The sequence below is a fragment of the Lathyrus oleraceus genome, chromosome 2 (assembly GCF_024323335.1).
Source record: "Lathyrus oleraceus cultivar Zhongwan6 chromosome 2, CAAS_Psat_ZW6_1.0, whole genome shotgun sequence".
NCBI lineage: Eukaryota > Viridiplantae > Streptophyta > Magnoliopsida > Fabales > Fabaceae > Lathyrus > Lathyrus oleraceus.
Window position 1 is genome coordinate 245,948,368 of NC_066580.1, and position 72,089 is coordinate 246,020,456.

Below are 72,089 nucleotides of genomic sequence, written 5' to 3' on the forward strand. Positions count from 1 at the left end.
ATATTGTCTCCGCCTGTTGAAGGGAGACCGTTGATCATGTATTTGACTGTGCATGAAGATAGTATGGGTTGTGTCCTTGGTCAGCAAGATGAGACTTGAAAGAAAGAATTTGCAATTTACTACCTCAGTAAGAAGTTCACCGAATGTGAGACTTGGTATTCTATGCTTGAGAAAACTTGTTGTGCATTGACTTGGGCTGCTAAGCGTCTGCGCCAGTTGTAGCGGGGTATTTGTTACCTTATGGTTTATTGACTAAACCAAAAGTAAACATACAATTCGAGTCGCTACCGCACTTTTATTTGGCCAAAGGAAAGGCTAAAAAGCGAACAAAAGCTAAGTAAGAAGTTTTATCAAATCAAAAACTAATAAAAATGTCAGAGATCTAGGTAAGGGGGTTGGTTATGAAATGGGAAGATTTTACACACCCAAAACACCCTTAGTACTCTAAGGGAACCTCTTTTTGCAAATGTGTGTTGTAGGTTGGTATTTATGAAAATATGTGCAAAAGATTGGGGGGATGAGAAGAGAATATATTATATTTATAATTTTGTTGTTTGAATGGATGAACCCAATCCAACAATCCAACAATCCACCATGTGAGGAGGGCTTCAACATACTAGTGAGGGGTTAACCCTATAATAAGTATGGAAGACTTATAGTCCAATCACTAAGGATGAGGTGAGGTTTACATCAACCACTATGATAACTCAAACCTATGAGTAATGTTTATGCAAAGGTTGTAACAAAAGGTGGCCATTGGAACCACAAAAACAACTTGGAGTGAGTTGTATTTACATGTTAGGTTTATTTACAAAATGAAGTCAAAGATGAATTAAGATTCATTCACAATAAGTATTGAAAAAGATTTTTGAAAAGTCAAAGGCATAAGGCCTAGGTTTCTAGTTTGAAACAAAGTCAAAGTTTGCACAAAATGAGTTTGGCTTGGGTTAGAGTGGAGAGAAGAAGAGAGGGGATAGTCCTAAAGCATACAAGGATAAGAGAAGAGATAAAACCCTTGGAGTTCCTTTTCTTGAAATCGTAGAGATGATTCAAGATGCTCCTTTCCTTTGGACTTAGCAAATACTCAAGCAATCAAACAAATATATTCAAGCTCCTAGGATCTCCATTTGGCTTGTCTCTCTTAACTTGGCTATTCATGACAATGGTCCTTCTTACTATCTCAAGATGGAATCCCTATCACACAAGAGCAAACATCAAAAAGTTCATAACACAATAAGAGGAATGGATAGAGAATGAGTTTTAGAAAGGAAGTCCTTTGAAGTCAACTTTGAAATTTAGCATTCTAAAGGCATGAGGCCTAGTTGCTCTTCAACAAATTTAGCATTCTAAAGGCACGAGGCCTAGTTGCTCTTGAACTCCTTTAAGCATAGGTAAGGTCCTAATTCTAAGTCCTTTCTCCTTTTTGCATTGGGTTCACAGCAAACAAAGACAAAACAATCACAAGACAAGAATATATTTATACACAATAATGGGCTCAAATGAGCAAAAGAAAAATGACATAAACATAAAATATGTGCTCAAGTGAGCAAAGTAAAAAGAAATATGAATAAATGAGCAAGAAATAAATTTCATTAAAGTAAATTGGAAGAAATTAAATGCTCAAATTAAAGTTAGTAATTAGTGGTTATGTTAGTTTTTCATAAGACAATTTAGCGCTATGTTAAGCAATCGTAAGTGGACTAATATAGTAGTCACACCTATCTGAGGTCGGTCAATAAAACTATAGGCAAATAAACACAAGTTAGGGATCATGACTAGTAAGCCAAGCTCCTACAACTTGCCATGCCAAAAGAAAAGAGGAAGGCCTTGTATGGACCTTAGGTTTTTTTGCTTGACCAAGAAGCAACCTATCTTGGACACAAAGCAACTCACTTGATCTTGGATCAAGTTGAGTTTGATTTGGATCAAAGAAGGTTAAGCCTCTCATATGTCAAGACAAACCATAAGCCATTAACTCATTGACCAAAATAAAAAAGAAATGAGATGAAGATGAAAGCGATTGGTCAAATACAATTGGTCAAAACTGAATCAAATCATCATCAACCAAAGTCAAACAGAAGAGAAATGAAGATTAGAAGTCAACAAGTAAAACATTATTTTTTGGTATTTTTGGAATTAAAATAACTGCAAAATTAAAATGGACAAAATATGGTGAAACCTCAAATTCAATTGAAATCAACTTCAACAAGTCCAATTAAATTCTCATGGGTCTAACATGGTCAAACAAGCTTTGACGAAAAATTTCAGCAAGTTTTGAAATCAGAAACTATTTTAAAATAATTAAAAACAATAAAAATAACACAATATGAATTAAAATCTCAGATAAATCTCAAATCAATTAAGAAATTGATGAGATTATTTTTCATTGACTTATGATGATTCATGTGTTAAGAAAATATTTTTGGATTTTTCAGATATCAAAAAGTATTTAAAATGAATTAAAAACTATTAAAAACCAAATAATTCACAAAAAATATTAAATGAAGTCACCAAAATAATTAAAAATCAAAATATAAAACTAGATTTTTCAAGAATTTTTTTGGCATTGGTCTCATATTTTTGTGACTTCAAATAAAATATTTATGAATTTTTGAAAATAAAAGGAATTGAAAGAAATTAAAACAGAAATAACAAAATAACAAAAATCCAGCGCCCTTGGATGATTTCATTAAATGACATGGCCATGATCACACGGTTCAGAGGCGCAGTCACACCATGGGCCTTGGTCAAGCGCGTAACATTTGTATTTAAAACAAGTCAACACGATCAAAGGCTGAGATTATAACGTTTTACCAAGATCCAATGGCCTGGAAGCTCCCACGTGGGGATGGTGGTGGAAACCACCATCTTCTCTGGCCAACTAACTGTTTCCGGCCACCGCGTGCAGGGATTCAAAAGTTAATGAAAATGAAAAAGTAGGCTATCAAAATGAAGCTGGGGTGATGTACATCACCCCTGTAACCTTGGATCTTCCTTAATGTTTCTATTTAGAGAGAAACAAGAGCTTGAAGATCATGGTGTTTGATCTGAAATGTCACAATTCATGAAATTAAGACCACCACTGGCCTGCCTCTTGCTTGAGGACTTCAGAAAACAATTCAAACCAGAGAAATTCACATCATATAGAAAGATCTAGATCAAAACAGTTTTGTGATATACCTCTAAAATGGAGCTTTAAACAACACAATCTCTCCAAGCTTTTGATCCAATTTTGATTTGGAAGTGTAATGGTGATGCAAGGCTAAGGAATTAAGACTTGAAGATCAAGTAAGGATGTTGAAATTCAAGCTTGAAATTGGGAAAAGAAAACTGAAATTCCTTTAGGTGAGGGTGTGGTTTCAATCCAGCAGCATTTCAGATCTCCTTCAGGTTGATATTTGAATGAGCAAGCACTTCTATTTATAGCTGAAATGGAGGCAAGGTGGTGCAATGCTCGTGTGCATGAAAATTGGACCTTCCATGCATGGGTTTGTACAGGCGCGTGCAAAGCCCAAGAATGAATGGAAATCCATGCTGAGATCATATTGAAGTGTATTGGACATGCACAAGGCCAGGCATTTGCTTGCACATGAAGTTATGAAGTGAAATGCCAAAGTGCACATAAACAATGAGCTCTTTGAGACTCCCACATGGAAAATCCAAAAATAGTCATGTGAGAAATGGTTGTAAAGCTCTTGGAATAAGGAACAAAAGTCATGTTGGACAAAAATCCATTTGGAGTTTGGAAATTTATGAAAACTGGCTGTGAAGTTTGAGGTACAAAACATGTCTAGGTTCCCTTTGAATTTTTTTACCAAAAGTGATCAACTTCAAGGTCTTATGTTTCAGTGATTCACGCCTCAAATGGAAAAACCTCCAACATGACAATTGTAGAGCTTTTCAATATGATCAAGTTAGACTTAAGTTTTGCATCAGTAGGATCTTTAATGAGAAAGTTATGGGCACTTGAAGTTGGACTTTTTTCAAATTCAATGGCTTTGGTCCAAAGTGACCTATAATGTTTTGTATTATCACATGTGTTTCTTTTAGGATTATGAAATTTCTTTCAACATAACATTTAAAGTAGACATCTTAATATTTCCAATGGATTTGGTATCACCTCAAAATCATAAAAAATAACGAAGTTAGGTCCTTGGGAAGTTGACCTAAAATTAGGGTTTCAGTCAAAATGACCTATAATGTTTTGAAATGAATGATGACCTTCAAAGTTTCAAATGGATTTTTGATGAAAACGAAAGTTGTTCATATGGTTCTTAAGAACATTTTATCTCTCTGGGTAATCTTCATTTGACAAACACATGAAAAGTTGTATCTCAATGATCTTCAATTTAGTTAGATGACTTGACTAGTTAACTTCTCAAGGCCAAACTTCAAATCTTGATGACTGAATGATTGAGGATACTCACATAGGCTCATATATGCATAAAATAATGAATTAAAGAACTTCCCTTGATTAAATTTGATCATAGGTTGAGGTTTCTTCATGAGCAAGGCACAGTCATAGCACAATTGAATTAGGGTTTCCTTGGGAAACAATCCTCAAGCCCTTTGGGTTATCTTGATCAAATTGTCAAATTGAGATACTTGGGAGACATATATGATGATTAGGAGCTTTGTGGACCATTTTCATGCCTTTTATCATCTTCATCTAGCCACTTCATTGAGCTTAGGAGCCTCCTAGGAGCATTGTGAGCACATGATCACTTGAGCTTCAAAACAAAAAGAGTTAGTGACATATTTTTGTGTTTTAGGTTAGTAAATAAAATAAGAAAAGAAATAATATAGAATTCAAGCATGCTTGGTGGTCTCAAACCATTCTCACATGTCCCAACCCTAGGGTTAAAGATGCTATGATCCTTGAGGCAATGCAATGAGCAAATGATATGGTGCCATGAGGGATCTTAGGGTCAAAATTAGGGTCTTACAGATGCCATTATTTAAGGTCATTCTAGCCGGAGATATGAAGGTTAAAATATTCGTCTCGACGAGGTAGAATGGGCTTAAATAATAACAAAGAGATGAATTTTGGTCCCTAAGAGACCTCATGATGCAAATGTATGTATGCAAACGTTAATACTCTGTGGGGAAATAAGGTCACAAAGGAAAAAGAAATCAGAAAAAGACCGAAAGTCCATAGGAGTAACACACTCACTAGGGAGACAGAGACTCTAGGGAAAATAGGGTAAAAATGCGTGAGCAGGTCACGACTTGAAAACTTGCTGGGAGACACGAGGGGATTCAACGAAGATAAATCAATGGAAAGAATCGAGCTGATGCAAAGATGCATGTATTGGGGAATATGTCAATACAACAAAACTATCCACAAAGGATACATCGGATAAAAATCCGGACTCAGACGGGGACGTCCACCAAGGACTCAGCTGAAGAAGAAAACAATGAGATATTACCGGCTACTGGGTAATAAGCTCAAAGAGAGACATGTTGTCAAAACACCGGTTACTAGGTGGGAGAACAACACACTCAAGGAGAAAGAATATCTAAGAATGGTATAAGGGTGAGAGATATCAATCATCCGAAGCATCTAAGGAGGACCTAAAAGGCATATCTCAACTCAGGAAAATCTGAGTCCACAGGGGACAAAAAGTCATAATAGGGAGCAGAAGGAAGGAACACCAGGGATACCGATTACTAGGCATATAATAGGTGACCAACCAAGCGTGAATTGGGAATATATCCAAGACACTCATCATCCGAAAGAAGGGCTGAAAAAACAAACTCGACTTACAGGATCGGCATTCGATTCCACATGGAAATATGAATCTTACTCAAATGGGGAAGGAAACGACTTCGCCCGAAGAGTGCATGAGATATATTATCTATTACCGTCATAACATAGATAACATACTCGCATGGAAGATTATCCACAACCGGTTACTGGGTTAATAAAGGATAAATCGACCGAAAAGAAAGGACATCGGGATACCGATAACTGGGTATAAAATGATGACCAATCAAAAGGAGAAACAATCATCACTAAACAAAGGGTAAATGAAAGATGACTCGCGGGGGATGAATTGCTTAACAAAAGCAATTATCCAAGAGATATATTATCGGCTACTGGGTGGTATACTCGAAAGCGAAGGAATATCAATACCGAATATTGGATAAAGATAACCATCAAAGAGGGGATTACGTCTACCGGTTACTAGGTAGAAAACCACAGAAATAGGACTTATAACTACCGATTACTGGGTAGAAGGCCACACAAATCCACCGGGGAAAAGATGGACAATTATTGGTTACTGAGCAATTGAACAACTAAACCACAAAGGAACTGTATGGGATAACAAGAAAGGAGTCAGTCTAGGAACAAACTAGAAAGACACAATCAAACAACACTCAACCCGATGAGGATATAACTTAGGGGAGTAATTCCATCCCAATACATAACTGGGGAGGAAACTGAAACAATAATCATCCACGAGGACATAACTCAGTGGGGAAGAAAGAAGGAAAGTTAGACACTTTCTGCTTATAGGGCTGACTCTATATGGAGAGATCAGGCACAAACATCTGCTTGGGGAACAATGTTTTACCAATAGCAGGAGACAACAAGCAAAGATATATGGCAAAGAATGCAATCATTAATATCTGAATGCTATGATTATGCATGTATATGCGTGGTTTATGTATGATTAATGCTGACAGACAGACATATCTAACACACACAAACTCAAGAGCCACGAACGGACAACCGGTATAACATCTCAAAAGAGAAAAGCCAGGCCCATAGGAGAAATCAATTCTGGTGGGGATGCGTCAAATACCAAGACTCATAGACCACCGCTACGGATAGGTAAAGTCTCAGTCAGGGAACATGCGGAGTCACAGCTACCAACTGCCGGGGATTTTCCAACAATCCTCGGGAATAGGTGACGGGGTATCGATAAGATCCATCATAGAAGAAACTCTATTGGGGAACTTATAGAGGGATAAGGTGAAACGCTATGGGGAACAACCACCAAATAGACACCTATCAATCAAAACACTCCCTTATAACTGTTGGAGAGACCAACTCTGCAAAGGGGAGAAAAAAAAAATTTCTCCGTTGGGGGAAGAATATAACATATCTTCCTCATCACCATCCAATATTGGAAGAGATCTTCATACTTGGAGGGGATACAAATGTCAAGCTAGGATCAGGCAACTCCATTGGGGATGGACTGTAGGCGACCATACTGGGGATAAACGGCCAATGATCCTACTTGGGATGAGCTGTAAGCAAACCTGTTGGGGATAGACTGTAGGCAACCCTATTGGGGATGAACTACAAGTACCTCCAGAGGAACTTTCCTGGCTGAGAGATTCAGAAGTGAATCCTTCAGCAACACGTGCCTTGCTGGGGATGAAAAAGGGAAACGAGCCCTTCATCAATTGCTCTAGACAACTACTTTTGAGGAAATATCTGAAAGATGGCTCTGCAGGGAACACATACTTACTCCACTAGAGATTTCTATTCATGCTGGGGGAATACAAACTTCCTCGTGAGTAGATAGCATATCAACTTTTATCAATCTATATAGGATTTTAGGTAAGTCCACACAAGGGATGACAACCATATGATTGATAAAACACAAATGCTAGTGCCTGGTATAGAGGTATACATATCTCTAAAAATCGAGGCCAAAACTCCAGACTCTCTGGGGATCTGATAATGTTTTATTCTTTATGCGCTCGCTGGGGAGACAACCTGAAAGATGATGAAGAGGATACAAACATGCCAGAATATGAACAAATGTCTTACCCTTTGGGAGATCATACTATCCTTGGGAGAGCACTGAAGACATTCCATTTATCCTTTCAGTCATTGTCAATGTTCACTTTGTTTAAAAACAGTTTATAAAAACTTTATTTATTTAAAACAATGATATTTATCAATTAAAACATGCAAACATTTTTTAAGCAGAAACAAATAAGAGTGCAAAGAATTGGATAAAGGCTCAAATTTATTTGATAGAATGGTAGTTCGCAAATGGCGAGACTCCATGGATATTTGCAAATTTGAAATTAGGGATATATATTGGAAAAGGGCTACATTGAACATAATGACCATTTCTCCACCAACTCCAATCCAATGTATTTGAAGCTTCAGTTGACGATGACTGAGCTTGAATCTTTGACAGATGACAGTTATAGAACGAAGTCTTGTCAGGATGCAGTTACTTGCCAAATCCATAATTTTGCCTAGATTGCCCCAGGGTGAGGTACTCAATCTAGCGGGATATATGTATTCATTTTTTCATGTCTCTAACTTTTGCCTAGATCGCCCTTTCGGGTTTTCAATCCACCGAGACGCTCATTTTTTCCTAAGCCTCCATTTTGGGTTTTCAACTTAGTAAGCTATTCTGTTTTTATTTTAGGCGAAATATTTCTGGACTGCATCTGAATTCATAGGACGGGTGAAATCCTCCCCATCCATAGTTGTAAGCAACAAAGCACCGCCTTAAAAGGCTCTCTTAACAACATATGGACCTTCATAGTTTGGAGTCCACTGGCCCTTGGAATCGGGCGCGAAAGACAAGAATTTCTTGAGGACGAGGTCACCTTTTCGGAACACACGAGGCTTGACCGTCTTATCAAAGGCTTTCTTCATCCTTTGCTGATATAACTGACCATGGCACATGGCAGTTAATCTCTTCTCTTCAATCAAGTTACGTTAGTCATAACGACTCTGAACCCATTCAGCCTCAGTCAACTTGGCTTCCATCAAGACTCTCATTGATGGGATCTCAACCTCTACGGGGAGCACAACCTCCATTCCATATACAAGAGAAAAAGGGGTTGCCCCTGTTGAAGTACGGACATATGTACGATAGCCATGCAAGGCGAATGGCAACATCTCATGCCAATCTTTGTACGTAACAACCATCTTCTGAATAATCTTCTTGATGTTCTTATTAGCAGCTTCAACATCCCCATTCATCTTGGGTATATAGGGAGAAGAATTATGATGTGCAGTCTTTAACTCGCTACATAACTCTTTCATCATCTTGTTGTTCAAGTTAGATCCATTATCAGTAATGATCTTGTCTACACACCATATCGGCATATCAGTTGATTCTTGATAAACTTCACAACCACCTGCATGGTCACATTCGCATATGATGCCGCTTCAACCCACTTGGTGAAATAATCAATAGCTATGAGAATAAAACGATGACCGTTTGACGCCTTTGGTTCAATCATGCCAATCATGTCAATTCCCCACATGGAGAAAGGCCATGGTGAGGAAATAACATTCAGAAGTGTCGGGGGAATATGAATCTTATCCGCGTAAATCTGACACTTGTGGCATTTCTTCACATATTTGCAGCAGTCAGACTCCATTGTCAGCCAATAGTAGCCTGCTCTCAACATCTTTTTTGCCATAGCATGTCCATTGGAATGAGTACCGAATGAACCCTCATGGACTTCAGTCATCAACAGGTCTACTTCGTGTCTATCCACGCATCTGAGCAAAACCATATCGTAATTCCTCTTATAAAGCACATCACCATTAAGGTAGAAACTGCCAGATAATCTCCTCAAAGTCTTCTTATCTTTAACAGATGCCCCAGGCGGGTAAATCTGAATTTGGAGAAAGCATTTGATATCATAATACCATGGCTTATCATTTTTCACTTCTTCAACTGCAAATACATGAGCTGGTCTATCCAAGCGCATCACAGTAATATTGGGGACTTCATTCCAATACTTGACAACAATCATTGAAGCAAGTGTAGCAAGGGCATCTGCCATCCAATTCTCATCTCGAGGAATATGATGGAAGTCAACCTTAGTAAAGAAAGTTGAAATCCTCCTCGCATAATCTCTGTATGGGAAGGGGCCAGGCTGATTCGTCTCCTATTCACCCTTAATCTGATTACCAACAAGGGCCGAATCACCATAAACATCAAGATGTTTGATCCTAAGATCAATACATTCTTCCAAACCCATAATCCAAGACTCATATTCCGCCATATTATTCGTGAATTTGAAAGTTAGCCTTGCTGTAAAAGGAAAATGTGTGCCTTGAGGAATAATAATCACTTCCCCAATACCATTTCCATACTGATTAACAGTGCCATCGAACACCATACCCCATCGGGAACCAGGCTCTGGCCCTTTATCGAGCGTAGGCTCATCGCAATCTTTCATCTTCAAATAAAAAATTTCCTCATCAGGGAAGTCGTATTGCACAGACTGATAATCTTCAATTGGTTGATGTGCCAAGTGGCCAACCAAGATACTACCTTTAATAGCTTTCTGAGCTCGATACTCAATGTCATACTCAGATAACAACATCTGCCAACGAGAAATCCTCCTAGTTAAAGCAGGCTTCTCAAAGATATACTTGATTGGATCCATTTTGGATATCAACCAAGTTGTATGATTCAACATATACTGGCGTAAGCGCTTAGCACCCCAAGCAGAAGCACATCATGTCTTCTCAAACATTGAGTACCGAGACTCACAATCAGTGAACTTCTTGCTCATGTAGTATATCGCATATTCTTTCTTCCCTGATTCATCTTGCTGACTCAATACACATTCCATGGAATCATCAAGCACGGTCCAGTACATAATCAAAGGTCTCGCTTCAACAGGCGGAGACAGATTCGGAGGCTCATCCAAATACTCTTTAATACTGTCAAAGGCTTTTTGGTAATCCTCGATCCAATCATGACGTTGATCTTTTCGAAGGAGCTTGAATATAGGCGCACATGTGGCAGTCATGTGGGATATATATCTCAAAATGTAATTCAAGCGGCCAAGAAAACCTCAGACTCGCTTCTCAGTTTTGGGCGCAGGCATCTCTTGTATTGCTTTGACCTTGGCATGATCAACCTCAATACCTCTTTCACTGACAATAAAGCCCAATAACTTGCCGGAACGGACTCCAAATGTACACTTGTTCGGATTCAAGCGGAGCATGAACTTCCTCAAACGCTGAAAAAGCTTCAACAAGTGCTCTACATGTTCAACTTTTGTTTTCGACTTTGCAATCATATCATCAACATATACCTCAATCTCCTTGTGTATCATATCATGAAACAAGGTAGTCATAGCATGTTGATACGTGGCTCCGGCGTTCTTCAAACCGAAGGGCATCACTCGATAAAGAATGTTCCCCAACGTGTGATGAATGTTGTCTTCTCCATATCCTCGGGTGCCATTTTAATCTGGTTATAACCGGAAAATCCGTCCATAAATGAGAAGACATTAAATTTAGTTGTATTCTCTACCAACATATCAATGTGTGGTAGAGGAAAATCATCTTTCGGACTAGCTTCATTCAAGTCTCGATAGTCAACACACATTCGGACTTTCCCATATTTCTTAGGCACAGGCACAATATTGGACACCCATTGAGGATATGTGGAAGTCACCAGAAACCCCGCATCAATTTGCTTATGAACTTCTTCTTTAATCTTCACTGCCATATTAGGATGAGTTCTTCTGAGCTTTTGCTTCAGACCTCAAGTTGACTGTTTCCAGATTCTCAAGATGCGGCTGAATGATCTTCTCCTCGTGCTCAAGCAGACGGGTAATCTCATCAGGAATCTCTTCAACATCATCTTCTTCTGCCTCAAATACAGGGAACTCAAAGTTGGGAGATGGTGTTGGATCATTATGTTCAATGGGTTTGATTAACCTGTATAATGATTTGGAGTATAAAAGATATTTCAGAATTCAAACAAGGCAAATCATTATGCAGATGAAAAGATTGATTTTATTCTCTTTTTAGGGTTTTATGGTGATCACCAATTTTATGCAAAAAGCAAAAAGGAAAAATAATTTGGAAAAACAAACATTTAACATGTGATTATTGAATGAATATCATTGTATTAATCAAATATGCCAACAATGTCATCACTTCTCCTTTTGGCATGGGATAAGGGTTTTCAAACAAAATGAACACATTACGTTGACTTATGGATAACTGTTGGAACATCAACAGCAACCCAATTATTGCAGATTCTGCCAGGTATGACAAAGTTGCCAAGGTCTTCCTCTTCATCATCTTCAACAATGGCAGCAGCTTCCTGATCTTCAACAGTGTGGATAAAACCACCACTCTGGAACAACCCACGCTCATTAGAAATACCTGAAGAATACCCTATGCCAGCCCGAGATTTATTATCTTTCAACTTGATCATTTTCCCCAAACCAGTAGTTGCACCATGCTCAATGGCCAACTTCGCATCATTATAGGAGACAAATGAAGAAAGTCCTTTCCTTAAAGGCTCAGCATTAGATTAGGCTTGGAACGGAGTCCCAACCTCATCCTTAGCATCAATGTAGGAAAAGGAAGATAAATGGCTAACCAAGAGAGCCTTTTCTCCCCCTATCACCACCAACTTCTTGTTCTTCACAAATTTCAACTTCTGGTGTATGGTGGATGTCACGACGCCTGCCTCGTGAATCCATGGTCTGCCAAGAAAACAGCTGTAAGACGGATGAATATCCATGACCTGAAAAGTGATCTGGAAGTCACTAGGTCCAATCTTGATTGGGAGTTCTAATTCGCCGATCACAGTTTTGCGCGATCCATCAAACGCCTTAACAACCACTCCACTTTATCTAATGGGAGGCCCCTGGTAAGAAAGTTTAGACCGAGTGGATTTTGGCAACACATTAAGCGATGATCCTGTGTCCACCGACACATTGGGCAAGGCATCATCCTTACAGTTCATAGAAATGTGTAAGGCCAAATTGTGGTCTTTTCCATCCTCGGGAAGATCAGCATCACAAAAGCTCAAATTGTTGCAAGCGATTATGTTTGAAACAATGCTATCAAACTGCTCAATCGTGACGTCGTGGTCCACATATGCCACGTCCAACACCCTCTGCAAAGCTTCGCGGTGTGACTCAGAATTGAACAACAAAGATAAGACAGATATCTTTGATGGAGTTTGTAGCAGCTAATCAACAACATTGTATTCACTCCTTTTGAGGAGCCTCGACATCTCATCACCGTCCTCTCTCAAAGTGCCAGACTGGACAACCAGGACAGGAGTACTATTAAAAACAGTAGGGTCAACACCCTTCACAACAGGAACCAGATTGTTTTGAGAAGAAGACCCCACGGGACCAGCAGAATTGACAACAACCTTCTTCACAACATCTTGGTGGGGTTTCGGCTGCACCGAGAAAACACGACCACTACGGGTCACACCACTGACGTCTGAGATACTCACAACAGAGGTTGAGGGCAACGACACCTCCTTCCCCTATACTAGCATCACAATGTTGTATCTATAGGGAACAACTTTGTCAAATACATACGGGACAGGGCCCGCTGGCTTTCTCACAAGAGCTGGTGATACCTTCTTCTTGCTGCCATCATATTTGACAACAACAGGCTCAGGAATTCTAAAAATAGGGGAGATAACATCAACTTCATCCTCATTAGGATTATGAAGTATTTCAATCATTCCCTGATCCAGCATCTCTCGAATGTCCTTTCTAACTTGTCGGCATCCTCTCTTATTGATAGTGCACACCTGGCACCTATCATGGTCATGCTCATAGTGGTTGAGTTCACACAACAGCTTATGCATCTCGACCAAAGATTGCCTTATGTCATTAACATACAGGACTTTATAATTGCTAAGGCATCCCTGGACCATGTTCACAACTGCTTTCCCATGCTCGGGCAATGGGTTCTTCTTCACATTAGGACCTACATCCTCGAAAAACAAAATACCGCTTCTCACAAGGTCTTGCACCTTGGTCTTCAATGGGTATCAATTTTCCACGTCATGTCCGGGAGCACCAGAATGATATACACAATGTAGTTCTGGCTTATACCACCACTAAGGGTTGCTCGGTACAGCAGGAGGGTCTCGTGGAGTGATTAATTTTCTATCGATCAGAGAAGGATAGAGCTCAGCGTATGTCATCGGAATCGGGTCAAAAGTTACCCTCTTCCTCTCGTAGTTGTTGGTGTTGGTGTTATTGTTGTTTCGAGGCTGGTAGGCCTGTTGTTGACGAGGTTGTTGTTGTTGTTGATATTGTTGTTGTTGTTGATGATGAACTTCCCAAAAGGCAGGTGCTATATGAGCCACCTGGTGTTGGTTAATGGATGGACGCACGTTCTTCCTCCTTACAGAGGGTCTTCTTTTAATTTGGTAGGACACAATGTATGCCTCTCCCTCCTTCTTCTTCGTAAAGCCCCCATATCTCTTTGCTGAAGAACTGTCTTCCCTGGATAGTCGTCCTTCACGGACCCATTCTTCCAGTCTCATTCCCATATTCACCATTTCTCTAAAGTCCGAGGGAGCATTGTCAATCATCTTTTCATAGTAGAAAGAGCTCAAAGTCTTCAAAAAGATATTTGTCATCTCTTTCTCTTCTAGGGGTGGCACTATCTAAGCTGCCAACTCGCGCCATATCTGGGCGTACTCTTTGAATGTCTCTTTCTCTTTCTGGGCCTCAATTGGTCCCTATTAGGAGTCATATCCATATTATACTTGTATTGCTTGATGAAAGCTTCGCCAAGATCGTTGAAGGAGCGGATGTTCGCACTCTCTAGCCCCATGTACCACCGAAACACAACACCAGATAAATTATCCTGGAAGTAATGGATAAGCAGTTGATCATTATCTGTCTGAGTTGACATCTTGCGAGCATACATCACAAGATGGCTGAGCGAGCATTTGTTTCCCTTATATTTCTCAAAGTCAGGTACTTTGAATTTAATAGGGATATTTATGTTCGGCACTAGGCACAACTCAGTATCACTTTTATCAAAGAGGTCCTTACCCCTCAGAGTCTTCAGTTCCTTGCGTAGCTCAAGGAATTGGTCTTTCATTTCATCCATCTTTTCATAAACGTCTGGGCCTTCAGATGGCTCAGAATGATAGATGGTGTCCTCAACTCGTGGCAAGGTGTGCACAATGGGAGGTGGCACAGATAGGAACGGGCTAGATGCCGACAGAGAAGCGAGAGTAGGAGCAAAACCCTCAGGCACAAGATTGGCGGGCATCCCCCACGGGAACCCGGTTGGCATAGAAGGAGCGAAGTGGGTTGTTGCTGCAGGCACAACCCAGGTAGCAACCTTAGAAATGACAGTCTTATAGGGAGGAGTTGCAGGAGTAGGCGAAGCTTGACGCTAGGTAGCCAACACTGACTCCATCATGGCAGTCAGCCTAGCAACCTCTTCTTTCAGTTCCTGGTTCTCTTGCTCTAAGTGCTCCATGATCCTTGGATGATTAGCTCTTGCTCAGTTCCCGGGTCAGCTTGTCTTCAAAATAAATGAAGAGCAAAGAGTTAGACCACTGAGCTTGTAACAAAACCTGCTAATGCATATGATGCATGCAATGTTTGTGCATATGATTTGTTTTTATTTGAGGAACTTTATAGAGATCTATTTGCAAATACTTGAAAATTTTAATTGTTTAAGACATATATGGAATACACATAGCAATAATATTTGGAAAAATTTTTACACCAATGAAGTAGTACAGTCTTGGTAACCAAATACAATATAAGAGAAAAGGAGAATAAACTTCCTATGGAGCCCTAGAAACAATCTTCCAAAGCTCTAGAGATCGGAAGATAAGCTGCACGAAGCCTCTTCACCTCTCTCTTATAGGCTGCTTCCATGTCGTCCTTCTCCTTGGCGAGTCGATCATACTTCCTCTTCCAAAACCTCGATGACTAAGGAAGAAGAGAAGTAACCACATCATCAAGCTCATCAATAACCTGATGCTCTAGAAATTCTATCATTGCATCCTTATCTCTGAGCTGCTGAAGAAGTTCCTCTCGCTCACGAACCCAAGCACGCGACCGGTCTTCATCTCTCAACTCCTCTACTCCTTGGTTAGGGAGGGTTGAAGGCCCAACCATAACCATAGGGGTAGGTCTCGGATAATCATAAGGCATACGGTACTCAAGGGCTGTCTTCCTCACCCAAGCGGTGTAGGGTTCCAAAGCAATACAGTTCTTCGGACCAAGCTATTTCCTTCCTTCTTATGAACCTTGCGCCAGGCACGGACCATCCTCTCCTTCATGTTCTGGGGATCTTTACCCTCTTAAAAGAACACACCTTCCGACAGAATGTTGTTAGGTTTATTCTTTAAGGGGAACCCAAGCTGACGGCGAGCCAAAACAGGGTTATAGTTAATTCCACCACATGTACTAAGAAGAGGCACATTGGAGAATTCACCACAACAGTCAATAATCTGAACTCCATTATAAACACAGTTATACCAAAAGATATCATCATTAGTGAGATACATAAGTCTCGTAGACCACCGTAGACATCCCTTGTTCTCCTTGAAGGCGAGTGTCTGCGGCAAGTGCGAAATAAACCACTTTTAGAACAGGGGCAGACAACACACAATAAGATGTCAAACTCCTTCTTATGAACCTTTGCATTCCTCATATGCAAAGAGAAATAAGTGTCACCCAACAGGGTCGGAACAGGATTAAGAGAAGAGAAGATCCTAATGGCGTTCACATCCACAAAATTGTCGATGTTAGGAAATAACACTAGCCCATAGATAAGAAGTACAAATACGGCTTCAAAGGCGTCCTCACTCATGGCCTTCCCAAACAAAGTAGGTTGGGCAATGAGAAAATCATATGGGAGACCTTGAATTCAACCTTTGGTAGTCATATGAGCAACAATATCAGATACATCCACATGAAGCATGTCAGCAATCTCTTGAGAAGAAGGAACCTTCTCCAAACCACTGAACGACAATTGATGCAAGATAGGTATACCCACATGATAGGCATACTCCTCAAGTGTAGGTAAAAGTCGGAAATCCAGAAAAGTGAAGCAACGATACAGAGGATCGTAGAACTGCACTAACACACTCATCAGGCCTTCATCCACCTGGGTAGCAAGAATAGACAGAAGCTTCCCATGGCGCGCTTTGAACTCCAAAGGCTCTAATACATAAGATGTCAAACTCCTTAACTCTTTCAAGTCGGGTTGTCTGAAACTGTACTTCTTCGTATTCCTTCTTTGCTTATCCATGTCTGAAAATTTGCAAATAGACCTCTTAAGTTCCTTGAAAATTTTCTTGTTGATGAAATGGATGCGAATGGATGCATGAATGCATGGATGCAACAATCACACTCAAGGATCAATCAAGTCACACCACACAAAGGTCACAGGATGGCTCACGCCATCGTCAATATCAATCATCCATTCTGATGGATTATGGTTTACACCTTATCAACACCCAAGTTCCATTGATATTGAGGATATACGAGAACGGATCAACCGCGAATCAAGGGTTTGTCGTAACTCACGAGCATGGAGTCTCGGCTAAGAACCACCCAATGGGAGTGTACTAAGGTTAAACCTGACAATCATGTTCTAAAAAGGTTCCCATAGTCATCCTCTCATCTTTCGGATATTATCGGATAAAATGACTACTCGTATTCCAAAAATATTCTCAAGAGAGACTCTTATAAGTGTAGTATCGCGTAACAATTGTATCAAATCTTACACTTGAACTACCTTCGCACTACATCCTAAAATAGGCAAAGATGGGCTAGGTATCTAAGGTCCTTGGCTTCTAAAGTTCTTATTGGAAAGAGTAATGCCTAACCACGACTACTCGTGTGACATTATTGATCCCAACAAGACCTCCACCAAGTGAATGGGCTTGCAAGTCAACTTGCTAAGGAATAACTACACACAAGTCAACAAGACTATGCTATTCTCCTATAAGTGCACTCGAGTTCAGGTACATAACTCATCTCACAAGAAATCACCAAGCATATAAGCAATTGATATATCAAGCAATTCATACATTACAAACAATACAGGCATCCCAAATTTGCATAAAAATATGTCACAAATAAATATAAACATACAACACACATAAGCAAAAAGTATGCTAAACCCACTATAGAGTGTTAGTCCCCAGCAGAGTCGCCACTTTTCTGTATTCGTTACCCAAAAGTAAACATACAATTCGAGTCACCACCGCACTTTTATTTGTCCAAAGGAAAGGCTAAAAAGCGAACAAAATCCAAGTAAGAAGTTTTATCAAATCAAAAACTAATAAAAATGTCATAGATCTAGGTAAGGGGGTTGGTTATGAAATGGAAAGGTTTTCCGCACCCAAAACATCCTTAGTACTCTAAGGGAACCTCTTTTTGCAAATGTGTGTTGTAGGTTGGTATTTGTAAAAATATATGCAAAAGATTAGGGGGATGAGAAGAGAATAGATTATATTTACAATTTTGTTGTTTGAATGGATGAACCCATTGCCTACGTACCATCACAAAGGTAGGATCAAAACCTCGTAGTTCGGGGTAAAAATCTCAAAGATTGGTGAATTGATTTGACCAAAAGCCTTAAGGTCTTTTGTTATCAAATGGAGAAAACTCAACCTAAACCAGCAATCCACCATGTGAGGAGGGCTTCAACATACTAGTGAGGGGTTAACCCTATAATAAGTATGGAAGACTTATAGTCCAATCACTAAGGATGAGGCGAGGTTTATATCAACCACTATGATAACTCAAATCTATGACTAATGTTTATGAAGAGGTTTTAACAAAAGGTGGCCATTGGAACCACAAAAACAACTTGAAGTGAGTTCTATTTATAAGTTAGGTTTATTTACAAAATGAAGTCAAAGTTGATTTAAGATTCATTCACAATAAGTATTGAAAAAGATTTTTGAAAAGTCAAAGGCATAAGGCCTAGGTTTCTAGTTTGAAACAAAGTCAAACTTTGCACAAAATGAGTTTGGCTTGGGTTAGAGTGGAGAGAAGAAGGGAAGGGATAGTCCTAAAGCATACAAGGATAAGAGAAGAGATAAAACCCTTGGAGTTCCTTTTCTTGAAATCATAGAGATGATTCAAGATGCTCATTTCCTTTGGACTTAGCAAATACTCAAGCAATCAAACAAATATATTCAAGCTCCTAGGATCTCCATTTGGCTTGTCTCTCTTAACTTGGCTATTCATGACAATGGTCCTTCTTACTATCTCAAGATGGAATCCCTATCACACAAGAGCAAACATCAAAAAGTTTACAACAAAATAAGAGGAATGGACAAATAATGAGTTTTAGAAAGGAAGTCCTGTGATGTCAACTTTGAAATTTATCATTCTAAAGGCATGAGGCCTAGTTGCTCTTCAACAAATTTAGCATTCTAAAGGCATGAGGCCTAGTTTCTCTTGAACTCCTTTAAGCATAGGTAAGGTCCTAATTCTATGTCCTTTCTCCTTTTTGCATTGGGTTCACACAAAACAAAGACAAAACAATCACAAGACAACAATATATTTATACACAATAATGGGCTCAAATGAGCAAAAGAAAAATGACATAAACATAAACTTTGTGCTCAAGTGAGCAAAGTAAAAAGCAATATGAATAAATGAGCAAGAAGTAAATTGCATTAAAGTAAATTGTAAGAAATTAAATGCTTAAATTAAAGTTAGTAATCAGTGGTTATCTAATGTAGTAGTCACACCTATCTGAGATCGGTCAATAAAACTATAGGCAAATAAATACAAGTTAGAGATCATGACTAGTAAGCCAAGCTCCTACAATATGCCATTCCAAAAGAAAAGAGGAAGACCTTGTATGGACTTTAGGTTTTTTTGCTTGACCAAGAAGCAACCTATCTTGGACACAAAGCAACTCACTTGATCTTGGATCAAATAAGGTTAAGCCTCTCATATGTCAAGACCAACCATAAGACATTAACTCATTCGCCAAAATAAAAAAGAAATGAGATGAAGATGAAAATGAAATGGAAAGAGAAATAAAGTGTCAAATACAATTGGTCAAAAGTGAATCAAATCATCATAAACCAAAGTCAAACAGAAGAGAAATGAAGATTAGAAGTCAACAAGTCAACCATATTTTTTTGGTATTTTTGGAATCAAAATAAATCCAAAATTAAAATGGACAAAATATGGTCAAACCTCAAATTCAATTCAAATTAACTTCAACAAGTCCAATTAAAATCTCATAGGTCTAACATGGTCAAACAAGTTTTGACAACATTTTTCAGCAATTTTTGAAATTAGAAACTATTTTAAAACAATTAAAAACAATAAAAATAACACAATATGAATTAAAATCTCAAAAAAATCTCAAATCAATTAAGAAATTGATGAGACTATTTTTCATTGACTTATCATGATCCATATGTGTTAAGAAAATATTTTTGGATTTTTCAGATATCAAAAAGTATTTAAAATGAATTAAAAACTATTAAAAACCAAATAACTCACAATAAATATTAAATGAAGTCACAAAAATAATTAAAAATCAAAATATGAAACTAGATTTTTTAAGAAATTTTTTGGCATTGGTCTCATATTTTTGTGACTTCAAATAAAATATTTATGAATTTTTGAAAATAAAAGGAATTAAAAGAAATTAAAACAGAAATAACAAAATAACAAAAATCTAGCGCCCTTGGATGATTTCATTAAATGACGTGGTCATGATCACATGGTTCAGAGGAGCGGTCACACCATGGGCCTTGGTCAAGCGCGTAACATTTGTATTTAAAACAAGTCAACACGATCAAAGGCTGAGATTATAACGTTTTACCAAGATCCAATGGCCTGGAAGCTCCCACGTGGGGATGGTGGTGGAAACCACCATCTTCTCCGCCCAGCTAACTGTTTCCGGCCACCACCCGCAGGGATTCAAAAGTTAATGAAAATGAAAAAGTAGGTTATCAAAATGAAGCTGGGGTGATGTACATCACCCCTGTAACCTTGGATCTTCCACAATGTTTCTATTTAGAGAGCAAGCACTTCTATTTATAGCTGAAATGGAGGCAAGGTGGTGCAATGCTTGTGTGCATGAAAATTGGACCTTCCATGCATGGGCCTGTACAGGCACGTGCAAAGCCTAAGAATGAATGGAAATGCATGCTGAGATCATATTGAAGTGAATTGGACGTGCAAAAGGCCAGGCATTTGCTTGCACATGAAGTTATGAAGTGAAATGCCAAAATGCACATAAACAATGAGCTCTTCAAAACTCCCACATGGAAAATCCAAAAATGGTCATGTGAGTAATGGTTGGAAATCTCTTGGAATAAGGAACGAATGTCATGTTGGACAAAAATCCATTTGGAGTTTGGAAATTTATGAAAACTGGCTGTGAAATTTGAGGTACAAAACATGTCTAGGTTCCCTTTGAATTTTTTTACCAAAAGTGATCAACTTCAAGACCCCCTGTTTCAATGATGCACGACTCATATGGAAAAACCTCCAACGACAAAGTTGTAGATATTTTCAATATAATCAATTTAAACTTAAATTTTGCATCATTTTGATTTTTAATAAGAAAGTTATGGGCATTTGAAGTTGGACTGTTTTTAAATTCAATGGCTTTGGTCCAAAGTGACCTATAATGTTTTTTATTATCACATGTGTTTATTTTAGGATTATGAAATTTTGTTCAACATAAAATTTTAAGTAGACATATTAATATTTCCAATGCATTTTGGCTCACCTAAAAATCATAAAAAATAAGGAAGTTAGGTCCTTGGGAAGTCGACCTAAAATTAGGGTTTCAGTCAAAATGACCTATAATGTTTTTAAATGAATGATGATCTTCCAAGTTTCAAATGGATTTTATATGAACATGAAAGTTGTTCATATGGTTCATAAGAACATTTTTATATCGGGGTCATATTCATTTCACAAACAGTTCAAAAGTTGTATCTCAGTGATCTTCAGTTTAGTCAGATGACTTGACTGGTCAACTTCTCAAGGCCAAACTTCAATTCTTGATGAATGAATGATTGAGGATACTCACATAGTCTCATATATGCATAAAATAATGAATGAAAGAACTTCCCTTGATTAAATTTGATCATTGGTTGAAGTTGCTTCATGAGCAAGGCACAATCAAAGCACAGTTGAATTAGGGTTTCCTTTGGAAACAATCCTCAAGCCCTTTGGGTTATCATGATCAAATTGTAAAGTTGAGATACTTGGGAGACATATATTATGATTAGGAGCTTTGTGGACCATTTTCATGCCTTTTCTACTCTTCATCTAGCCACTTCATTGAGCTTAGGAGCCTCCTAGGAGCATTGTGAGCACATGATCACTTGAGCTTCAAAAAAAAAGAGTTAGTGGCATATTTTTGTGATTTTGGTTAGTAAACAAAATAAGAAAAGAAATAATATAGAATTCAAGCATGCTTGGTGGTCTCAAACCATTCTCACAAGTCCCAACCCTAGGGTTAAGGAGCCACACATGCTATGATCCTTGAGGCAATGTAATGAGCAAATGATATGATGCCATGAGGGATCTTAGGGTCAAAATTAGGGTCTTACACCAGTATATGTTGAATCATACCACTTGGTTGATATCCAAAATGGATCCGATCAAGTATATATTTGAAAAGTCTGCTTTAAGTAGGAGGATTTCCCGTTGGCAAATGTTGTTATCAGAGTATGATATCGAGTACCGATCTCAGAAAACAATCAAAGGTAGTATCTTGGCTGACCATATGGCTCACCAACCGATTGAAGATTATCAGTCAGTGCTGTAGCGGGGTATTCGTTACCATTAGAGATATTGACTAAATCCAAGGTAAATGATACAAGTCGAGTCGCCACCGCACTTCTATTTATCCAAAGGAATGGTTAGAAAGCGAACAAAAACCTAAAAGTTTTAACAAAAACTAGGAAAAGAGAAACAAAGATCTGGGTAAGGGGGTTGTTTATGTAATGGGAACGTGTTAGGCACCCAAAACATCCTAGGTACTCCTAGGGAGCCCTTTTTACATTTGTTGTAAGGTTGTGGTTTTGTGAAAATTTGTTTGTGCAAACATGATTGAAGAGATGAGAAAAGAATATACAAGTTTATTTACATTTTGTGTTTGGATGGATAAACCCATTGCCTACGTACCATCTTAAAAAAAGATTAGGATCAAAACCTCGTAGTTCGGGGTAAAAATCTCAAAATGAGTTGGTGAATTGATTGATCCAAAAGCCTTAAGGTCTTTTGTTATCAAAGGGAGAAAACTCAACCTAAAACCACAAATCCACCATGTGAGAATAACTTCAACATGCTAGTGAGGGGTTAACCCTATAATAAGCATGGAAGACTCATTGTCCATCACTAAGGATATAGGTGAGTATTACATCTACCACAAAGATAACTCAAACCTAATAGCTAAAGGTTATGAAAATGTTTTGATTAGAAAGTGGCCATTGAAACCACGAAAAGACATTTGAATGGGTTATATTTACCAATTAGAAGTATATACAAAATGGTCAAAGTTGACTTAAAGATTCAATTTAAAATAAGTATTATGAAAAACAAGTTTGAAAATCAAAAGCATAAGGCTTAGGTTTCTAATGTTTGAAAACAAGTGTTAAGTGTTTGCACAAAAGTTTTGGCTTGGGTTAGAGTGGAGAGAAGAAGAAGAAGGGCTAAAGTCCTAAGCATGCAAGAGGTGAGGTATAAAGAAACAAAACCACAATGAAGTTCCTCTCTTGAGATCATATTGATGATCCAAGTAGCTCCCATCCTTTGGAATAAGCAATCACACAAAGCATAAATTCAAGCAATCATCAGTCAAAGTAGATTCTTGGAAAGACTCCTCAATGCATCTTGGATCTCCCTCTCTTAGAAGCTCATGGTAATGGTTCCCCAAATAAGTTCAAGTTAGAACTCCTAGCACAAGAAAACACACATCAAAAGGTTCTATAATACAATCTAAGAATGGACAAGAGTGAGTTTAGAATATGGTCCTTTCAATGTTCATCTTCAAGCTTAAGCATTCTAAAGGCTCAATGCCTAGTTGCTCTTAGAGTTTTTATAGCACTCTAAAGGCCCAATGCCTAGTTGCTCTTTGACTCCAAGTTTGCATAGGGAAACTCCTAAAGTCTAAGTCCATTTTGTCCATTTTTGCATTTGGTCCATAACAACCAAAACAAAACACAAGCACAATAGTATATACACAATTATGTGCTCAAGTGAGCAAAAGGCAAATGGCATTAACATAAACATGTGCTCAAGTGAGCAAAGGAAAAAAGTAAATGGATAATATGTGCAAGAATAGTAAATTGCATAAAGGTAAAGTGCAATAAGTAAGTGTTAATTGTTAATGGTTGGTGTTAGTAGTTAGTGTGCCATAAGGAAAATTTAGCGCTATGTTAAGCAATCGTAATTGGACTTATGTAGAAGTCACAACTATTTGAGGCCGGTGAATAATAATGTAGGCAACAACACAAGTTAGAAGTCTTGATTAGTGAACCAAGTTCCAACAACTTGCCATGCCAAAAAAAAAAGAGAATTGATCTTGTATTAGTTTAAGCCTTTTGCATGATTTAGAAAACAACCTATCCTTAATGCAAATCCATTCACTTGATCAATTGATCAAGATGAATTAGATTTGAATCAAGGAAGATTAAGTCTCCCTAATCAATGCTAACTTATCAACCTTCAACTCATTGATCAAAGAGAAAGAAGAAGAAGAAGAAGGAGATGAAGAATGGATAAGGAAAATGGAAAGATCTAAAATGCATAAGATGAAATAAGATGTACCAATCCATATGTATTGATCAAATGACATTGAAAGTCAAAGTCAAACAAATAAGAAATCAGAAATGTGATGAAGATTGGAGATCAAACAACAAGCAAAATATTTTTGGCATTTTTTAATATTAAAATAAACTTGAATTAAAAATAAAAGAAAGGTCAAACTTCAAAATCACTTCAAATCATCCTTGAGAGGTCCAAGTGATTTATCCCAAGTTCAACAAGGTCAAACTAAGTTTGACAAAAAATTTCAGCATTTTTAAAAGTCAGAAAATATTTTTAATCAATTAAAAATGAATAAAAATAACCTAATTGAACTAAAATCTCAAATAAATCTCAAATCACATAAAAAATTGATGAGAATATTTTTCATAGATCCATCATCATTCAAATAGGTTAGGAAAATATTTTTGTATTTTTTGAATATCAAAAACTATTTAAAATGAATTAAAAATAACCAGAAAAGAGAAAATTCACAAAAAATATTAAATGACAAAATAAAAAATATTAAAAATCAGAATTAGAAACTAGAAATTATTTGGAGAAGAATGCAATTGGTCCCATGTTTTTTGGATTTATAATGAAGAAGATATAAATTTTTGAAAATAATGGAAATAAAAGAAATAAAAATCAGAAAATAGATAATAAGAAAAAACAAGGAGCGTTGGATTGGATCTCATTAATTGACGTGGCCAATCCTGAGGTTCATAAGCGCGCGCTCATGGTAAGTCCCAGTCAATGAGAAACATCCAACATTAAAATAAGTCATAACAATGGAAGGCCACAATTAGATCTGGAAAATGAATCCAACAATCCAAATTCAAACTGGCAATGGGACGGCCACCAGAGCCACCTTCTTCTCCGATGAGCTTGTGTTTTCCGGCCAAAATTGCAGGCAACCAAAACTTAACCAAAATACATGATCTACACACCGTTGGAAAGCTGGGATGATGTACATCATCCCTGTATAACTCAATTCCACTCTAGATCTCTATATTGAGAGAAATCAGAGATGGAAATTCTGGGATGTTCATGGGAAGTTGATGGATTTCAAAAATTAATTGCACAGTAAGGATGCCTCCATTGAGAGGACTTCATCCAACACAAAATCCAAGCAAATAGGTCAATAGATGATGAGTTTCGAAGAAAAAACCAGTTGAAGAACAACCTTGGATTCTGGAGATTTGAGCTTGATTCCTTGCTTCCTTTATCAAAACAGAAGATCAATGAACTGAAGGATGAAGGTTTAGAAGCTTTAGATCCAAAGATTCAACCAGATGTAGTTGAATTTTAGATCTGAAAAATTTGAAGAAAAGTGAAATAGCTTCTTTGGTGAGAGGTTGGGTTTTGATTTCTGCAGCAATTCAGGTTGATTCCAGGATGATTTTTGAATGGGATAGAGCTTCTATTTATAGAGGAAATGGCAAGGAGAGGGTGATTCAATCCGTGTGCATGAATTTGAACATTTATTGCATGGGCTTGCATGATCATGCACAAGGCCCAAAACCAAATCCAAATGCAATCTGAAATCATACCAAAGTGAAATGGACGTGTAATCTGAATGGTAATTGCTTGTGCATGGAATTTTGAGGTGTTATGCATAATTGAACCAAAAGCTTCTCCTCTTCGAAAATACCATTTGCCAAATCCAAACATGATCATGTGAGTAATGGTTGGAAAGGTTTTGATGCAAGGAACAATTGTTATGTTGGGCAAAAATCCATTTGAAGTGTGGAAATTGGTGAAATTTGAGTTTAAAGTGTAAGGTGCAAAACATGTAAAGGCAAATTTTTTAAATTTGGCCAATGTTCAAGCCCTTCTGTTTTGATGATGCAAGCCTCAAATAAAAAAACCTCCAACATCAAAGTTGTAGATCTTTTCAAGACAAACAAAATGGACTTACATTTTGTATAATTTTGATTTTTGGTGAAAGAGTTATGGGCACTTGAAGTTGGACTTTTTTGCCTTTTAATGCATTTGGCCCAAAAGGACCTATAATGTCTTGCATTATCACATGTATTTCCTTTGAGATTTTGAAATTTTATCCAGCATAACATTTGAAGTAGACATCTTAATCTTTCCAATGCATTTGATCCCATCTCAAAATCGTAAACAATGAATGAGTTATGTCCTTGGGAAGTTGACCCAAAATTAGGGTTTCAGTCAAAATATCCTATAATGTATTCGAATGGGAGATGACGTTCCAAGCTTCAAATAAATTTTTTATGAACATGAAAGTTGTTCATATAGTTCTTAAGAACAGTTTTACTTTTGGAATCATCTCCATTTGACCAAAACATAAAAAGTTAGATCTCAGTGCATTTCAAAATAGTCAGATGAATTGACTGATCAACTTCTCAAATCCACAACTCTTATCTTGATGAATTGATGATTGAGGACACTCAAATAAGTTCTAATATGCATGAAATGATGAATTAAAGAACATCCCTTGATTGTATTTGACCATGGGCTGAGGTTGCTTCATGAGCAAGGCATTATGGTGCACAGATGAATTAGGGTTCCTTTGGGGGACAAACCTCAAACCCTTTAACTTGCTTTGATCAAAATGATGAATTGAGATACTAGAGAGGCATATATGATGGAGGAGAGCTTTGGGAGTCATTACCATGGTTGCTTTCATCTCCTCTTGATCTTATCATTGCACAAAAGATCTCCTAGATGCTTTGGACCTTGTGATTGCTCAAGCTACAAACAAAAGATGTTAGTGACATATTTTTGTGCTTTTGGTTAATAAACAAAATGAGAAAAGAAATAATATGTAATTCAAGTATGCTTGGTGATCTCAAACCACTCACAAGAGGTCCCACCCAAAGGCAAAGGGAACTCAGATGCTAATGATCCTTGAGGCAATGCAAATGCAATGTTATGATGCCATGAGGGATCTTATGGACAAAATTGGGGTCTTACAAGTGCAGTATAATTTTCCAGATGAAGAGATTTTGTACTTGAAAATGAAAGATTGTGATGAACCATTGCTTGAAGAAGGGCCAGAACCTGATTCCCGTTGGGGCATGGTATTTGCTGGAGTTGTTAATCAACATGGAAATGGCATTGGGGCAATGATTATTACTCCTCAAGGAACGCATCTACCATTTATAGCTAGATTGACTTTCAAGTGTACAAACAATGTGGAAGAATAGGAAGCTTGCATTATGGGGCTTGAAGAGGCCATGAATCTCATAATCAAGTATTTGGATGTCTTCGGTGATTCGGATTTGGTTGTGAATCAGATCAAAGGAGAATGAGAGACAAGTTAACCTAGTTTAGTACCATATAGAGATTATGCAAGGAGGAGTTCAACTTTCTTTACAAAGGTTGAGTTTCATCATATCCCTCGAGATGAAAATCGGATGGCAGATGCTCTTGCAACATTGGCATTAATGATTGTGGTAAAGTATTGGAATGAAGTTCCTAATTTGTTTGTGATGCGGCTTGATAGGCCAGCTCATGTGTTTTCTGTTGAAGATATCAAAGATCAGAAGCCGTGGTATTATGACATCAAGTTTTTCCTCCAAAGTCAGATTTACTCGTCTGGGGCATCTTTGAAAGATAAGAAGACTTTGAGAAGATTATCCTGTAACTTCTACTTGAATGGTGATATACTATACAAGAGAAACTTCAACATGGTTTTTCTCAGATGCATGGATAGACACAAAGCAGACTTGTTGATGAACGAAGTGCATAAAGGTTCCTTTGGTACTCATTCCAATGGATATGCAATGGCGAAGAAGATGTTGCGAGCAGGTTACTATTGGCTGACAATGGAATCTGACTGTTCCAAGTTTGTGAAGAAGTGCCACAAGTGTCAAATTTATGCTGATAAGATTCATTTTCCTCCGACACTATTGAATGTTATCTCTTCCACATGGCCCTTCTCCATGTGGGGAATTGATATGATTGGGATGATTGAGCCCAAAGCTTCGAATGGACATTGTTTCATTTTGGTGGCAATTGACTACTTCATAAAATGGGTTGAAGCGTCATCGTATGCAAATGTAACCAAGCAAGTTGTTGTAAGGTTTATCAAGAATCATATCATATGCCGTTATGGTTTGCCAAGTAAGATCATTACTGATAATGGATCGAACTTGAATAACAATATGGTGGAAGCTCTTTGCAAAGACTTTAAGATTGCACATCATAATTCTTCTCCCTACATGCCCAAGATGAATGGGGCTGTTGAAGCTACAAACAAGAACATCAAGAAGATTATTCAGAAGATGGTTGTCACATACAAGGATTGGCATGAGATGCTCCCGTTTGCTTTGCATGGGTATCGTACATCCTTCCGCACGTCAACAACGGTAACCCCTTTCTCTCTTTTATATGGTGTGGAAGCAGTGCTCCCCGTAGAGCTTGAGATTCCTTCATTACGCGTGCTCATGGAAGCCAAGTTGACTGAGGCTGAATGGTGTCAGACCAGGTTTGACCAGTTGAATTTGATTGAAGAGAAAAGATTAACTACCTTGTGTCATGGTCAGTTATATCAGCAAAGGATGAAGAAGGCTTTTGATAAGAAGGTCAGACCTCGTGTGTTCAAAGAAGGTGACCTTATGCTCAAGAAGATTTTATCATTCAAACCAGATTCTAGAGGGAAGCGTTCACTCTTTTCAGGTGGCGCATTGATACTTACAACTATGGATGGTGAAGAGTTCACTCTTCCTATGAACGCAGATGTAGTCAAGAAATACTTTGCCTAAAAAGAAAAGAACATTTTGCTATGTTGAAAACCCGAAAGGGAGGATTAGGAAAAAATGAGCGTCTCAGTGGGTTAAAAACCCGAAAGGGCAATCCAGGCAAAAATTAGAGACATAAAACAGAAATAATTTCCCGATAAGTTGAGTACCCCATCTTGGGGAAACTTATGCAAAAATTAGGGATTATGGCAAGTAACTGCATTCTGTTGATCTTCAGTGTTTTGAAGACTTGATTGAGCACAAGGGTTGACATCAATTCATCACCCCGATAGTGGTCAAAAGCACAGTGGATATCAAGAGTTGGTAGAAGGATTAAGGATCACTTGTATTCAATGTAACCCTTTTCCATGTAAATTACCATTTTCAGCTTTGTAAAAATCTATGGAGTCTTGTCATTTACAGACTACCATTCTATCAAATAAAGTTGAGGTTTTATCCAATTGTTTCTACTCTTATTTATTTCGGCCAATAGTTTTAAATTTTATTATGATCATTTTTGAAATTACAATTTCTAATCAAAATCTCTTTTTCTTAAAACATATAAAAGCAAGAATTTTCCAAAGCAATTGAAAAGAAATATCAACAGCATTTCGATGGATAACAAGTCCTTGAGTGCGAAACATCAGAGGTTCCCCAAGCAGTTAACTCTTCGGGTATCCCTAGACGATTGTGTTGATTCAGTTCCTCGGTGGAGTTTTTTATTCCCCTATGGAGCTTCGTTCCTTTTCCCTAGCAGGGTTGGTTGATTCAGATACTCTGCGGCTTGTCTCCCCCGATAGAGTTTCTGCCTTCCACAGTGGAGTTTGTGTTCCTTTAGCAGAAGTGGTTGATCTCCCTAGTAGATCGCATTGGTTTCCCCGCCAATCGCCATTCGAATTGCTCCCCAGTCAGAGTTTCCTCCTGGTCTCTGTGCAGTTTATTTCCCTGTAGGGTTGTCTCCCATTTTTATGGTCTTCACCTAAAATTCCCCACATATTTGATGATATTTCTCTTTCCTCAGCAGATCTCCTGCTTCCCTAGTAAGGTTGAGCTTTTTTTTTTGGATTGATGATCTCTATGTTCTCCAGCAGTTGTCTCCATATTTTGTGGATTGTACCGATGATTCAATTTCTTTGCGACACCTTTGTATCCTTTGTGATAGTTCTTGTCAGCATAATCATCATATATATATATATATATATATATATATATATATATATATATATACATTTATATAATTTCATAATTGCATATTTGCATATCTGATTAACTTGTTGGTTTGAGATTCTCGGTACTTTATCCCCATACAAATTCCGCTGTCTGTCCTCCTTCAATTGTAGAGCGTTAGCCCCTTAGGCAGAAAGACTTTAACCTTTCTCCTCTTCCCCACTGAGTTGTTTTCTCGTGGATGATTTTTATTTCAGTTTCCTCCCCGGTTGTTCATCTGGATGGAACCACTCCCCTTGACTTATGTCCTCATTGGGTTGAGTCTTGTTTGACTGTTTCTTTCTATCTCCTACCTAGATAGATGCTTCAAGTCTCCTAAGAGTTTACTACCCAGTAACTGGTAATATTCTTCTTAGTTTGCAGTTTGTTGCTTCTTGCCCAAAGCATGGCAAAAGTATCCCTGATTTTCTTCTCAGTAGAGTCCCTAGTGGATCTGATTCCCCAGGAAGTATATCCTTGATATGTTCATCCTAACCGGTGACGGATATCTTTCTTTCCCCTGCCTGATTCTATCCTTGATATGTTCATCCTAACCGATGACGGATATTCTCACCTTTGGTATTCTACCCAGTAAAAAGGTAGTTGTAATCCCTATTCTTGTTTCCCAGAGAGTTAATCCTTGATATGTTCATCCTAACCGATGACGAGTTTCCTTCTCTTTGCGGTCTTCTACCCAGTAACCGGTAGTTGTAAATCCTGCTTTTGTTCCCTCCGCAGAGTTTATCCTTGATATGTTCACTTTAACCAGTGATGGATTCTCTCTCATGGTATTCTATCCAGTAACTGATAGATGTAATCCCTATTTTCTCCCCTCTCAGAGTCTATCCTTGATATCTTTATCTTAACCAGTGACAAATTTTCTCTTTGATGGTCTTCTATCCAGCATTCGGTAGATGTAATTCCTACATTTTGTTTAGTTGGTTTATCCTTGATATGTTCATCTTAATCGATGATGGATACCCTCCTTTACATTTCCCAGGCAAGTCTATCCTTGATATGTTCATCTTAATCGATGACTGATTTTCTTCCCTGTCGAGTTTATCCTTGATATGTTCATCCTAACCGATGACGGATATTCTCACCTTTGGTCTTTTGCCCAGTAACTGGTAGTTATAAATCCTATATTTTCTGCAGTTTACCCCAGCAAGGCTATTCTTACCCAGTAACCGGTGATGAATACTCCTCCTGACTTTTCCCAGCGAGTCATCCTTGATATGTTCATCCTAACCGATGACGGATGTCCTCTCTGTCAGATCTTTATTATCTCCTTACCCAGTAACAGGTAGTAGATAATAGATTTCTGCTCCTCCTGTGTTGAAGTTTATTTCTTCCCCCGTTGAGTTGAGTGCGCATTTCCTTAGTGAAATTTCTTTTCCTGCATGATTCAAGTACATCAGTTTTATCCTGACTTGCTCGTATCCCCTGCAAATGTTATTGTTTCCCCAGCTGAGTCTTTTCCATTTGGTATGGAATTCCTCGAGTCCCCCAGTAGTTTTAAGTCGTAGCCTGGCCTACGCATAACTCCTTTATCCCCCAGAGTCTTTTTCTCCCAGTGATTTTTCCTTATGGAATGCATTATACTCCTGCGGACTTTCGGTCTCTCTGATTTATTTTCCTTTGTGGTCATATTTCCCCACAGAGGATTAACTTTTGCATTCCTATCATTTGCATCATGAGGTATCTTAGGGACCAAAATTTGTTTATGTGTTGTTATTTAAGCCTATTCTATTGAGTCGACATGAAGATTTTAACCTTCTCCTCCTCAGTTAGAATGTCCTTAAATAGGGGCAACTGTAAGACCCCAATTTTGACCCTAAGATCCCTCGTGCAATTTCATCATAAGCATTGGCATTGGGATCATACCTTGGCATCCTCCTTACCCCTTTTCATTGGGTTTATTTTGGGAGAGATCACCAAGCACTATATGATTGTATCATACTTGTATATTATCATTTTACTAACCAAAATACCAAAAATATGTCTTTGTATTTGCGTAACTCTTTTGTAGGTGGGTCATGATCCCATTGATCTATCAAGTTCACATCTAGGGTTTTAGACCCTCATGACAAAGAGCACAACCATGAATTAATACAAGGATGGTCACAAGCATCATACATGATTCCCAATAATCTCTACATGTTATATTGATCAAGTTTTCTTCAAGAGTTTGAGGGTGATTTGCCTTGGAAACCCTAGTTTGATTGGGTATCTTGAGTAACTTCTCTAACAAGCTATCTCACCAATTAATCAAATTTATCAAGGGGTACTTCAAAATTCATCATATTATGCATATATGATCTACCATGAGCCTATAAAATTAAGAGAATTGAAGATTAGCATGTTGGTTGATGGTGGTTGGCCAGATGAATTCATCTGATCAAAACTGGGTCTCCCTAGACCCTATCTCCTACAACTTTCACCATATGAAAATGATTCCAAGATAAAACTTACTCTAAATGACATTCCAAATAACTTTCATGTTGAGACCAAGAGCTAGGTTTGCTTGGAAAATCATTTTCTATGTTGAAATATTATAGGTCATTTTGTCTAAACCCTAATTTGAATGTCAACTTCCCAAGGCCATAACTTGCTCAATGTTTATTAGATGAATGATTTACATGTTTCACAATAAAATGCAAGATGTATACTTCAACTTTTATGTTTGGAGTGAGATCTAATTCAACTTTTATGAGCATGTGATATAAGGCTACATTATAGGTCACTTTTGACCTATACCCTTGAACAAGTGATTTTTCCAAACTTCAAAAATGCATAACTCTATCATTTCAAATCCAAATGACATGAAATTGGTGACCATTTTTAAGTTATTTGAAAGAGATACAACTTTTATGAAGACACTTTTCTCATTTGAAGCTCACATAAAAAGTTAAGCAAGGTGGAATATTGAGACATATGGCTTGACACTTAGAAAAAATTTCAACCTGTTGAAATTTCCAAACTTCCACCTCAAAATTCTACATGATACAAGCTTAATATGTAAAAGTGTTGAACATTAAAGTTGTTCCTCTTGATCTAACCTTTCCAAAAAGTCCAAGTTCGTCCATTTTGGACAAGAATTGAATAGGATTCACATGGCTGGAACATTGCATCATCATTTGGAAAAGATCACACTTCAAGTTTCCATGTACACTTGCCTTGCAATCCAAGTTGATTTCAGACTCTCTCACACTCAATTGTGGACTAAAGCAATGATCTAATGGGCCTGTACACTCCCATGCACACATGCATCATTCATTTCCAATTTTGGAAAGGCATTTGGAAGGTGCAAATATTACATGATCCAGCTATAAATAGAGCTCCATATGCTCAGAATTCAACAGACATTCATGCCAGCCCTAGACCCCTAAACCTTCCATTTGAGAGGATAATCCTAAGAATTTCATCTTGAAATTGAGTTTGAATCTCACTGTTTTGATATTCAAAACTCCAGGGGTCCAAGACCTTTTGTGTATTTCATTCTACTTCTGCAAGCATTCTGAGTGAGATCAAGCACGAGCCAAGGCAAGAACAGTTGAATCCAGACCTACATTGAAGGTATTCTCCAGAAAATTCCATCTCTTCGATTCTCTCTCAATCTTGCATAATTCTTTTGATTCTTTGGTTGTCTGAAGTCCTACCAAAGTAGGCACGAAGATTGAGTTGCTTAGAGGTCAAATCGAAGCAACTCAATTGACACACCTCAAAATTCAACTCCTCATATCTTTCTATACGTGAGGAGTTAGTTAAAATTAAGGTCAGATTCGTGCTTTACGCCATTTTTTCTTTCAGATCATGTCCTCCTTTTTCATTTTTTTGATGGTGATGAGTGAACCAGTCCGACCTGGGTCACCGGAGAAGATGACCAACCTTTGGACGCCGGTGATGTGTTGGCACGGCTCAGAGCCATTGATCCCTTTTAAATTGTTTTAATCTTATGTGTTGTGTTTAATTACCATGCCTGTGCCGCGTTGACTCAAGTCTACCATGAAACGCACGCTGGTGGCCACTTGATTTGCCACCTTAATTAATGAGGGAGATCAAGTGGTCCACGTTTTTTCTGATTATTTGAATTTCATTTTAATTGCTTTATTTTCATTAATTCATATTAATTTTAAATATTGATCCAAAAAATATGAGAGTTTCACCAAAAAATTTCAAATAATTTAAAATTATTTTTTGGAGCATTATTAATATTTTTCATGATTTAATTGTTTTTTCATTTGTTTTTAATTGTTTAAAAATAATTTTAAGTCTTTAAAAATTCTGAATTTTTTTCTCCAAGGTCCTTTGACCTTGTTTGACCTATGATAAATCTCATGACCATTTATTTGGTGTTTTGATGAGGTTTTAGGAATTTGACAAACCATATTTAATTTAAATGTATTATTTTAGTATTTTTTTATTTGAATAAATTCCAAATAATTTTGTTGACCAATTGTGATGACTTGTTTGTGTTTGACTCTTGTTGTTGGGCCTTGGTCAAGGTTGATTTGACATTGTCAAGTTAATATCATTGGATTTAGGGGATTGATGGAATGTACATTCCATCTCCCAAAATGAATGGATGATATTAATTTGGTAAAAGTCCTCCTTTGATCAATTTGAGTTTTCATCTATTCCCCTCCCTCTTCATCTCATTCCCCTTCTTTATGCATTCTTTTGATTTGGCGTATGGTATCTCAAAGTCCTAAAGCTAGTTGATTGAAAAATTAACATGAGTATGGATGAGATTATGCCACACCTTTTGCATGTTATTTTTGTGTGTGGTATGTTTCATGAGCATAGTCCATAATACTATGTCTCTAACATGCATTAACACCAAAATTCTATTATCCGACCTCAAATAGTTGTAACTTCTACATAAGTCCAATTACGATTGCTTAACATAGCGCTAAATTTGTGACATAAAAGGCATATCATTCTAGTTAGTGAGATTCTAAGTCTCCCCTCTTTCATGGTATTGTATGGAATCTTGGACTTTTTTCATTCCTTTGGAAGATGTCTAGGTTCAAGGATCCATGCTTGTGATAAGTGGGTTGAGTGTTCTCCAAAGAATGTCTAAGAATGAAAAGCAAAAGCAAAAGCAAAACAATACTAACTCCCAACCTATTAACAACTAACTTTTAATTTCAAGCCATTTACTTTAATGTCATTTAATTCTAGCTTTTATACATTTTCCATTGTTCATATCATTCTAATTGTTTATGTTAATGCAATTTTCACTTTGTCCACTTGGACCATATTGTGTGATATATTTTGTTTGTGTATACTTTGCTTGTTTGTGTGGTCTTTGACCATTAATGTACAAAATAACAACAAAAACCCTAAAAAGCTTTTGTATGGAATGTTGGCTTGATCTTGGACAAATGGACTTAGAACTTAGGCAACCTTCCAATGCTAAAGGACTTGGCCAATGGAAACTTGTTGAGAAACCAAGTGCTTGAAATTTGAAACTTCATATATTACATCATTCAAGATCCCTCTGAGTTCATCTGCAACATGATCATCATGAAGTTGTTATTTTGAACCTGTGACTTGTGGAATTCATTTGTTACATGGGCTATCTTGAAGAAGATCATGGAATGGATAAGCTTGAATGTGGCCATCTTTATTTGATGCCTTTGCTCTTCAAGATAATATAATTGTGCATTTGTATGTTGCTTGATTCTAAAAGTCCAAGGGAATTCTGGATTTCTATTGACCTTCTTGTCTATTGGGTTGCTACTCATTTGGTCATATCTTTTCAACTCTTAACTTTTAAATTTTGTACATAGGATAGTCCCTTCATCTTCTCCCCATTTCTTTAATTTCAAAATATCTCCCTCCCTTTTCAAAATCTTCTTTGTTTGAGCTTATTTTGTTCTAAACTTTGACCACTTTATAAAAAGATAGAAACTTTGGCCTTATGCCATTGCATTTTCAAACTTCGTTTCTTAAATCAAACTTGTAAATAAACTTAACTATATTTGACTTAAGCTTTCAAAAAGAGCCAAAAAGAACTAACTCATTCAAACCATTTTTGGACCTTTGTGCCTTTCAAACTTAATTTTGTTAAAAGCAATGCATCCACTATGAAATTTGTATCACGAACTACGATGTTTTGATCCCTCATTTTTATGTTAGTACGTAGGCACAAGACCGAAGGCCTTGCCAAACACAAAAATACAATTAATGAATTCTTTTCTCATACCCCCGTTCTATTTGTTTGTAAACATCATTTTTGTACCAAATACATATGCACAGAAAAAGGGCTCCCTAGGAGTATCTAGGACACATTGGGTGCTAACACCTTCCCTCTGTGTAACTAACCCTCTTACTTGTAATCTCTAACATTTTATTAGTTTTGATTTGAAAACTTTTTACCTTTTGGGTTTTGGTCATACTTTTTTCCTTTTCCCTTGGAAACAATAAAAGCACAACAGCGACTCTTGTTATTTGATCTCTAGCTTATCCATAGCTTGATGATCATGAATTTACCACTACACTACACTCAGACGAGTTTCTCTTGAGAATATTATGGGTTGATGAGTCAGTCATCCTAACCTGTAATATCCGATAGAAGGAATTAAGACTCTGGGAACTTTTTAGAACATGATCTACAGGTTTTTATCCTTAGTTCACTCTTTTGGGATGGTTCTTATCCATACTCCATGCTCGTGACTCATAACAAACCCTTGATTCTTGGTTGATTCAATCAAGTCTTGTCAATATCAATGGAACTTAGGTATTGATAAGGTGTAAATCATAATCCACCAAAATGGATGATTGATCTTGACAATGAATTAATTCATCCCTTGACCTTTATTTGTTTTCCTTGTGTGTGATCCCTTATTTGTGATTGTTGCATTCATGAATTCATACGCATCATAACCATTCATCACACCAGAAAAGAATTTTCAAGGAACTGAGGTGTTATTTGCAAGTATTTTCAGACCATGGATTACGGACGAAGGAACACTAAGAAGTACAATTTCAGATGTCCCGGTTTAAAAGAGTCAAGGAAGCTAGCATATTTTGTATTAGATCCCTTGGACTTCAAACAATGTCATGGGAAGCTTCTGTCTATCTTGTCTGTTGATATGGTTGAAGGACTCTTGAGTGTATTGGTGCAGTTCTATGACCATCTCTACCATTGCTTCACTTTTCTGGATTATCACCTTGTGCCTACGTTGGAGGAGTATGTCCATCTTTAGTGAATACCTATTTCTAGCAAAGTGTCGTTTAGTGGATTGGAAGAGATTCCCAAATCTAATCTTATTGTTGAAGCTCTTCACTTGAAGAAGTCTGAGATAGAGGCTCATTGGGTGAAGAAAGGAGGATTGTTTGGGTTGCCATCTGATTTCCTCATCAAAGAAGCTATTGAACTTGCTCAAGCCGGTAGTGTGGACGCTTTTGAATTTATCTTTGTGTTGCTCATTTATGGATTAGCTTTGTTCCCTAACATTGACGGTTTTATTGATGTTAACGCCATTGGATTTTTTTTTATTGGGAATCTTGTGCCTACTATGTTAGGGGATATGTACTTCTCTTTGCATATAAGGAATTCTAAAGGTGGTGGAACGATTGTCTGTTGCATTCCTCTTCTGTACAAGTGGTTTATTTCACACTTTCCTCAGACACCTGCTTTCGTGGAGAACAAACAATGTCTACGGTGGTCCCAGAGACTTATGTATCTCACTAATGATGATATAGTTTGGTATGATCCCTCATTAAGCAGTTTGGAGATTATTGATTGTTATGGTGAATTATCTAATATGCCTCTCATTGGTACACAAGGAGGAATTAACTACAACCCTGCTTTGGCTCGTCGTCAACTTGGGTTCCCTTTGAGAGACAAACCTAATAACACTTTCTTAGAAGGTCTTTTCTATCAAGAGGGTAAAGATCCCCAACATTTGAAGCAGGAGATTATGCATGCTTGGCATAATGTGCGTAGGAAAGGAAGATCCGAGCTTGGTCCGCACAATTGTGTAGCTTTGGAAGCTTACACTCGTTGGGTGAAGAAGAGAGCTTTGGAGTTGAATATGCGTTATCCTTGTGAGAGACCTATGTATATAGTTGTGGTTGAGCCATTAACTATCCCTAACCAATATGTAGAGGAGTTGGAAGACACGCTCGCCAAGATGAATCAAGAGAATGATAAGTGGGAAGAGCGTTTCCATGCTCTGAGCCAAAAGCATGAGGAGTTGCAACTTGAGTCTAATGACAAAGATGCACTTATTGAGCTACTTGAAGACCGAGTGACCGAGAGACAGAGAGAACCAGAGGTTTCATCTTCCTCTAGTATGCCTCGGTCTTCCGTTGCTTGGAAGAAGATTGTTGATCAGTTTGTCCTCGAGAAGACTCTGATGAAGGCTTCTTTTGAGACCGAGATCTGACGCATTCGAAGGAAGTACGCGCCTTCAGCTGGATCTTCTGACGTTGTTGTTAGGGATCCTTATGATGACTAGTCTACTTTTCTCTTGTATTTTTCATTTGGTTTCTGAAGTTATACTCAGTGTAATCCTTCCAATTATATAAATAAAAGGGATTTATATGGTCATATCAAATTGTTGCAAATAAAAACAATCAAGCATTGCATTTCATGCATCATTTGCATAAGCAGGTTTCTCTTTCACCAGATGTCGCATTGGTATTTCTTATGTGCTGCAGCCAAGCTGACTCATCAATACAATACTCGCGCCCATCACTCCAGAATCATGGAACATCCTGAGCAAGAGAATAAATACTTGAAAGAGGAGATCGCCCGCCTGACTGCCCAAAGCCAATCTTCCCCAACGCCTGCAACTCCTCCTCCTCAAGGGACTGTTATTTCTGAGGTGGCTACCTCTACCATTCCTGCAAATGCTGCTCACTTTGCACCCAACATGCCTGTCAGATTCCCGTGGGGAATGCCGCCAAACTTTGTGCCCGAAGGTTTTTTGCCTACATTTGCTTCTGTGTCGGCATCTAGCCCGGTCATGTCTGTGCCGCCGGCTGTTGTGCATACCCTGCCTCATGTAGAAGACACCATCTATCATTCTGAGTCGTCTGAGGCCCCAGATATGTATGAGAAGATGGATGAGATGAAAGATCAATTTCTTGAGTTGCACAAGGAGTTAAAAACTCTGAGGGGTAAGGACCTATTCGGGAAGAGTGATGTGGAACTGTGTTTGGTTCCAAATGTGAAGATTCCAGTGAAATTCGAAGTGCCTGACTTTGAAAAATACAAGGGGAATACATGTCCACTCAATCATTTGGTGAGGTATGCTAAAAAGATGTCTACTCAAACAGATAATGATCAACTATAGATCCATTATTTTCAAGACAGTCTGACCGGTGCCGCTCTGAGGTGGTACATGGGGTTGGATAATGCGAGCATCCGCGTGTTCAACGATTTGGGCGAAGCATTTGTGAAGAAGTATAAAAACAATGTTGATATGGATCCCGATAAAGATCAGTTAAGATCATTGTCTCAGAAAGACAAGGAGACATTCAAGGAGTATGCGCAGAGGTGGAGAGAAATTGCTCCCCAGATTACCCCTCCTTTAGAGGAAAAGGAGATGACCAAGATCTTCCTCAAGACCCTGAGCTCATTTTATTATAAGCGGATGATTGCGAGTTCCTCCAGTGGCTTTACCGAAATGGTAAACATGGGGATTAGGCTCGAAGAAGGTTTCAGAGAGGGACGGTTATCTAGAGAGGAGGTGTCATCCAGCAAGAGGTATGACAACAGTTTTAGCAAGAAGAAGGACAATGAAACTAATGCAGTTTCCAGTGGGAGGCAAAGGAGGCTTCAGATAAGAAGAAATCAACCACCTCGTCAACATCATCATCAAGTATCTTCAGTTATTCCTGTGTTTTCTACAACTCAATCAACACCAGTTCAACAACAACAACGTCAACAACAACAACCACAACAGTGAACAAACACCTACAACAACAACAATACCAACAATCATCAACAACAAAATTTTGAGAGGAAGAAAGACTCTTTTGACCCAATTCCGATGACATATGCAGAATTATATCCCTCTTTGGTTCTCAAGAACCTATTACAACCAAGAAATCCTCCGCAAATTCCCGAACCACTTCCGTGGTGGTACAAACCGGAACTCTGTTGTGCCTCCCATCAAGGATCTCCCGGACATAACATAGAGAATTTCTACCCTCTAGGGTATGAAGTTCAGAAGCTGGTTAAGAGTGGAATGGTGTCCTTTGAGGACCGAGCGCTGAATGTTAAAGCTAACCCACTGCCTGCCCATGGAAATTTATCTGTTAATATGGTGGACGGTTTGTCCAGGGGACTTCAAAGTATTTGATGTACGCTTCATAAGAAGATCCTTGGTGACGATGCACAAGGATATTTGCTTGGTGAGTGATTATGAGCATGACCATGATGGTTGTGCTATTTGCAATGTTAATCCCCGAGGATGTATGGTTGTGAAGAGAGACATCCAAAGGTTGATAGATGAAGGATTAATCCAGATTATTCAATCCCGTCACATAGATGACGATGTCAATGTAATAGTACCAGTTTTCAAAACTCCTGAGAGAGTGGTTAGTCAGTATGATAGCATCAGCAGTAATAGTGTCACCAAAATATCGGTATCGCTGTTGGTTATACGATTGGCGAGTTTAGTCCCGTATGCATCTGATAAAGTTGTTCCTTGTCAGTATAATGCGACTATGGTGAAAGATGGTCAAGAGGTTCTGTTGTAAGCATGGCAGATGTTACTAAGGTGACCCGTAGTGGTCGTGTGTTTGGGCCGGTGTTCCCAAAGAATGTAGAATATTTGACTGTCAATAAAAAGGTGGATGTACCTGTTATAGAATCAGTTAGTGCTCCAAGGTGTTAGTCTGGTGAATCCAGCGGCTTGAAGCCTAATGACGATGATGAGGTACTCAGGCTGATAAAGAAGAGTGGGTTCAATGTGGTGGAGCAGCTGCTCCAAACCCCCTCAAAGATTTCAGTACTATCTCTGTTGATGAACTTAGAAGCGCACAAAGAAGCGCTTCAAAGACTTATAGAGCAAGCTTTTGTGGAACATGATGTTATGTTGGATCAGTTCGATCATATTGTAGATAACATCACTTCCTGTAATAATCTCGGTTTCTATGATGAAGAACTCCCTGAAGAGGGTAGGAATCATAACTTGGATTTTCATATCTCCATGAACTGCAAAGATGACGCTTTGTCAAATGTGCTAGTTGACACCGGATCTTCGTTGAATATGCTGCCAAAGTCAACATTGTTAAAATTGTCATATCAAGGAGCGCCTATGAGATATAGTGGCGTGATCGTCAAAGCTTTCGACGGTTTGCGCAAAACGGTGATTGGTGAAGTGGACCTTGCGGTGAAGATATGTGTGTGTCACTTCCATATTACTTCTCAAGTAATGGATATACACCTGGCCTACAGCTGTCTGTTTGGAAGGTCATGGATCCACGAGGCTGGAGCTGTTACCTCCATGTTGCATGAGAAGGTCACGTTTGTCAAGAATGGGAAGTTAGTCATTATTGGCGGGGAGAAGGCACTATTCGGCAGCCACCTGTCATCTTTCTCTTATGTTGAAGCTGAGGATGAGGTTGGAACTCCGTTCCAAGCCTTATCTATTGTTGTTGAAAAGAGAGTTGGGGCACCCATGTCCTCATTTAAAGATGCAAGGAAGATTGTTGAAGATGGAAATGTTGATCAGTGGGAACATATGGTAGAGGTCTCCGATAACAAGAACAAAATCGGTTTGGGCTTCCAATAAGGTTTGTTAGCTGTCAGATCTGATGATATGCAACTTAGCTTCTGTAGCGGAGGGTTCATTCATTGTAATGAACAACACTTAGCTGTTGTGTTAGAGGATGACGAAGAGGAAGACTGCACCAATTTTATGACGCAGGGAAAAGCTTGCGACAATTGGACTGCTGTTGATATTCCTGTTATTATGCATCGATCTAAGTAATTGCTTTTGTTTGTTTTTGAAAATCCTTCTGCTATGCCTAAGGGAGAAGTGAACATTGTTTAGGCATTTTTAATTTGATCATTAATAAAATATAATTCTATTCATCCACATCTATGATGTTTTGTTTTTTTACTTTTTGCTTTTTTCTGAAAATGGTAATCACAAAAAACATAAATAAATAATATAATTGTCCATCTGCATAATATTTGGTCATAAATTCACTTCTCTTAAAACAAAATATCAAATCATTATGTAGGATGGTTTCTAACACCATTGAATACAATAATCCTTCTCCTTCTCCAAATTTTGAATTCCCTATGTTTGAGGCTGAGGAGGAAAGTGATGAAGAAATGAATGATGAATTGTCTCGTCTTCTTGAGCATGAAGGAAAATCTATTCAGCCATTCAAAGAGCAGATTGAGTTAGTCAACTTGGGTTCCAAAGATGATGTGAAGAAAGTCAAGATTGGGTCTCGATTGTGTCCAGATATCAAGAAGGGGTTGATTGATCTTCTTCGAGAGTATTCAGATGTGCTTGGTTAGTCCTATCAAGATTTGCCTGGTTTGGATTCTGAGATAATGGAGGATAGATTGCCATTAAAGCCAGAATGTCCGCCAGTCAAGCAGAAGTTAAGAAGAACTCGTCCTGATATGGCAGTGAAGATCAAAGAAGAAGTGGAAAAGCAGATTGATGATGGTTTTCTTGTTACCACTGAGTATCCGTAATGGGTGGCCAATATTGTGCCCGTTCCTAAGAAGGATGGAAAAGTCCATATGTGCGTCGATTATAGAGATTTGAATAAAGTCAGTCCGAAAGATGATTTCCCTCTATCACACATTGATATTTTGGTAGACAATACAGCTAAATTCAAAGTCTTTTCGTTTATGGACGGATTTTTCGGTTATAATCAGATCAAGATGGCACCCGAAGAGATGGATAATCCCACATTCATTACATCTTGGGGAACATTTTGTTATAGAGTGACTACTCTTTTTCATGATATGATGCCGGTGCAACTTACCAAAGAGCAATGACTACTCTTTTTCATGATATGATGCATAAAGAGATTGAAGTTTATGTCGATGACATGATTGCTAAATCTATTGATGAAGAGGAACATGTTGAACATTTGTTGAAGATATTCCAGCGTTTAAGGAAGTATAAACTCCGCTTGAATCCCAATAAATGTACTTTTGGTGTTCGATCTAGTAAGTTGTTGGGCTTTATTGTCAGAGAGAAAGGTATTGAAGTTGATCCTGCCAAGGTCAAAGCAATACAAGAGATGCCTGCGCCCAAAACTGAGAAACAAGTCAGAGGTTTTCTCGGCCGCTTGAATTATATATCAAGATTTATTTCACACATAACCTCCACATGTGCACCTATATTCAAGCTTCTTCGGAAAGATCAATCTTGTCATTGGACCGAAGATTACCAGAAAGCTTTTGACAGTATCAAGGAATATTTGCTTGAGCCTTCGATTTTATCTCCACCTGTTGAAGGAAGACCGTTGATCATGTATTTGATTGTGCTTGAAGAGAGTATAGGTTGTGTTCTTGGTCAGCAAGATGAGACTGGAAAGAAAGAATTTTCAATATATTACCTCAGTAAGAAGTTCACCGATTGTGAGACTCAGTATTCTATGCTAGAGAAGACTTGTTGCGCATTGGCTTGGGCTGCTAAGCGTCTGCGTCAATATATGTTGAATCATACCACTTGGTTGATATCCAAAATGGATCCAATCAAGTATATATTTGAGAAGCTTGCTTTAAATGGGAGGATTTCCCGTTGGAAGATGTTGTTATCAGAGTATGATATTGAATACCGATCTCAGAAAACGATCAAAGGTAGTGTCTTGGCTGACCATTTGGCTCACCAACCGATTGAAGATTACCAGTCAGTGCAATATGACTTTCCTGACGAAGAGATCTTGTACTTAAAAATGAAAGATTGTGATGAACCATTGCTGGGAGAAGGGCCAAAACTTGGTTCTCATTGGGGCATGGTATTTGATGGAGCTATTAATCAATATGGTAATGGCATTGCGGCAGTGATTATTACTCCTCAAGGCATGCATTTTCCATTTACAGCTAGATTGACTTTCAAGTGTACAAACAATATGGCAGAATATGAAGCTTGCATTATGGGGTTCGAAAAGGCCATTGATCTCAGAATCAAGTACTTGGATGTCTATGGAGATTCAACTTTGGTGGTGAATCAAATCAAAGGTGAATGGAAGACGAATCAACCCGGTTTGATACCATATAGAGATTATGCGAGGAGGATTTCAATTTTCGTTACAAAGCTTGAATTTCATCATATCCCTCGAGATGAAAATCGGATGGCAGATGCTCTTGCAACGTTGGCATCAATGATTATGATGAAGTATTGGAATGAAGTTCCCAATTTGACTGTGATGCGTCTTGATAGGCCAGCTCATGTGTTTACCGTTAAAGAGGTCAAAGATGAAAAGCCGTGGTATTATGACATCAAGTGTTTCCTCTAAAGTAAGGTTTACCCGTCTGGGGCATCTTTGAAAGATAAGAAGACTTTGAGAAGATTACTCGGCAACTTCTACCTGAATGGTGATGTTTTGTACAAGAGAAACTTCGACATGGTTCTGCTCAGATGCGTGGGTAGACACGAAGCAGACCTGTTGATGACTGAAGTCCATGAAGGTTCCTTTGGTACTCATTCCAATGGACATGCAATGGCAAAGAAGATGGTTCAAGCAAGTTACTATTGGCTGATAATGGAATATGACTGTTACAAGTTTGTGAAGAAATGCCACAGGTGTCAAATTTATGCGGATAAGATTCATGTTCCTCTAACACTTTTGAATGTTATTTCCTCCCCATGGCCCTTCTCCATGTGGGGAATGGATATGATTGGCATGATTGAGCCCAAAGCTTCGAATGGGCATCATTTCATTTTGGTGGCAATTGATTACTTCACAAAGTGGGTTGAAGCGGCATCGTATGCAAATGTGACCAAGCAAGTGGTTGTATGGTTTATCAAGAATCAAATTATATGCCGCTATGGTGTGCCAAGTAAGATCATTACTGATAATGGATTAAACTTGAATATTAATATGATGGAAGCTCTTTGCAAAGACTTCAAGAATGCACATCATAATTCTTCTCCCTATAGACCTAAGATGAATGGGGTTGTTAAAGCTGCAAACAAGAGCATCAAGAAGATTATCCAGAAGATGGTTGTAACATATAAGGATTGGCATGAGATGCTCCCCTTTACCTTGCACGGGTATCATACATCCATCTTCACTTCAACAAGAGAGACACATTTCTCTCTAGTATATGGTATGAAAGTTGTGCTCCCCGTAGAGGTTGAGATCCCATCACTGCGTGTTTTCATGGAAGCCAAGTTGACTAAGACTGAATGGTGTCAGACCAGGTATGATCAGCTGAATTTGATAGAAGAGAAGAGGTTAATTGCCATGTGTCATGGTCAGTTATATCAGCAGAGAATGAAGAAAGCTTTCGATAAGAAGGTCAGACCTCGCGTGTCCAGAGAAGGTAACATTGTGCTCAAGAAGATTTTGTCTTTCAAACCAGATTCTAGGGGCAAATGGAGTCCTAATTATGAAGGCCCGTATGTTTTTAAGAGAGCCTTTTCAGGTGGTGCTTTGATTCTTACAACTATGGATGGTGAATAGTTCACTCGTCCTGTGAACGCAATTGCAGTCAAGGAATACTTCGCCTAAAAAGAAAAGAACAACTCGCTAAGTTGAAAACCCAAAAGGGTGATCCACGCAAAAATTAGAGACATAAAATAGAAAAAATCATCCCGATAAATTGAGTACTCCATCTTGGGGCAATTTATGCAAAAATTAGGGATTCTGACAAGTAATTGCATCTTGCTGATCTTCAGTTTTGGAGATGTTTTTTAGCACAACAGTCGATGTTGATTCATTATCCCTAGTGGCAGTGGTCAAGAGAATAGTGGATATCAATAGTTGGTAGAAGGATTAATGATCATTGTATTCAATGTAACCCATTTCCATGTAAATTACCATTTTTCAACTTTTGTAAAGATCTATGGAGTCTTGTCATTTACAGACTACCATTCCATTAAATAAAGTTTAGCTTTTACACAATTGTTTCTACTCTTATTTATTCTAGCCAAATAGTTTTAAATTTTATTATGATCATTTTTTGAAAATTAATTTTTAAATCAAAAGCATCTTTCTTAAACATATAGAAGCATGAATTTTTAAGCAATCGATTTCATTTAAAGGGAATATCAACAGTGGTTCGAAAGAAGCAAGCCCTAAGTGTGGAGCATTATTGGTTCTCCCCAAGCATTAGGCGTGTTTTCACTTTTATCCCCAACAGCATTGTTCAACACTCGGTATTTGTTGATTTCTCCAGATGATTATTGTTCGCCATTTTCCTGGTGAAGTTGCCAACTGAGTTGGTTGATTGATCCCCTGCGGAGTTTAGTTTTACTCCCCTGCCAAATTTACATTTGGTTTCCAGTAGAGTAAGAATGGTTTCCTTAGCAGTTTGCATGGTTGCGGCAGAACTTCGGTTTCTCCACCAATCGCCATCAGATTTACTCCCAGTCAGAGTCTCCTCCTAGTTTCTGAGCAGCTGTTTATGTTTATCCTAAAGGAGAAGAGCGATCCAAAATGCAGCGGAATTTAAAAAATTTCTCCTTTAGTGATCCTTACGAATGTGCATGATAAGTGATAGAATCGTCACCTCTTGTGGCAATTGTAACCTTTGATGCAGATCTACGGAGCGATCACAAACGTTGAACGATGACAACGCCTCTACTCAGTCCACACGAACAAATTCCTTTAATCTCAGTGCTAGCTGCTACCAATGAGGGCTTTGAGTGTGTGTGAGAGAGAAACGAAATTGCAACTGCACAAATGCTTCTACACAAGGGTTTTATTTATAGAACCACTTGTGTGGGCTGCAAGCTAAAAAGCCCACTCAAGTGTATGTGGCCCATATCTTATAATATGCCAAAATCACTTAAGCGCGTGGTACCTTACCATATTTCGTATTCTACTTAAATACACCGTAACTTACGATATTCTACAATTCATTTAAGGGAACCATACATTACGGTATCTTGTCATGTGATCTGGCAAATCCTTTTGTGATAATACTTATGTGTATAATTACCCTTTTGCCCTTATGTCTATATTGAACATAAGGTATAGACCGTGTCATCCTTATCCAGTTCAATATTGGCCCCATAGACATTTATCCTGTTACGCAGCATGGGAAAATTCCATCTAGGTCACTCATGTCCCTTAGCATGCTTCGTGGAGTACCCATCAACTGTCTTTATGGTCATCCAGTTACGGACAATGTTTGATCAGCAATAAGGCACTCGACTCTACATCTAGGGTCCATAGTGGTTTCAGGTCGAAGAGTGGTATACATTATTATCACCATGAGAATAACTTATGACACTTTGCATAACTTTCTATATAGTATTCTCATAGCGGGTCAATCCGGTATAAATATTACTCCTAATATTCATACCTATGTTTAAGACTTGATAACTCTTTATCCATGATCAATGAGATGTGATCATCAGTCTACAAACATAATAGTCTTAATGCTTTAATGTTATCCGACTTCACACTAAAGCTCGACTATGGATACTTTAAGAATATTGTCCTTATGTTTAATGTGATCTCATGATTAAGTCACACTTGATACATTAAACGGACTAGCTATTCTAGGTACTTTATTAAACAAACATAATAAAGAAAAAGCCTTTTATTATTAATAAATAATTCAATACAAGTACCAAAAGTATTGGCCTCTAGGGCTTACACCAACAATCTCCCACTAGAACTAGAGCCAATCAGGTATACCCCTAATGCCCATAGATCTAGTATGGCCATCATGCTTCTGCTGCGCAAGATACTTTGTTAGTGGGTCAGCAATATTGTCAAGTGTAGGTACTCTGCATATTTTCACATCTCCTCTATCTATTATCTCTCGAATGATGTGATAACTCCTAAGTATGTGTTTGGATCGTTGGTGAGATCTAGGCTCCTTAGCTTGTGCGATAGCACCATTGTTATCACAATAGAGACCAATGGGATCCACAATGCTAGGAACTATGCCAAGTTCACTAATGAACTTTTTTATCCAAACAACTTCCTTTGCTGCATTTGAGGCAACAATATACTCAGCCTCGGTTGTAGAATCAACAACTGTATCTTGCTTTGAACTTTTCCAGCTCACAGCGCCACTGTTTAAGAAAAACACATAACCAGATTCCTGATCCCCATATATAAAGAATAAGTCCTTAGTCCTTCTCAAATACTTCAGGATATTCTTGACAGCTACCCAATGAGCATCACCAGGATCAGATTGGTACCTACTCGTTGCACTTAAATCATACGAGACATCTGGTCGAGTACATAACATGGCATACATTATAAATCCTATTGCAGATGCATATGGAAGCTTATTCATGCGATCCCTTTCTTTCTTAGTTGAAGGGGATTGTATTTTTGATAGACATATGCCATGTTGCATAGGTATGAATGCTTTCTTGGAATCATGCATATTAAAGCGTCTCAGCACTTTGTCTATGTGCATACTCTGACTTAGGCCAAGCAGTTTTTGTGATCTATCTCTATATATTCTGATTCCTAATATATAGCCTGCTTCACCTAGGTCCTTTATAGAAAAGCATTTCCCCAACCAAGACTTTACTTATTGCAGGGTAGGGGCATCGTTTCCAATGACTAATATGTCATCTACATATAATACCAGGAAAACGATCATGCTCCCACTAACCTTCTTGTAGACACAAGTCTCATCTTCGTTCTTGATGAATCCATATTGTTTTACTGTTTCATCAAAACGAAGATTCCAGCTTCTGGAAGCTTGCTTCAATCCATTGATTGATATTTGTAACTTACATAACTTTTGGGCTTCTTCTGGTATGTCAAATCCTTCAGGCTGTGTCATGTAAACATCCTCAAGAAGATTCCCATTAAGGATAACAGTTTTGACATCCATCTGCCATATTTCATAATCATGATATGCAACGGTAGCAAGTAAAATCCAAACAAATTTAAGCACTGCAAATGGTGAAAAGGTTTCATCATAGTCAACCCCATTAATTTGTTTATATCCTTTTGCAACCAGTCTTGCCCTATAGGTATGTACCTTACCATCCGTGTCAGTCTTCTTTTTGAAGACCCACTTGCATCCTATAGGGTTAACTGCTACAGGAGGCTCTACCAAGGTCCAAACTTGGTTTGTGTACATGGAATCCATTTCAGATTTCATGGCTTCTAGCCACTTCTCAGACTCGGGACCAGTTATGGCCTCTTGGTAGGTCAAAGGCTCACCTTGATCCATGAGTAATACATCACCTTGATCAGTTATGAGATATCCATATCTCTCAGGTTGGTGACGTATCCTGCTTGACCTACAATGGTCTAGTTCTACTTGAGCATATTGCTCTTCCACAACTACTTGTGTTTCCTGCTCTAATTCCTCCATAGGTGTATCGATGCTTTATGATTCTTGAATTTCTTCAAGCTCTACTTTCCTCCCACTGATTCCTTTGGAAATAAAATCCTTTTCTAGGAAAACTCCAGTTTGAGCGACAAACACTTTGCCCTCAGAAGGATTGTAGAAGTAATACCCTCTTGTTTCTTTAGGATACCCCACAAATAAGCATTTGTCAGATTTGGGCTCCAATTTAGTTGAAATTTGTTGTTTCACATAAACTTCGCAACCCCACATCTTCATGTAAGACTTATGTGGTTTCTTACCACTCCATATCTCATATGGTGTTTTCTCAACCTTTTTGGATGGAACACGGTTAAGTGTGTAAGTTGTTGTCAATAGTGCATGTCCCCAAATAGAGTTTGGAAGATCGGCATGACTCATCATGGATCGGACCATGTCTAACAGGGTTCGACTTCTTCTCTCAGATACACCATTCCATTGGGGTGTTCTAGGAGGAGTAAGTTGGGATAGGATCCCACACTCTTTTAGATGGTCATCAAACTCTAGGCTTAAATACTCACCACCTCGATCTGATTGAAGAGTTTTACTATTCTTACCTAGTTGGTTTTGTACTTCATTCTTGAATTCCTTGAACTTTTCAAAGGACTCTGATTTGTGTTTCATTAAATACACATAACCATATATATTGAAATCATCAGTAAATGTGATGAAGTACTGAAAACCTCCTCTGGCTGGTATGTTCAGTGGTCCACATACATCAGTATGTATGAGGGCCAAAAGATCATTAGCTCTTTCACCTTTTCCTGTGAATGAAGACTTTGTCATCTTTCCAATTAAACAAGATCTACATGTCTCATATAATTCATAATCAAAAGAGTCCAAGAGTCCATCATTATGGAGTTTGGAAATGCGTTTCTCAATTATGTGGCCTAATCGACAATGCCAAAGGTAAGTTGGATTTAACTCATTAGGTTTCATCCTTTTAGTATTAATGTTATAAATAGGCATTTCAAGATCAAGGACATTTAATCCATTGTTCATTTGTGCAGTAGCATTGAATATATCCTTCAAATAAATTGAGCAACAATTGTTCTTTATTATAAATGAAAAACCAAACTTGTCCAAACAAGAAACGAAAATAATATTCCTGCTAATTGCAGGTACATAATAACAATTCTCTAACTGAATTATTAAACCACTAGGTAAAGTCAATACATAAGTTCCTACGGCTAAAGAAACAACCTTTGCTCCATTGTCAACTCGTAGGTCAACTTCACCTTTTGCCAAATCTCTACTCCTTTTTAGCCCCTACACATTGGTACAAATGTGAGAACCGCATCCAGTATCTAATACCCATGATGCATAAGTAGATAAATTAATTTCAATAACAAAAATACCTGAAGTTGAAGTCTCTACTCCATTCTTCTTACCTTCCAGGTACTTTGGGCAGTTTCTCTTCCAGTGTCCGGTCTTACTGTAAGACCCCAATTTTGCCCCTAAGATCCCTCATGGCATCATATCATATCATATCATTGCCTCAAGGATCATTGTGCACTTTGCCTCCTTCCCTGTGGGTGGGTTATCTTTTGAGGGTGGTTCTTGATCACCAAGCATGTTTTGCATTTGTATATCATTGCTTTTCATTTGTTTACTAACCAAAAGTACAAAAATATTGTCATCTAACCTTGTTACTTGCAGATGAAGCAATATTAGGTCAAACCAGTCCCAGGCAAGCATTGAGCTATGAATGGTGGCCATTCTGAAGAATTTGCGCACCATGATCATTCATCAAGAGTTCATATGAGTGGTGACATCATTTTGAATCAATATCTCAAGTGGAAGAGGCTTGAATTTCATCTGAGCATAGCTAGGTCAGCTGAAACCCTAGAAAAGTCAACACAAGTCAACTGTGCATTCAATCATGGATTTGAAGGTGGGAGATGGTTAGAGAGGCCTCATTCATGTCCATACGAGTCTCATTTGACATGTCAAATATCAACATGGAAGAATTTGAGGTCAGATGAAAAGTTTCCAGAAATAGTAAGTCACCTGTAATTTCAAACTGCCAAAAATGGAAAGGTCTTCTCCTCAACTTTACGACATCAAGAAAGCTTCAAATCAAATTTTGTCCAACATGAAAGTTGAAGATCTTGCTCTCACCTTTCCAAAAAGTCCAAGAACATCTATTTCTCATGTGTGATTGGCAAGTTATGATCAAATCATTGTCAATGGATTTTGAACTTCAAGCTTGCATAACTTTTGAACAAAAAGGCCAAATCATGTGGTTCTTTTTGGAGCATTTCTCTCTTGATCTCTACTATCATAATCATGCATCATATTTCACTAATTCTCATCACAAAAATATTGCATTTTTCACTTGAATTAATTTGAATTTTGGAGGGAAAGTGTGAATTTGAAAATTATGCATTATTTTCACTTCAAACCAATTACACTTGCCTCTAAACAGGTTTTGAGCTCATTTCCAATCACAAATTCGTACTGTTCCATTGGCACATGAGCATAAGGGTGATTTTGGCAATTTGCATAAACTATTCCATTTCACTAATCCTTTTGCATTAGCCTAATCTTGATTAACAGGTATCATTAGCAGATGGTATTTAAACATAATCATAACAGAAAATGCTAACAACAACTTCAGAATTTCAGATCTAAAATTTTCATCTCATTTTTCTCTCAACTTTTTTCATCGAATTCTTCACATCTTTTGCTTGTTTTCTTGAGTTGTTCATCATCTACAGGCATAATAGAAGAAGATTGAAGCAAGATCTTGTGGAATCCTTGAAGAATCGTGACTGTTGAAGCTTGTGCATAATCATGGCAGTTGAAGATTCCAACAAAATCAAGCATTGTTGAGCTATTCTTTTGCATCCATTACTTCATCCAAGTAGTGTAGAGCATCTGTTTCATGCTTCCAGGACCTGAATTGCACACATAAACTTTTGCATCTTCATTGAGGTACCTTAGTTGTTATAGTTCATTGTGAACTTGCTTTTGCTTGGTTGCTTAACCAATTAGGTATACTTTCTCTTCTTCATGTAGTCTGGAAGACCTGGCTTGTTACTTGGCCAGGCACCTGTCTGAAGTCCTCCTTAAGAGGCAATGCTTGTGATTGTTTATTTTTGTCCCCAAGCAGGAAAAGACCTCATATGAGGCAATTAGTAGATAGAAGAGATGTGTAGTCCATCTCCTACTATTCTGTGTGTCATCCGTTTGCTCACATTACATGTTGTAGCATTGTGGATCTTAACCCAAGATCTATCGAGTCATTAATTTGTGGAGAGAGTTCCAACTTTCTGAACTCCCACACCTTCTGATATTCAATGCTCTCCCTGACCAGGGATAAGAGAAATGAGGCACACCCCTCATATCCTTTCATCTGCTTCACCTTAACTCTCAATGTTAAGGTTAAGAGCACCACTTACACCATTCCAGTTGACTATAAAGTCTAACCCTTGCTTGAGCCTAATTGTTTGGATATAGTGTGTGCTAAATGACTTTGTTTGATTGATTGCTTGGTTCATTTGTACATGTTTGCTTGTTTGCCATTGTGCATTTATCATCATTAATTGTTCATTAATGCATGATCATCATTTCTTATCTTTGTGATCCATCTTTGGTTTTCCCATTGAGGAATCAACAGTAAGTCCATTCATTGGCCATTGTTCCTATGATTTGGAAGGGATAGAGTGTAAGACCATTTCACTTGGCCACTTATGTCCATTGCTTCTGTTTGTTTGTTGTATGTGAGGATGCAATTGTAAGACCATGTTGTTGGCTTTTGTATTCCTATGATCATCTGTTGGAGATTAGAGTAAGTCCAGATAGATTGGCATCTGACATCCACGTTTTGTTTTACTTTGAGGAGATTGGAGTAAGCCCATATATTGGCATCTGGTATCCTTGTCTGTTTGGTTCTTTGGAGATTGGTATAAGTCCAGTTGATTGGCATCCGGTATCCACTCTTTTGTTTTGTTTTGTTTTAGGAGGTTGGAATAAGTCCATTTATTGACATCTGACATCCCCGTTTGTTTTAGGAGACTGGTGTAAATCCATCGAGTGGTATCCGGTATCCACCTTTGTTTGTGAGATTGGTATAAGTCCAGTAATTGGCATCCGGTATCATTTGATTTGCTTATTTGTTATTGCTCATTGTTTGTTCCTAAGGACACACTTGAATCATCTTCTATATGATCTCAAGAGGTGAACCTTTCTGTGAAGTTTTACACTCCATTATCCATACCCTCTTTGTCCGAAACCTTTTCACATGTTGCTTTCAAAACTTGAAATAACTATTGTGCAAACATCTTCATGTCTTTTCAAATTAGAAACCTGGACCCTAAGTCTTTGACTTTTCAAACTCCATTTCATAACACTTATTTGAATTGAATCCTAATCATACTTTGACCATATTTTGTGAATAATCATAATCAATTAACTTCACCCACTAATTTTTGGAAATCTTTTAGCCGAACTACGACATTTTGATCCTTACCTTTCATGGAAGGTACGTAGGCAACGGGTTCATCCGTTCAAACACAAAAATAATAAAATTGTACATTCTTTTCTCATCTTTCCAATCATGTTTGCAAAATATGTCATATACAAATAAACTTTTTTTTCATTCAACAAGTGTGAAAAGGGCTCCCTAGGAGTACCTAGGACGTTTTAGGTGCCTAACACCTTCACATTGCGTAATTAACCCCTTACCCAGATTCTCTGATCTTTTTATTAGTTTTCTACGTGTAAAACTTCTTAGGCTTTTGTTCGCTTTTTAGCCATTCCTTAGGATAAATAAAAGTGCGGTGGCGACTCGATTCTTTGTATGCTTTACTTTTGATTTAGTCAATAAATCATAAAGTGACGAATACACCGCTACACTTACCGCAATGGAAGTAGGTGCCTTCCTTTGCTATGCCTACACTAGGCTTCAAAGCAGCAATATTGGGTTTGGGTTTGGCAACTTCCTTGCCTTTCCCTTTACCACCCTGCTTGGTGGGTCTTTTGTTATGTCTCTTTCCATTTCCGATCATCAGAATGGACTTCCCTTTTGACTTCAGATTCTGCTCAGCAGCTCTTAACATGGCTAGCAATTCAGGAAGAGATTTGTCCATATCATTCATATTGAAATTTAGGAAAAATTGACTGAATCTATCTGGCAACGATTGCAAGATCAAATCAGTTGCAAGTTCCTTTCCGAGGGGAAAACCCAACCTCTTAAGGTTTTCCACATACCCAATCATCTTGAGCACAGTGGGACCTACAGGGGCTCCCTCAGCTAACTTTCCTTAAAAAGGGCTTTTGAAACTTTAAACCTTTCATGCCTTGCTTTCTCTTGATAGAGCATCTTCAAGTGTTCGATCATATCGAACACTGCCATGTTCTCATGTTGCTTCTGCAACTCTGAGTTCATGGTAGTTAGCATCAGACAAGCAGTTTCATTGGCATCATCGACATGCTTCTTATAAGCATCTCTTTCTGCCTTAGGTGCAAAACTAGGAGGTTCCTCCTCAGGAACAGGTTTCTCCAAGACATACTGAAGGAGAATTGTGGTCCAAAACGCATCGGAAATTAAAAAAAATCTCCTTTAGAGATCCTTACGAATGGTCATGATCAGTGATAGAATATTTACCTCTTGTGACGATTGAAACCTTTGGTGCAGATCTCTTGTGACGATCAAAACCTTTGATGCAGATCCACAGAGCGATCACGAACGTTGAACGATGACAACGTCTCTACTCAGTCCGCACGAACGGATTCCTTCAATCTCAGTCCTAGCTGGTACGAATGAAGGCTCTGAGTGAGAGAGAGAGAGAGAGAGAAAACGAAAATAATGCAACCGCAATGAATGCTTCTGCACAAGGGTTCTATTTATAGAACCACTTGTGTGGGCTTCAAGCTAAAAGGCCCACTTAAGTGTATTTTGGCCCATATCTTATAATATGCCCAAAATCACTTAAGTCCATGGTACCTTACCATATTTCGTATTCTATCAAGTACACCGTACCTTACGATGTTCTATAATTCACTTAAGGGCACCGTACCTTACGGTATTCCTTAGTTATATTAAATCACACATTTAACATTATAAACAGTGAGCGGTATCTAGCAACACATCACTGCTACCCAAGACACGAAAATGTCATGTGATCTGACAAAACCTCCTGTGATAATAATTATGTGTATAATTACCCCTTTGCTCTTATGTCTATATTGAACACAAGGCATAGACCGTGTCATCCTTGTCCAATTCAATATTGGGCCCATAGACATTTATCCTGTTATGCAGAATGGGCAAATTCCATCTAGGTCACTCATGTCCCTCAGCATGCTTTGTGGAGTACCCATCCATTGTCTTTATGGTTATCCAGTTACGGACAACGTTGGATCAGTAATAAAGCACTCGACTCTACATCTAGGATCCATAGTGGTTTCAGGTCGAAGAGTGAAATACACTATTATCACCATGAGAATAACTTATGACACTTTGCATAACTTTCTATATAGTATTCTCATAACGGGTCAATCCGGTATAAATATTACTCCTAATATTCATACCTATGTTTAAGACTTGATAACTCTTTATCCATGATCCATGAGATGTGATCATCAGTCTACAAACATAATAGTCTTAATGCTTTAATGTTATCCCACTTCACACTAAAGCTCGACTACGGATGCTTTAAGAATAGTGTCCTTATGTTTAATGTGTTCTCATGATTAAGTCACACTTAATACATTAAACGGACTAGGTATTCTAGGGACTTTATTAAACAAACGTAATAAAGAAAAGCCTTTTATTATTCGATACAAGTACCAAAAGTATTGGCCTCTAGGGCTTACACCAACACATACAGCTTTCAATCACGTTTGAGGATAATCCTCAGATTTCGGTGCCAATCCAGAAAATTTGTCCCAGACAAATTTTCCTTGTCAAGGATTGATCGCAAAATGTTGTTAGAGGTGTTTGTTGTCGTGGTAATCTACATGAAAATAATGAAAATATAAGTATCAATAACATATTTAATTAGGACTTTAATTAAATATGCTCCCACTATTTTATTCAAAACAAATGACCCTCACCATTTGATTCGGAAAATCCTGTTGGAAGATTTTCTAGTGGGTCGAGATCCACATTTCACTTTGTTTTAAGTTGGCGTAGGCAGATTACACAAAACTAGGTTATTTAGGTAGGAACTATTTCCAACTGTATCTAATACAACTCTCGAATATTTTAGTTGGGTGAATAACTCCTTATTCCAATCCATCACATGGATCATTTCCAACTCTTGCTTCTAAACATATATAATCTTATTATAATTTGTTTAGTTATGTTTGACCCATTGTTTTAGCAATTGGATATTACAATTATCCCATCGCACCTTACTAATATAAAACATGCACCTCGCGTAGGCGAAACCTACATTACCCGATACTAGTCTTGATGAGTGCTAAAACTTGGAAAGCATAAACTTAATATTTAATTTGAGGGAATTTGCAATTATTCTGATCTCACCGACTTATTTATCATATAAATCGTCTCTCACATGCATTAACATACATTCACATGCATCAACATTTATAATAAAACATTTATGGCCCCTAGCGCAATTGTTCTCCCAAGCCAATGAGAGAACCTAAGCTAACCTAATAACGATCTAAGCTTCTCCAAGCAAGATCTTCAAGGTTGTCCTCGTTTGATATTGAATTCTTTTCTTTCTTCATAACATTAAATTACATAAAAGAAACTCGTTTTACATACGAGGGAGTGAGATGGGAAAAGAAGTTACATTATGAGATTAAAAGAGAGGCACGACACGCAGGTCGTATTTTTAAAACCCAGAACAAAATAAAGGAAAACTAAGGCCATAACCGATCACCACAAGACAATAATAATAAACACATTATTATTATTAATTGTAATTATTTTAATTAATTAAAACCAAATTAAATTTTGACGACCAATCACACTACACAGAGTTAGCCGAGGGTCTACTACCCGGTCAGCGGGAATGGGGGTTCCACTACGCGGTCACAACCCTAATCGCATAACTCTTTGACAACACAACCTTTGTGCCGTCATTAACCCTAATGCACCAATTTCAGACCGTCAAAGACATCTCGATTGTTGATTCAGTATGAATGATCAACACGTCATTGCTTCACCATACTAATGTCGGATCAAGAAGCAAACGACCATTGATCGCTCAAAGGAAAACAACCATTAAGTGTTTGAATGAACGAAACAGAAACAGTATATCATATATACCGCATTTTGCATCAGGATTACTTATATCATATATACAACTTGATCGATCTCAATTGCATAACCTATGGACGATCGATGTATCGCTGCTTCACCATACTAATGTCGGATTCCGAAGCATAGTCAACATCAATCATCCAAATCGTACACACATGATGCCAAATTTAATTACTCGTTTATTCTTTTACTCATTCTGTCTTTTAATCATATTAATACAAAAAATATATAATATAAACAACTATCAGATGCATGGTTTCGTAAGTGGCTCTGATACCACTGAAGGAGAAGAGCGATCCAAAATGCAGTGGAATTTAAAAAATTTATCCTTTAGTGATCCTTACGAATGGGCATGATCAATGATAGAATCGTTACCTCTTGTGGTGATTGTAACCTTTGATGCAGATTTACGGAGCGATCACGAACGTTGAAACGATGACAACGCCTCTACTCAGTCCACACGAACGGATTCCTTCAATCTCAGTGCTAGATGCTACGAAAGAAGACATTGAGTGAGAGAGAGAGGGAGAGAGAGAGAGAGAGAGAGAGAGAGAGAGACAGAGAAACGAAATTGCAACTGCACAAATGCTTCTACACAAGGGTTCTATTTATAGAACCACTTGTGTGGGCTGCAAGTTAAAAAGCCCACTCAAGTGTATGTGGCCCATATCTTATAATATGCCAAAATCACTTAAGCGCGTGGTACCTTACCATATTTTGTATTCTACTTAAGTACACCGTACCTTACGATGTTCTACAATTCACTTAAGGGAATCGTACATTACGGTATTCCTTAGTTACTCTATCTCTCATCAATCCGTCCTTTTGTGTGTGACCCTGTAGGTTTTCGCGGCATTGGTAATTATATTAAATCACGTATTTAACATAATAAACAGTGATCGGTATCTAGCAACACATCATGCTACCCAAGACATGAAAATGTCATGTGATTTGACAAATCCTTTTGTGATAATACTTATGTGTACAATTACCCTTTTTCCCTTATGTCTATATTAAACACAAGGCATAGACCGTGTCATCCTTGTCCAGTTCAATAGTGGCCCCATAGACATTTATCATGTTACGCAGGATGGGCAAATTCCGTCTAGGTCACTCATGTCCCTTAGCATGCTTCGCGGAGTACCCATCAACTGTCTTTATGGTCATCTAGTTATGGACAATGTTTGATCAGCAATAAGGCACTCGACTCTACATCTAGGGTCCATCGTGGTTTCAGGTCGAAGGGTGGTATACACCATTATCACCATGAGAATAACTTATGACACTTTGCATAACATTCTATATAGTATTCTCATAGCGGGTCAATCCAGTATAAATATTACTCTTAATATTCATACCTATGTTTAAGACTTGATAAATCCTTATCCATGATCCATGAGATGTGATCATCAGTCTATATACATTATAGTCTGAATGCTTTAACGTTATCCCACTTCACAATAAAGCTCGACTATGGATACTTTAAGAATAGTGTCCTTATATTTAATGTGATCTCATGATTAAGTCACACTTCATACACTAAACGGACTAGCTATTCTAGGGACTTTATTAAACAAACATAATAAAGAAAAAGCCTTTTATTATTAATAAATAATTCGATATAAGTACCAAAACTATTGGCCTCTAGGGCTTACACCAACATATCCCCTGCATGGTTGTCTCCCATTTGATATGGTGTTGACCTAAAGTTCCTCGCAGGCTTGATAATAGATTTCCTCCTTCCCTAGCTAGGATTGAGCCTTTGGGAGGCTGATCTCTCTTTTCTCTAGTAGTTGTCTCCTTCTTTTGTGGATTTACCAAGAATTGTATCGATGATTCAAATCTACGACAATTTTGTATCCTTTGCGATTGTTTTGTTAGCATAATCATCATCTATACATATACATATACACTCATATAATTGCATTATTGCATCATCACTGTTATGGTGGTACTTTATCCCCATGCAAGATTGGTGTCTATCTTCCTTCAATTGTAGAGTGTAAGCCCCCTAAGCAGAAAGACTTTAACCTTTCTCCTTTCCTTACTGAGTTATTTCCTCGTGGACGATGATTTGTTTTAGTTTCCTTCCCATTTGATTATCTGGATGGAACCACTCCCCTTGAGCTATGTCCTCATCGGGTTGAGTCTTGATTGACTTTTTCTTTCTAGATCTTACCTAGATGGATGATTTGGGTCCCCTAAGAGTCTATTACCTAGTAACTGGTAATATTCTTCTTAGTTTGCAGTTTGTTACTTCTTGCCCAATACCCGACAAAAGTAACCTTTTTCTCCCCAGTGGATTCATTTTCATGTTTCCCTAGGAAGTATATCCTTGATATGTTCATCCTAACCAATGGCAGATATTTTCTTCCCTTTCTTCGAGTCTATCCTTGATATGCTCATCTTAACCGGTGACGGATATTCTCATCTCTGGTATTCTACCCAGTAAAAAGGTAGTTGTAATCCCTTTTTTGTTCCCTAGAGAGTTAATCCTTGTAATGTTCATCCTAATCGATGATAGGTTTCCTTCTCTTACGATCTTCAGCCTAGTAACCGATAGTTGTAAATCCTGCTTTTCTCCCCTTGCAGAGTTTATCCTTGATATGTTCACTTTAACCGATGACGGATATCCTCTTTGTGGTCTTGTATCCAGTATTTGATAGATATAATTCCTATTTCTCCCCTAAGAGTCTATCCTTGATATGTTCATCCTAACTGATGACGGATATTCTCTTTGATTGGTATTCTATCCAGCATTCGATAGATGTAATTCCTACTTTTTGTCGAGGTAGTTTATTCTTGATATGTTCATCCTAACTGATGACGGATATTCTCCTTAACATTTACAAGAAAGTCTATCCTTGATATGTTCATCCTAATCGATGACGGACTGTCTTTCCGTTGAGTCTATCCTTAATATGTTCACTTTAACCAGTGACAAATATTCTCTCCTTTTGTGATCTTTTGCCCAGTAACCGGTAGTTGTAAATCCTATTTTCAGTTTTCCCCAACGAGTATACCCCCTGGCGGCCCTCAGTAAGTCATCCTTGATATGTTTACCTTAACCGATAACGGGTGTCTTTTCTGTCAGAATTTTATTATCTCCATACCCAATAGCCGGTAGTGGATAATAGATTTCTGCTCCTCCTGTGTTGAAGTTTATCTCTTCCCCAATCAAGTTGAGTGCGTATTTCCTTAGTGAAATCGTTTTTTCTGCATGACTCAAGTATTTCAGTTTTATTCTAATCTACCTGTTTCCCCTGCAGATGTTCCTGTGTCTCCCCAATTGAGTGTTTCCATTTTCATGGAATTACTTTAGTCTCCCAACAGTCTTTAAGTCGTAGCCTAGCCTATGTATAACCCTTTTTATTCCCCAGAGTCTATGTCTTCCCAGTGAGTTTTCCTTATTCAATTTATTATGCTCCTGCGAACCTTCGGTCTCTCTGATCTCTTTTCCATTGTGGCAATATTTCCCCACAGAGAGTTTATCTTACATTTACATCATATGCATCATGAGGTCTCTTAGGAACCAAAATAGGTTTTCTTATGTTTTTATTTAAGCCCATTCTACTGAGTTGATACGAAGATTTTAACCTTCACCTCCTCAGTTAGAATGTCCTGAAATAGGGACAGCTGTAAGACCCCAATTTTGACCCTAAGATCCCCCATGCAATCTCATCATATGCATTGGGATCATACCTTGGAATTCTCCTTACCCCTCTTTCATTAGGTTTGTTTTGGGAGAGATCATCAAGAACAATGTGATTGTATCATACTTGTATATTATCATTTTACTAACCAAAATACCAAAAATATGCCTTTGCATTTGCCTAACTCTTTTGTAGGTAGGGCATGATCACCATTGATCTATCAAGTTCACATTTAGGGTTGAAGACACTCATTGCTAAGAGCATAGAAAATGAAGGATCCAAAATGGCTCTAAGCATCATATATGAGTCCCAATGATCTCTACATGTTATTTTGGTCAAGCATTCTTCAAGAGTTTGGAGTTGGTTTGCCTTGGAAACCCTAGTTCATCTAGGTATCTTGAGTAACTTCTTCAACAAGATTCTTCACCAATTGATCAACTTTATCATGGGACACTTCAAAATTCATCATCTTATGCATATATGATCTACCATGAGCCAAAAAAGTCAAGAGATTTGCAAGTTAGCAAGTTGGTTGATGGTGGTTGGCCAGATGGATTCATCTGATCAAAATTGGGTCTCCCTAGACCCTATCTCCTACAATTTTCATCATATGAAAATGATTCCAAGAGAAAAGTTACTCTAAATGACATTTAAAACAACTTTAATGTTTAGGTATAGAGCTAATTTTGCTTGGAAAGTCATCTTCTATGTTGAAACATTATAGGTCATTTTGTCTAAACCCTAATTTGAAAGTCAACTTCCCAAGGCCATAACTTTCTCAATTTTTATGAGATGAAAGATTTCCAAGTTAAAAAATCCAATTTAAGATGTCTACTTCAACTTTGATGTTTGGAGTGAGAGCTAAATCAACTTTTATGAGCATGTGATATGAGGATACATTATAGGTCATTCTGGACCAATGCCATTGAACAAGTGATTTTCCTCAACTTTAAAAATGCATAACTCACTCATCATAAATCCAAATTATGTCAAATTGGTGACCCTTTTTAAGGGTTTTGAAAGAGATACAACTTTGATGCAGACACTTTTCTCATTTGGAGCTCACATAAAAAGTTAGGCAAGGTGGAATAATTGAACATGTGACTTGACACTTAGAAAATATTTTGACATGTTGAAATTTCCAAACTTCCACCTCAAAATCACCATGATACAAGTTCCAAATGGAAAATTGTTCAACATAAGAGTTATTCCTCTTGATCTAAGCTTTCTAAAGAGTCGTAATTCACTCATTTTGGAAAAAGTTTTATGGGTCTGCGCATGGATTAAACAGGCCTATATCCGTTGGAAAGATTCATGCTTCAAATGTTCAAATAACTTTTCCTTGCCATACAAGCTTCATGCAGACCTTATTTCAGTTGATTGTGGATCTAATTGGATTGCTTCATGGGCTTGCACACGCCCATGCAAGCATGTGCATTGCATTGCCAATTTTGGAGAATTTTTCAAGTGTGCAAATAACACTTCTCATTGCTATAAATAGAGGTCTAATACCTCCGTTCAGAGGAGCTTGCGCGTAATCTTTTCCCCCAACCTTCCATACCATCTCAATTCAAAGGAAAATCTGAGAAATTTCAATTGAAATTTGAGTTTGAATCTCATTGTTTGGAGATTCAAAACTCCAGGATCCAAAGCTTTGCATTACTCTTAAGCCACTTCCACAAGCTCCATAAGCAAGATCAAGCACGAATTAAAGCCAGAGAGATCTAGTTCTGCACAACATTGAAGGTATATTTCCAGATTTTTCTTCTCTTCGATTCTCTCTCAATTCTCTTGGGTCCTTGGTTTTCCGAAGTCCTACCAATGTAGGCAAGAAGATTGAGTTGCTTTGAGGTGACATTCGTGATCTACGCCATTTTTTTCTTTAAGATCATGTCCTCTTTTTTCATTTATGACGTGGTGACGATTGAACCAGTCCGACCAGGGTCATCGGAGAAGATGACCGACCTTTGGCTCCGGCGATGCGCTGGAAGTGTTCAGAGCCATTAGATGAGTTCAAAATATTTTAATCAGGAGCGTTCATTGTGATTACCCAACGTGTGATCAGTTGACTCAAGTGCATCATGGAACGCGTGCTCCTCACCACTTGATCTGCCACCTCAATTAATGAGGGAGATCAAGTGGTCCACGTTTTTTTTATTATCTAATTTTTATTTTTATTCCTTTTATTTTCATCAATTCATATTAATTTTAATATTGATCCAAAAAATATGGGAGTTTCACCAAAAAAATTTAAATCAAATCCTCTTTCATTTTTTGAATTAAAATTATTTTTTGGATTATTATTAATATTTTTCATGATTTAATTGATTTTGTGATTATTTTTAATTGTTTAAAAATATTTTTAAGTTTCCAAAAATTTGGAAATTTTTTCTCCAAGGTCCTTTGATCTTGTTTGACCTATGATAAATCTCATGGCCACTTCTTTGGTGTTTTGATGAGGTTTTAGGAAATTGACCAACCATATTTAATTTAATGCATTATTTTTAATATTTTTAATTTTTTAAATGCCAATTTAATTGTGTAGAGCCGTTTTAATTGACTTGTGTGAGTTTAACTTGTGTTGTTGGGCCTTGGTCAACGTTGATTTGACTTTGTTAGGTTAAGATCATTGGATTTAGGGGATTGATGGAATGTGCATTCCATCTCTCAAAATGAATGAAGGATCTTAACTTGGTAAATATCCTCCTTTGTCCAATTTGAGTTTGATCCATTCCCTCTCCCTTTACATCTCATTCCCCTTACTTATGCATTCATGTCATGGACCTATAATATCTCTATATCCTAAGACTAGTTAATTGAAAAATCAACATAAGTATGGATGAGATTAGGTCCACCCCAATTTGCATATTCTTTTTGTGTGTGGTATGTTTCATGAGTATAGTTCATCATACTATGTCTCTAACATGCATTAACACCAAAATTCTATTGTCCCGCCTCAAATAGTTGTGACTTCTACATAAGTCCAATTACGATTGCTTAACATAACGCTAAATTTTGACATAAAAGGCATAACATTCTAGTCAGGTAGATTGTAAGTCGCCCCTCTTTCATGGAATTGTGTGGAAACTTGGCCTTTTTTCCTTCCTTTGGAAGATGTCTTGGTTCAAGGTTCCATGATTGTGATAAGTGGGTTGAGTGTTCTCCAAAGAATGACTTAAACAAAAGAAAAGCAAAAGAAATACTAACTTCTAACTCATTAACAACTAACATTTAATTTCAAGTCATTTACTTTTAATGAAATTTAGTTTTTGAACTTTATTCATTTGCCATTTTTCATACCATTCTAATTGTTTATGTTAATGTCATTTTCATTTTGTCCATTTGGACCATATTTTTATGATATACTTTGTTTGTGTATATTGTGTTTGTTTGTGTAGTCTTTGACCATTAATGTACATAATAAGAACAAAACCCTAAAAAATATATTGTGTGAACTATTTGTTTTATCTGAGACAATTGGACTTAGAATTTAGGCAACCTTCCCTATGCAAAGGACTTGACCAATGTCAACTTTCATGAAACCAAGTGCTTGTAATTTGAAACTTCATCTGATACATCATTGAAGATCCATTTGAGTTCATCTGCAACATGATCATTGTGAAGCTGTTATTTTGAACCTGTGATTTATGCATTGTGGAATTCATCTGCTACATGGGAAATTTTGAAGAAGATCATGGAGTTTCTAAGCTTGGATGTGGCTATCCTTATTTGATGCCTTACTCTTCAAGTTGACATTTTGTGCATTATTTGTTGCATGATTCTAAAGTCCAAGGGAATTGTGGGTTTCTATATGACATTCTTATCTATTGGATTGCAGCCCATTGGTCAGATCTTTTCAACTCTTAATCTTTAATTTTGTGCTTAGAATTAGTCTCTTCATCTCCTCCCCATTTCTTAAATTTCAAAAATCTCTCCCCTCTTTTAATATCTTCTTTGCTTTTGTCTATTTTCTAAACTTTGACCACTTTTGCAAACTAGAAACTTTGGCCTTATGCCATTGCATTTTCAAAATCATTTTCTTAATCAAACTTGTAAATAAACTTAACTATACTTGACTTAAAATTGCAAAATCCAAAAGGAACTAACTCATTCAAACCATTTTTAGGTCTTTGTGCCTTTCAAACTTAATTTTTTGTTAAAAGCGATGCATTCACTTTGAAATTGATACCATGAACTATGAGGTTTTGATCCCTTATATTTATATTGGTACGTACGCACAAGTCCAAAGGTCTTGTCAAACACAAAAATATAATTAATGAATTCTTTTCTCATCCCTCCATTCTATTTGTTTGCAAACATCATTTTGTACAAAAACAGATATGCACACAAGAAAGGGCTCCCTAGGAGTACCTAGGACACTTTGGGTGCTAACACCTCCCCTCTGTGTAACCAACCCCCTTACCTGTAATCTCTGAAATTTTATTAGTTTTGATTTGAAAACTTCTTATTTTTGGGTTTTGTTCGTACTTTTCCCTTTTCCCTTGGAAACAATAAAAGCGTGGTGGCGACTCTTGTTTATTTGATGTCTAGCTTATCCATAGCTTGATGATCACGAATTTACCGCTACAGTAGTCCCTTCATCTTCTCCTTTCTTTCTTAAATTTCAAAATCTCTCCCTCCTTTTAAAAAAATTCGTAGTTTTCACTTTCAACTTAGACATGTTTTAATGAGTAGAAACTTTGACCTTATGCAATTGATTTTCAAAACCTTTTCTTAATTAAACCATGTAAATAAACTTAACCATATTGACTTAACTTTCAAAAAGACAAGAAGAACCAACAACCTCTTTTATTCCTTTGGCAATTTTGTGACCTTTTCTTCTAAAGCTTTTGTTAAAATCAATCCACCAACCTTCTTTGTAATTTTTATCACGAACTACGGGGTTTTGATCCCTCATTCTTATGTTGGTACATAGGCATAAGATCGAAGGTCTTGTCAAGCACAAAAATATAATAAATGAATTCTTTTCTCATCTCCCCATTCCATTTTTATCAAACATATTTTCAACTAAAAACACTTGCACACAAAAAAGGGCTCCCTAGGAGTACCTAGGACACTTTGGGTGTTAATATCTTCCCTTTGTGTAACCAACCCCCTTACTTGTGATCTCTGACATTTTATTAGTTTTGATTTGGAAACTTCTTATCTTTGGGTTGTGTTCGTACTTTTCCCCTTTTCCTTTAAAAATAAATAAAGCACGGTGGCGACTCTAACTTTTCATTGACGTCGGGTTTATCCATAGCTCGATGGTCACAAATGCACCGCTACATAAAAAAAGTGGTGACTTTGTTGGGGAGTAGTCCTCATTGGGTTTAGCCAACTTTTTTGTGTGTATATATATTTGTATATTTGATGTTTGTTTGTATATATTGTTTTTGCGATATTTTATGTGTTGTGCTTGGTGATCTCTGAGTGGTGAGATAAGTTCTAACCTGAACTTGAGTGCAATTAGGATAGGAGGATGGTATAGTCATGTTCGACTCGTGTGGAGTAGTCTTTAACGAGTTGGCTTGAGATCCATCTAATCAGTAGAGACCCCCTTGGAATTACTGATGTCACACGAGTTGGCCTATTTTAGGACGTAGTGAGGAGACTATTCAAGTGTAGACTTGATAATAGTTGTTATGCGATACTACGCTCAGACGAGTTTCTCATGAGAATACTATGGGTTGATGAGTCAGTCATCTAAACCTATAGTATCTGATAGATGGGATCACGACTCTAGGAACTTTTTAGAACATGCTCTACAGGTTTTTATCCGTAGTACACTCCTTTAGGATGGTTCTTAACCCGACTCCATGCTTGTGACTCACAACAAACCCTTTGATTCTCAGTTGATCTGATCGGTCTCGTCAAAATCAATGGATCTTGGGTATTGATATGGTGAAAACCATAGTTCACCAAAATGGATGATTGATCTTGATGATTACTTGATCCATCCTTTGACCTTTGTTTGTGTTGTCCTTGTGTTTGATCCCTTGTGTGTGATTGTTGCATTCATGTGATCGTGCGCCTCATAACATTCATCACGGTAATAATTTTCAAGGAACTAAGGTCTTATTTGCAAATATTTTCAGACCATGGATTGTGGATGAAGGAATACCAAAAAGTACAGTTTCAGATGTCCCTACTTAAAAGAGATAAGGAATTTGTCATCCTTTGTATTAGATCCCTTGGATTTCAAGCCACATCATGGGAAGCTTTTGTCCGTACTATCTACTGATGTGGTTAAATGAATTTTGAGTGTCTTGGTCCAGTTCTATGATCCTCTTTACCGATGCTTCACTTTTCCGGATTATCAGCTCATGCCCGTGTTGGAGGAGTATGTCCATCTTTTGGGTATGCCCGTATCTAACAAGGTACCTTTCAGTGGATTGGAGGAGATCTTGAGATCTCACGTCATAGCTGAAGCTCTTCATTTGAAGAAATCTTAGATTGTTGCTAATTTGATGAAGAAATGAGGGATTTAGGGGTTGACTTTTGAGTTTCTCATTGGTAGAGCTGCTGCTTTTCCTCAAGGCGGTAGCATGGACGCTGTTGAAGCCATATTTGTCTTACTCATATATGGCTTAGCTTTGTTCCCTAACATTGATAGTTTTGTTGATGTTAATGCCATTAGAATTTTCTTGATTAGGAATCATGTTCCAATTATTGGGTGAAACGTATTTCTCTTTACATTTAAGGAATTCTAAAGGTGGTGGAACATTTGTGTGATGTGTTCCTCTTTTGTACAAATGGTTTACTTTGCACTTGCCTCAGACACCAGTTTTCTTGGAGAATCGACAATCTCTACAATGGTTTCATACACTTATGTCTCTCACTAATGATGATATTGTTTGGTATGATTCTGCTTTGATGGCGTAGAGATTATTGACAGTTGTTGTGATTTCTCTAATGTGCCTCTCATTGGTACACAAGGAGGAATCAACTACAACCCTACATTGGCCCGTCGTCATCTTGGGTTCCCCTTGAGAGATAAACCTAATAACGTTCCGTTAGAAGGTCTATTATATCAAGAGGGTAAAGATCCCCAACATTTGAAGAATAAAATGGTGCATGCTTGGCACAATGTGGATAGGAAAGGAAGATTCGGGCTTGGTTCATGCAACTGTGTAACTTATGAAGCTTACACTATATGGGTGAAGAAGAGAGCTTTGGAACTAAAGATGTCGTACGCTTGTGAAAGACATATGTCTATGGTTGTGGCTGAGCCATCAACTCTCCATAACCATGATGTAGAGGAGTTGGATGATGCACTCTCCAAGCATGTGGAGTTGCAGAGTCAACTCAAGAGAGAAGGATGCACTTATTAAGGTTCTTGAAGTGCGTGCAATGAAGATACAGAGAGAGCCATATGTTTTATTTTCCTCCAGTATTCCTTATCATTTTGGTGCTAGGAAGAAGATTGTTGATCGACTCGTCCTCGAGAAAGCTCAGATGCAGACAAACTTTGAGTCAGAGATAAGACGCATTTGAAGGAGGTACACTCCCTTGGCCAGTTCAGTTGATTCAATTGCTAGAGATCCTTAGGATGATATTTTCCTTTTCTCTTGTATTTGTATTTTTTGTTTCTGAAGTTGTACTCAGTGTAATCCTTCCAAACTTTATGAATAAGAATAGATTTTATGGTCAAATTGTTATTATTGTTGATTACTGTTATTAATTGAAATATTTGCAAATAGGACCTTATATGTAACTTGAAAATTAAAATAAAAAACATTTCATTTCATGCAGCATTTGCATCATTTGCATAACCAGTTTTTCTTCAGCCAAATGTCTTATTGGTTCTTCTTCTGTGTATCAGTCAAGTTGACTCATCACTACTACACTCGCACTAATCGACTGAGAAGAATGGAGAATCTTGAACAAGAGAATAGAGAGCTCAAGGATGATATTTACATACTAATTTCCTTGATGGAGTCTATGATTAATTCTCATAATCAACCATCTCCGCCTCCTGCAACTCCTCCTCCTCAGAGGACTATTATTTCTGAATTGCTTCAACGTCTCTGCCTATTAATGCTGCTAGCCATTTTGTGTCTGCCATGCCTGTTGGATTCCCGTGGGGAATGCTACCCAACATTGTACCAGAGGGTTATGCTTCGACCTTTGCTTCTATGCTGGCATCTAGCCCGGTCCTGTCTGTTCCTTCTCCGATTCTGCATACTCTGCCTCGTGTTAAGGAAACCATCTATCACTCTGAGCCGTCTGAAGGCCCCGACATTTATGAAAAGATGGACGAGATGAAAGACCAATTTCTTGAGCTGCGGAACGAATTGAAGACCTTAAGGGGGGAAAAACATGTTTGGTAAAAGTGCTGCTGAGTTATGTTTGGTGCCCAACATCAAGATACCAGTCAAGTTCAAGGTCCCAGACTTTGAAAACTATAAGGGGAATACTTTCCCTCTGAGTCATCTTGTCATGTATGCTCACAGGATGTCTACTAAAATCGACAATGATCAGCTACTCATCCATTACTTTTGGGACAGTTTAACTAGTGCTGCACTCAGATAGTATATGGGCTTGGACAATACTATTTTTCTCACTTTTAATGGCTTGGACGAGGCCTTTTTCAAGCAGTACAAGTATAATGTTGATATGGATCTGTAGCGGTAAATTCATGATCATCAAGATATGGATAAGCTTAACATCAATAAAACCAGAGTCGCCACAGCGCTTTTATTATTTCCAAAGGAAAAGGGAAAAGTATGAATAAAACCCAAAGATAAGAAGTTCTCAAATCAAAACTATTAAAATTCCAGAGATTACAGGTAAGGGGTTTGGTTACACTGAAGGAAGGTGTTAGCACCCAAAGTGTCATAGGTACTCCTAGGGAGTCCTTTTTTATGTGCATATGTGTTTTTGGCATAAATAAAGTTTGAGAAAAATAGATTGTGGGGATGAGAAAATAATTCATTGATTATATTTTAGTGTTTGACAAGACCTTCGAAATTGTGCCTAGGTACCATCATAAAAATGAGGGATCAAAACCTCGTAGTTCGTGGTATCAATTTCAAAGTTGGTGAATTGCTTTTAACAAAAGTTTAAATGAAAAGGGCACAAAGGGGCCAAAAATTTGAATGGTGTTGTTAGTTCTTTTTGTCTTTTTGAAATTTTAAGTCAATATAATTAAGTTTATTTACGAAATTTGATTTAAGAGAAAGGTTTGAAAATTCAACGGCATAAGGCCAAAGTTTCTAATTATTAAAACAAAGTCTAATATTGAAAACTCAAGCAAAGAAAGTTTTTGAAAAGGGGTAGAGATTTTGAAATTTAAGAAGTGGGAGGAGATGAGAAGACTATCCAAAGCATAAATTAAAAGTTAAGAGTTGAAAAGATCTGATCAATGGGATGCAATCCAACAGACAAGAATGTCATATAGAAAACCCACTTTCCCTTTGGACTTTGAATCATGTAATAATCAAGGAAAAATTATCAATATCCAGATATCATGAAGATCAAGGCATCAAATAAAGATAGCCACATCCAAGAAAGAAACTCCAATAGCTAGCAATCTTCATTGTCTTCCAATGTATTGGATGAAATATTCGTTGATGAACTCAGAACAAAGCATCAGACACAAGATCAAAATAACAATTAGTATAAAGACAAGATTGCCGATGAATTCAAACAAGATCCAAGGCTTGCATCAGATGAAGACTCAATTTACAATAATTTGGTTTCAAAATGTTGGCATTTTCCAAGTATTTTTTGCACAGGGAATATTGCCTAGTTCTAAGTCCAAGAGTTCACATCAAGATCAACACTCCACCAGATATTTTTTAGGTTTTTCTTATTGTTATTAAGTATTTTAAGGTCCTAAGACCACAAACAAAATCAAAATGCACAAACAATATGTACAATCACAAGATATAGCTCAAATGAGCAAAGTGAAAATGACATAAACATAAACCAGTTAAATGAAATGTAAATGGCAATGAATGATAAGTGACTAAAATTTAAATTGCATAAAGTAAATGACTTGAAAGTAAAGCAATATTAACAAGAGTTATTCAAATGTTAGTCAAGGGTTAATCAAGGGTTAATGGTATTTTTTTAATGATTAAGTCATTCTTTGGAGAACACTTAACCATTCTTTCACAAGCATGAATCCTTAAACTAAGACATCTTCCATGAGAAGGGCTCCAACTTGGATAATTCAACAAGTATGCCGCTAACTCTCATGAAGGGAAAAAAGGTCAAGTTTCCATACAGTACCATGAAGAATGGGAGACTAACAATCTCTCTTACTAGAATGCTAT